General features: G+C 47.0%; 3 protein-coding genes across 6 annotated transcripts; 2 read left to right on the forward strand and 1 right to left on the reverse strand.

The window, feature by feature from the left end:
- Positions 1–7,062: 7,062 nt before the first annotated feature.
- C15H20orf96 (chromosome 15 C20orf96 homolog) lies at positions 7,063–25,613 on the reverse strand. 4 transcript variants are annotated; one of them, XM_059896121.1, is made up of 11 exons: positions 25,427–25,613; positions 24,792–24,909; positions 23,220–23,283; positions 17,677–17,789; positions 13,520–13,678; positions 12,949–13,048; positions 11,886–12,043; positions 11,704–11,805; positions 11,452–11,538; positions 10,616–10,734; positions 7,063–7,411 (listed from the first exon to the last, which is right to left on the reverse strand). In XM_059896121.1, the coding sequence occupies exons 4-11, from the start codon at positions 17,761–17,763 to the stop codon at positions 7,351–7,353; spliced, it is 873 nt and encodes a 290-aa protein (XP_059752104.1). In that variant the 5' UTR covers positions 17,764–17,789; positions 23,220–23,283; positions 24,792–24,909; positions 25,427–25,613; the 3' UTR covers positions 7,063–7,350. The 4 variants fall into 4 exon arrangements, with proteins under 4 accessions (XP_059752104.1, XP_059752103.1, XP_059752106.1 ...); XM_059896120.1 differs by lacking the exon at positions 23,220–23,283; XM_059896123.1 differs by lacking the exons at positions 10,616–10,734; positions 23,220–23,283.
- A 9,475-nt stretch (positions 25,614–35,088) lies between these two features.
- Positions 35,089–38,036, forward strand: ZCCHC3 (zinc finger CCHC-type containing 3). The gene has a single exon (XM_059897918.1). It carries the CDS (start codon positions 35,359–35,361, stop codon positions 36,571–36,573), a length of 1,215 nt encoding a protein of 404 aa, XP_059753901.1. The 5' UTR covers positions 35,089–35,358; the 3' UTR covers positions 36,574–38,036.
- An 18,043-nt stretch (positions 38,037–56,079) lies between these two features.
- On the forward strand, positions 56,080–60,882 carry SOX12 (SRY-box transcription factor 12). Its single transcript, XM_059897423.1, has one exon. It carries the CDS (start codon positions 56,499–56,501, stop codon positions 57,435–57,437), a length of 939 nt encoding a protein of 312 aa, XP_059753406.1. The 5' UTR covers positions 56,080–56,498; the 3' UTR covers positions 57,438–60,882.
- Positions 60,883–70,975: the final 10,093 nt, after the last annotated feature.

Here is a 70,975-nt window from a genome sequence, read left to right on the forward strand (position 1 = left end):
TATCTTAGCCATATACTCCATTTTGCCTCTTCATTGGATCGTTTTCCTTGGGTGGGGGCTTCATTTCCATGGCGATGTGAGTGTCTCTGCAGAAACCTAGCTTTACAATAGATAGAGTCATTCACCCATTTGATAATTTAATAAATATTTATTGATCACCAACTATGTGCCAGGAAGTGCTCCCCACACCACAGGTAGCAGTAAACAAGCATGACATATTGTTTACCTTCATGCAACTCATATTATGGTTGGGGAAATCAGACAACAAACATAAAAAGAAATAAATGAATGTGTAACACCAGATAGTAACTGCTGCTATAAAGAAAATAAAACAGAGTGATGCGATGTAAAGAACTACCTTAGAAATGGTGGTCAGGTAAGACCGACCCTGAGAACAACCTTCAGAGCAGCGGACCAGCCAGTGCAAAGGCTGAGCAGGAAATGAGCTTGTTTGGCGGAAGGAAGGCTTGTGGGACTACAAATAGGGACGCGAGAAAAATGGTGACAAATGAGGATGGAGGCCAGCTCAAGTAGGCAGGGAGCAGGCCATAGCAATGGGCGCATAACGAAAGCCTCCCACTCACCACACTAACGGCCCAAATGTCCAATTGTAAAAACTCACCAATGGCGATTTACAACCTGGGGCTTCATTCCCGGAGAGCCCTCCCTTACAAGTCGTTAGTAGATTCCTTTTATTGGGCCTTTACCGCCATCTGCTGGCAGTATTCGGTATGCCCAGGCCGTGGTCAACACAGCGGCTTAAGGCGGGCATATACCTGACACTCCGGGTGGGACGCCACTGTTCAGGGCCCTCCTAATTCCTACTGGTGCCCTAAACTGGATTCAGATCAAAGGTCACAATGCACTTTACAAGATACACAGAGTTGGGCCTGAGAACAGGAAACTTCCATTTATCCGATTACCTGGCCTCACTGAGCACCAGAATAGGCTTTTCAAACAGCTCCTATTAAAATTAAAAAATAGTGCCTGGTCATATAATAGCACCTGGTTCGTGCCTGCCCACAATCCTTACTATGCTAAACTCTCCCCCTTCGGGGCGTTCTGCACCTTAGCAAAACGCTCTGGAGACACCCCAACTGCCTGTTCTTGCCCTCAAAGGTGATATCTAGTCCTCATTTTCCCCTCCTCCTCTGGATCCCCATACACCTATTCTCTCTCACTCCTGTCGCCTGCCAATACTCCAGTAAAGGATGGTGGACAGAGGGCAGATAACAGGGCAGGATTCTTTCATTATCGAGTATTCCACCTCCTCCCACCAGTACCACCACCCCAAGTACGCTGATTTGGAATCCTAATCTGCCTAAGGCAGAAGCTTTGCCTAAATTCCAGGATACAAGGGCCATTCATAGCTAATAATAACGATGAACTTTCACAGGAGGTGGAGGGAATTGTACCCAGTGATTAGGGCTAGTGATTAGGGAGCAGAATAACTTAAAACTGACACATGTGAGAAATATCCTCAAATAATATCGCCTGGACCCTCCCTGCAAAGTGGTGTCACCCAGGATCCACACTCCTGCTGGAGCCCTGGGTGACTCCCCTGGCCCCCTGCCCCCTTCCCATGCTCCTGACAACAGTGAAAGCAGGAGGGAGTCCCCTACAATGTCCAAGACCACGAAAATGCCTTTTTTGCTATGCTTAGCTGTGTTGAGTCTCATTTGGCTCCTGGCATGGGTATGGGACAGTCCCAAACCAAACTGCTAAGGCCACTGGGCCATCTCTCATCCTCATTTGACATCAGGTTGTATTGGGCCAGCCACTCTCTGGAACCAATTCTACCAGGTAGATGGGCTCCTCCCACCCACACTAGGAACTCCACAAGCCTGAATGCAAGAGTGACCTCTCAGACAAATGGGAAGGTCATTAACATGCGGAGTAAGTGTGCCTGGGTCTGTGACTCCCTGTCTAACAAAGACTCTATGTCTCAAGGTCGTTCAGAGGTCAATTCCCATTATTACTACACCTGGGCTCAACCAGGCCCTAATGGCCTCCATTCAGGACCTGTCCAACCTTGCACCTGAGATGACATCCCCTCTCCATAGGATTTCACCTAAGGTGACATCACCCCTCCGGAAGACTCCACAGGAGACAGCATTGCCTAGGACCCCACCCTGAGCTGGGACCCTAATTTGGACTTTGGCACAAAAGCGACCCTGCCTCTCGAGCGCCCCGTGCAAGCCCTCTCTTTCCTCACAGGATCTTCTGCCTGTTGGGCTTTCCCACCAGATGACACCCTGGGACCACTGCAGCAGTTAGATTGGCCAGGCTCTTTTCTCAACCAGTTGAGCATGTCCCACGTCTCTAGCAATGGGGAATGGCCCCTGCCACACGCCAGCACAAATACACTCAGTTAAGACAGGTAGAGTCCAGGCACAACTGTCCGGCAGCCCTGCTGCCCCAGATAAATAGTGACACTTTGGTGCATTGGACCATTGTGTATTTAATCTTTGGCTTCTGCACTTAGCCTCTGAAGATGTGTCTGCCCGCCCACCCAGGGTAGCTCGTTGTCCTGCCTTTCTGTTCAGTGCCTCTTTTGTGCAAAATTCTGAAAGATAGAACTCCCTAATGGGATCCCCCCATGGACGCAACAGCCCCTAGGCAGAGAGAGGAAAATGGAAAAAGCAGACCCACTCAGGCTAATGACTCCCTGCTAGAGTGCTTTACACAAACCTGTTTTACAGATCTACCCCACAAGACCTAAAGGCTTTAAAATGTTTGGAGGCAGATCTAGATCCTCTAGATTATCTAGATAGGTGTGACCACCACCTCCCTTCCTTTAAAAGAGCAAACCAACTGCTGCTCGCTCCTGTCCCTGGTGGATGATTTCCAAAAATTAAGAATTTCCATTACTTTTGCCCCTCTACCTCCCATTCTTTGCAGGCTACCAAGGACCACTTGACTGCCGATCGCCCACCCCTGCCACTGCCTCCCTGAAAACTCTGGCCTCTTCTTCTGCCCTCTTCTTCCATTTTTAAGGACTCTGTGATGACACAAGCCCAGAGGACTATTCCTTCCCAGGCCTAGAAAGCGGCTGAATTTTGAAATCCCTTGGGACCAGTGACTCCTTTTTGCCTTTCATTTTCTCCCTTTTTCCTTTCATTTTCTCCCTTTTGAATGGGAGACTCTATAACTTTTATGCCCACCCCACCATTGCATTTTGGCGGCAGGTAACTTGTTTCTTGAGTTTCACACGTTCACAGTGGGAAGGAATTGTGCCCAAGGATGAAGTCTTCTCAGAGCCTCCCTCTACCTGGTTTAGATGCTATTTGGGACTTTTGAGCTGATAAGATTTAGATGAGTTGTTTTTACTTTGAGTTGATGCTATAATGGGATGAGACTTTGGGATGAGGTGAATGTATTTTGCCTGTGGGATGGACATGAATCTTTGGGGCAGACTATATATAGGCAGAATAATAGCCCCTAAAGATGTCTACATCCTATCCCCAGAATCTGGGAGCGTGTTATGTTACATGGCAAAGAGGAATTATGATTGCGGATAAAACTAAGGTTGCCAATCAGCAGACCGTAAAAGAGAGAGTACCCTGAATTATCCTGGTCAGCCCAGTGTCATCACAGAGTCCTTAAAAGTAGAAGAAGAGGCCAGAGTGATGTGATGGGAGAAAGACTCAACCTGCAGTTACTGGTTTTGAAGGTGGAGGAGGGGCCTACAAGCCAAGGAACACAAGCAGACTCTAGAAGCTGGAAGAGGCAAGAAAATAGATTCTCCTCTAGTGGCTCCAGAAAAGAAGACAGCCCTGCTGACACCTTGATTTTAGCCTTCTGAGATCTGTCAGACTTCTGACCTACAGATAGTTCAGATAATACATTTGTGTTGTTTTATTTCAGTTTGTGATAATTTGTCACAGCAGCAATAGAAAACTAATACCAGGAGCTCAGTCCCTGCCTCTATAGGCAGAAAAGCACGATCGCTTGGGTCACTGTTCAGCAAACATCCACTCCCCTTACCCTCCCATGGGCGGGTAAGGGGAGGTGCGGGGGCGGAGCTACTTCTCTGCCTAATTGATTTGGGACCTGGACCTGTGACTTCCTCTGCCCAGTGAAATGCTAGCACATATGCAAGCAGAGCTCTTAAGTGTGGGCCTGACTCGTTTGCTCCTGTGATCCTCCTTGAGAAAAGCACACCCCAGATAGCCCCAGAGCCCAAGGGCACCCCTGAGCCTAACCCACAGTCTGAAGCCAAGCCCAGCTGACCCGCAACCTAAAGCAGAGCCACCCAACCAGCCTAGCTGAGTTCAGCCAAAGTGCAGTCGACCTGAGGACCCCGAGTAAAGAATAAACTCTTACTGCTGCAGTCCACTGCATTCTGCAGTTGCTTCTCATGCAGCAGTGTTATTGGGGCTAAAGCTGACTAATACAGAGAATTCCTGACAAGACACGCAATCAGTCCTTTTTACTGATGAAGGCAGTCCTGGTGTGTATCCGCGTGCATATGCATCGATACCTGCACATGTGAGGATCAACCCACGTGCAGCTCTGAAAAGTGGGAGCACATCCACCTACAGCTGTGCACGTGTGGGGTTACTCTCTGTCACATCTGGAGGCACGATGGCTGTGCGTGATGTGAGGGAATCTGTGTGTTCTTATGTCGTTTCTTGGTTTTCCTCCTCAGAACTCAGTCATCCTTTCACTATAAGGAATCCAGCTTCTGGCCAAAAACCTATGTCTGATTTTTTAAGTATTTTTTGATTGAAGTATAGTTGATTTACAGTGTTGTGTTCATTTCAGGTGTAAAGTGATTCATATATACACGTATACACTTTTTCAGATTCTTTTCCATTATAGGTTGTTAGAAGATATTGACTATAGTCCCCTGTGCTACAGGGTGGGTCTTCGTTGCTTACCTGTCTTATATATAGTAGTGTGTATCTGTGAATTTCTTAGGCACAACCGTAGGCCATTACAGAGGCTCTCCTCGGCAGGACTGGCAGGGAGGGCTAACCCCCCCACACCAGCGTGGTACACCGCCAGCGCACGCGGTCTCTCAGTGGGTCACAGCCAAGGACTCAAGCCCCTGCCCCAACCTGCATTCCTATCCCAGCTGTCTTCAGAGGCCTTTAGCGGGAAGGGGATTGCCTTCAGCCGAGGCCGTCCTCGGGTGCCTCACCCTTATGGGGGGAGGGGGAAACCTGGAAGACACGTCTCCACTCTGCCTCAGGAGTCAGGGCCTTCCTGCTCCTAGCCCTTCCCACACTCCCTTCCCCACCCCAATCCCCCCTCCCCGTGGCCCCCAGGTCCATAAAACTGAAGGAGCCTTTTGTTCGGGGCTCCCCCAGCAGTGAGAGCATACCCAGGGTGGATCCACCTGACGGGATGGTGCCATTCGTTCCAAGGGGAAAATCCGAGGAAGGGATGTCAGTACTTCTCCAGCTTAGCCTCTTCCTTACATGTGGACGTGAAGGATCGAAGCCTGACTGTTACTTTAATTTGCACTTGTCTTAATTGGCTCCTATGACACCTGGCAGCTCAGCTCTCTCCACCACTTACTGACATTAGCCTGGTGACTTTCAAAAAAGTCACCTTACCTCTTCATGCTTTGGGTTCTTCATCTGTAAAATTGAAATGCTAACATACCTACCTCCTAGGGTTGTTCCTGTGAGGATGTGATGAGTTGATAGACGTAAAGCATAAGTAAGTTCTAGCTAAAAAGCATTTGCTATTATGATGTTCAACACTGTCCATTTCTGTTTGGAGATCCATATGGTTCTGGGGGTGCCTATTGGCTTAGCCTGGGTCATGTGCTCCCCCCCACCCACCCCTTCCCCTGCTCTACGGGTCCAGCACATGATCTAGACTAAATTAGTAGGCACTCTCCACCTCCTAGGCTGGTTCCCGGTGGGCATGTGATATGAGCCTGTCCAGTCATAGCAATCTTAAGACTTTGGCTGAAAGTTCTGGGACAGAGACACTCTCTATTTCCAGCAGGACAAGAACAAGGAATCCTACACCCTAGGAGGTGCTGGCAGCCATACTGGGACCACAGGGAGTGCCGACCTCAGCAAGAGGAAACACCCTGGAGAACGAAGTAGAGAAATAGAAACTAGGTCCTTGGTGCCGTCGCTTGATTTCTGGTTAAAGCCTCACCTCACCTGGAATACTTATGTACCTGAGCCCTTTATTGTTTGGGCCAATCTGACTTGGATGTTCTGTTACCTGTAACCGAAAGTCTCCCGACACACAGAGTGGATCTGTGAGCGGCCAGAGGCTCTTGGGAGTGGGAGCAGTCTGGGTCCCCAGGGAGGCCAATTCTGAGACAGAGCACAGGGCACAGGACATTGACGACTGAGTGTCCTTGGGATCGGCTGAAGGAGGGAGGAGGGACGGGCACACAGGGCTGGGCAGAGGGAGGAGTCAAGCTGCAGTGCAGGTCCAGCGGCAGTTTCAGCCAACCCTCCAAGGAGCCCTGGAGCCAGAACAGCCTTTGGTGTTGGCACATTAAGCATCATGGAAGGTGGGAAGAGGCCCGGCTCTCTGCAGCCAAGGCAAATCCCGAAGGCACTGGCAGCTGGAGGCCACCTGCCAGTGACCCTCCCGGTAACCGGAGCAAAAGCCCTTGCTTGAGGGGGGTCCAGGCAGCACCCCTCTTAAGTCCACCGCGAAAGAGTATGTGGCAGGGAACAGTGCCTGCCTAGGCACCTGAGGATGAGTTGGTGTTCACGTCCGTACACCCTTGGGGTAGAAGCGGTGGACAGACAGATGGCTGGACTGGAAAAGAGATGGCCAGCAGCGTGAAGGTCCAGCAAGTTCCCAGGTGTATCAAACTCAAGGAATCCCCCCTCCACCCCGGAACTGGCCTCAACAGGTCTGGGCACAAATCAGGTGGGAAACTGGAGTCCCACTGCACCAGGGAGGGGGTGGCCCGGAGCCACAGAACCATGGAGACTCAGGCAGGGGCGGCGCTCCAGCACTTCTCAAGAAGTTTGGAGCCCCAGATGCAGGCAGCACAGTTGCCCACCCCTAATCTTAAGACAAAATCCATTCCTACCTAGGCTTCTCAGGAAGCCCCAGGCACTGGCAAAGAGCAAAGGCAAACCCAGCTTTATTGGTAAAAAGGACTTGACTAGGAATTCCTACCTGGCTCAAGTAGCAGCACCAACCAAAAGAATGGAGGGAGAGGGGGACGCAGGAAGCAGGAAGCAGAAAGAAAAAAGGAAGAACGGAAGGAAGGAAAGGAGGGAGGGAGGGAGTATGAGGAAGGAAGGAACTGCAGACCAGGGTCTGAATGGGGACGTGGTCTTGGAAGGAGAGAACTCAAGGCTCTAGGTGTGGGGAAGAGACCAGGGAGGGAGGGGTGGCCCACGGCCCCGCCATCTAGAAGGGCAGCAGCTCTTCCACAGGGATGTTGAGGACGATGTCCATGTCAGGGGTGCACCTGGTAGGAAAAAGCAGAGGGCTGTGAGACACCAAGCAGGGGCGCCAGAGCTGCAGGTAGGGGAGCACGGCCTCAGAGGAGCCCTGCTCTTTAGAACACGGCTACTCGCTTGGGGAGCCCAAAACACAACCTGTGACCTTACAGCAAACACACACACACACACACACACACACACACACACACACGTCAAAATGAAAAAGGAACTGGTTTGGCAGGGCTCATGTTGCCCCACAGAGCTCTGAGGTCAAGAGGGAACAGGAGCTCAGCTCTGAAGTGCTGGGGCCCCTCAGGACGAACACTCTCTGGAGTCAGGATGACTGACTGGGAAGCCTAACTCTGTGTCACCTTGAGCACACTGCTTCTCCTCTCTGAGCCTCTGGGCTTCACTGGGCACCTATGTAATAAGCACTCACTATGTCACAGACCCCAGGCGAGCCTCGTTTCCTCATCTGTCAAGTGGGGAGGGTCCACCTTCAGTCACTGACGGGAAGATTAAATGAGACCGTGCCAGCATGTAATAAGTGCTCAGTAAAAAACAGGCATTATTCTTTCCATAAAAGTAGCAAGAGCAGTGGGTTCCCATATGCACTATTTTCCCATCTCAGTGACCAGCAGAACATTTACAAGGCTCCAGGATTACATTCTCCCTCCCAATTCTCTCACCCACTCTCATGGTACATACTGATGCACGCTGAAGTATTTAGACATGAAATGTCAGGATGTCTGCAATTTACAACATTTCAGAAGAAAGAAAAAGGAAGAAATGAAGATGAAGCCAATATGGCAAAAATATAACTATTTCTAAATCTAGATGGGTAACTGGGTATTCATTATAATACTCTCTCGACTTTTCTGTATATTTGAAATTGTTCAAAATAATAGTAAAAAAAAAAAAATGCATCTCTGTACTGGCAATGCCCAAATTTCCATCTCCAGTCAATATCTGTCTTCTGATATCTACACTCATACCCCCAACTGCCTACCTGACAGCTCCACGCTGAGGTCTCTGTAAATTAAACTCAGTGTCCCAGTCAACTGCTGACTGACCTGCGCAAGCATCCTTCACTCCCTGGCCCCAGCCTTCCCTCTCTCTGGATCTGGCACCACTACTCACCCTGTTACAAAAGCCAGAAACCCAGGGGTCATTCTTGACACCTCCCTGTCCTTGACTTCCCACATCCAAATATCACCAAGGGCTACGGATTTACCTTCTTCAATACTTCTCCACTCCATCCATCTCTCCTCTGCCTTCTGCCACCCACCCTGGCCAAGTCACTCCCAACCACCGCCTCCACACACGACTGCCGTCACACCCAACCAGACTCCCAGCAGCTCCTCTGGCTCCTCTCCAATATCTTCTCCACCCTCTTTTCAAAGTGACTTTTCTTGGAATGCAAATCTGATGTCACCACTCAGCTCAAAATGTCTTTGCTTTCAGGGTCAAGTACCAAACTCTTCCCTCGGTCTACCGGGCCCTGCATGGCGGTTCCTAGGGGCTGAGCTGTCCTGCTTCCTCCCCGTTACCCTCCCCATCACTCTGCATTCCAGCCTCATTTGGCTCCTGGTGAACACCAAGCTCCCTCCTACCGCACATCCTCCACAGCCTCAGTGCTCGGCTTGTGAGCCAGGGGCTGCCAGCATCAGCCTCACCCGGGAGCTTCTCAGAAATGCTGACTCCTGAGCCCCACTCCAGACCCACTGGTTCAGCATCTGCTTTGTGACGAGATCGCTAGGTGATTCCTGTGCACATTCTGGTTGGAGAAGCTCTGCCTAGGGATGCGCCATTCCCACATTTTAGGAGGAGGAAGCTTCTTCCCATTCCTGGTGTCTCCCTGCCCGTGGAAGGGCATCAACAGGCATACTGCTCCTGGCCTCTCTTTACTCACTCTGCCCCTGGAAAGGGGTACAACGACCTGAACAGTGAGTCTGGAGAATAGGATGGGGCATGGGTAGCCCTGCCCTGTTCTCTCTCAGCAACGAGCAGCCTGCAAGGACTACACTCTCCTCTGCTCCAACACAGCTGACCAAGGAGCTCGATTTGCCTAATTCTGGGTTCAGTATTCGGAAGCCGACATACCTGGAGATAGAAGCTGTTGATACATTCTCTAAAATCAGCTTTATCAGAATAAAAGTGAGAGTCTGGCCCATGTCTGCCTTGCCCCTTTCAGTCTTATTTCAATGTGTTCAGAGCTCAGATCAGGACAACGGTGCCTACTCACCACACCCCCAAGACGCCAGCACCACCACCTGGAAATGTTCTTCCTTCAGTTCCCCCTTCAGCCCCTTTTGCCCAGTGAACTTGTACGCATCATCCTTCAGACCTTGGTTTAAACTGTCACATTCTCAGGGAAACCTCTCTTGACCCTCCAGACTCCTCTCTGTCCGGGCTACGCTCTGCCAGGGCCACATCCATACCTCTGCTTCAGCAGCTCTGGGGTCAGTTGCAACGGGACATTTGTCGGTGGCTCGTTACCGATTAATGTCTGGGCCCCTCCTTGGCTCAATGGTGGCAGAGCCAAGGGTTGCTTGCACTCACAGTGCCTGGCGCTCCATAGGCACATCATAAATTTGACAGTACTTTTTAAGGAAAATAAGAGGAGAATGAAGAATAGGAGGTAGAGGAGGAGGAAGGAAAGGGAGAGGAAGAGAAGGAGATAGACATAGAAGCTAAGAAGAAGAAAAATAATTTGCAGATGGTAAGATCTGCCCCACATAGAGAGGCGTGGCCTGGTGGGATCCTCACCCTCAGACCCAGAGGGCCTGACCCAAGGGAGGGCAGGCAGAGAACTGGTTTTGGAAGGAGGGAAGTCCCTCCTTTGGGGCCCAGAATTCTGCCCCACAGAGAGAACACCCTTCTCTCCCTGCAGTGTCCCTTCCAGGCCATTCTTCTCTGGAGCCGACCACCCCACTCAACACTGTCTTCCTGAACACCCCAGGAGCTTAGGGGTGTACCCACTTGGTTGAAACATGGAATCTGGAATTGGAAGGGTCCAGAGAGATTACCTAACTCAGCCTGCTGTGCAGAGATGGGACACTAAGGCCCAAAGATGGGAAAGGTCACATCTGCTACACAGTCAGTGGCAGAGCCAAGGCAAAAACCCAGCCTCCTGCCTTCTCCACCAGGCTGCCTTCCCCGAGAACAGAGAGCTTCTTCGAGTCCAGAGCATGGCTAGTTTAAGAGGTAGCTACACAAGGATCACATACTTGGATCTCCGAAGCAGAATGTCCGCAAATACAATCTCTCGGGGTTCCCAGATCTGAAACTGGAGCTGTTCCATCTCAGCCCTTAATATGGGTATTTCCTCCTCAAAATGGTCTATAAACTGAGGAGAGCAGGGGAAAGTGAGAAACGAAACATTCCCCAACCAAAGGGAGAAAAGGGCAAAATGAACAAGGATTATTCCCCATTCATCTACGGAAATGGCCTGGGCTTTGCCACTGGGACTTCTGGACTCCAGAGGTGGGGGGGCCTCGCTGTGCAGGGCAGGGCTGGCTCACAAGTTACTGACGATGTTTGATGGTGCTGGAAAGGGTGAGGGGATCGTGGAGAATGGAGACAGGTTGCAAATGGGTGGCAGCGCTTGACAGTTAGAATTAATGGGGCCTGGTGGAGATGATGAAGGCCATTCACTCGGATAACTGATGAAGGTGCAAGATAACGAAAATTACCACGAGCGGGTGGTGATGGTGGACTTCATTAACACTGGTCATGAGTGATGCTCAATGACAAGAATTAAGAGGTGAAGACCGGGGTTGGGTAGTGAAATTAAAGTGATGGTCGTCTGGTGATGCTTGGTGATGTTGCTGATGGGTCATGGCCGCTGGTGTTGGTTAATGAGGCAAACCCTAGGGCAGCATGAATCCCCTTCTCAGATGAACGATACGTGGCATTAATGGCACTGCCAAGGAGGAAGGCTAACACCAGAGTCAGAGACCTCATGAGCGCCAGATCAGGACAAGCCTGACTCCCACAGGTCCTGGGGACCACCCACCCTCCTGCTCTAGCCCAGGGGTGACGACCACCTTTGCTGCCCACTCACTTCTCGGAACTTGTCCATGTATTTCAGTATGACCCGGCTATTCCAAGTCTTCTGCAAGAGCGCCTCCTGATGAGCATGCTGGATTTTCTGCAGAGGAAGGAGAGGTCTGGCCCCCAAGTCTGGCCCCAGGGGCTACCATGCACTGGGTAGCACAGTGGGTGTGGGGGGGGGGGTGCCTGGAGGCAGAGGACAGGGAAAAAAGCAGGGCTGGGGGCAGGACCTGGATACCTGCCACAGTGGCTGGCTACTCACCACGACCAGAGACCTCAGAAGGTTTTTTTTCTTATTCTGAATCTGGTTGGACATAGACGCCAGGACCATTCTGCACATCTCACTGAGGTCATCCAGCTCATCCTGGGGGTCAGCAGGAGGGTGTTGGCCACCAGCCCTGCCTCCCACGTGGTCTGGCGAGGCAAGGCCATGGGCTCACCTACCTGCTGGCTGTCCTTCACCTGCTGCAGCTGGCGCACAAGGTTGGCAACCTGGACCGACTTGACGGCATACTCACGGTCCTTGTAAGTGCTCACGAAGCTCACTTTCTTGTGGACCTTCTCGATCTTGGCATCCAGCTGTTCCACCTGCTGCTCCAGGTCTGAAGAGATCAGGAGGGACAGAAGGCAGGATCCTCCCTCAAGAACCCCTCTGGGGAGACCCAAGAGGCAAAGCTCTCCTTGTCCAATGAATTGGGGTCTGGGCTGAAGCAAGTTCACACAAGGCTGGGAGGTGGTGGACAGTTAAGCCCCTAGAGAGCTCTTTACCTTCACAGGAGAAGAGGCAATGCTGGGTAGGAAAGAAACTATCCCAGTGCAAGATCCCTAGGCAAGCCCCGGCTCTGCCACTGACACTGCATGACCCTCACCAAGACCCTCCCTCTCAGTCTCCTCATACACATGCTCCCAAGGCAATGAGCCCAGTGAAATGGGGCAACACTGGCTCCCAAGACATGACCAGGGCAGGATTAAGACAGTCTATCCTGCCACCCTCCATGGAGGGGATCCCCAGCGTCTGAGGCTGCCTGACACACCGCCCCTCCCCTCAGAAGGCTTCTAGTCTGCTCAGGGGAAAGAAACCACAGGCTCAGCAGGTCTGTGGCCAGTGACCTGTCCCAGCCACTGACTCCCAGAGGGACCCTGGCAAGAAAGAGGGAGGCTGGGATTAGGATGCTGGCTCCTAGCTGTATAACCTTCAGCAGGCTACTTCACTTCCCTTGCCCTCAGTTGTCTCATCTGTAAAATGGGAGAAAAGAAAAACTTCCCTGCCTTAGAGGTAGTCAGAATGACGGAGAGTGAGCCCATAAAAACAAAGCACGTAGGGCCTGCAAGTGCTAAGTGCTTGATAAGTAAGCTGTCAGCTGTGCATCTTAGCAGTCCCATCGGCCTCAGAAGGGACGTGATGGGCCTGATGGTTCCCGAAAGGGAGGTGCAGGGGCAATGCCCAGCAGCTGACCTCCCCAGAGGGCCAGGCGAGGGTCAAGGAGTCAGCCCCCGGGATTCTTACTGTGTATCTCGGATTCCTCCTTCTCCTCCCATTCCTGAAGCTCACACTGCATCTGGTGCAGCTTCTTCTTGTTTGAGTACTCCAAGATGTCAGCGATGGTCTGTGGGAGTGGGGGACGGGGAAGGGGGTCAGCTCACCCCAAGCCTCCACTGGTGCAGCCAAAGCACAGACAGTCAGAGGACTCAGCACTTCCTCAGAGGAGTCTCCAAACCCAAGCCCACACATACTGTGTGCCAGGCACAACTCCTCTTCGGGGTGGGTGCTGTTGTGCCCCAGTTTTACAGGGCTCAGAGGTTAACTCAAAGTCTTCCAGCTAATAAGTGCTGATGGAGATGAGTTCCCACCCCCACCCCCCATCCCCAGTCTGATTCCAAAGCCCAGGTAGGTGGGCGGGGTGGGGCGGAGTGTGTAAGAGATGTATCCTCCACATGGAGGAAGCAGTTTGCGCAACGGGCCGGGAGAGGCCGGGAGAAAGCACGAGAGGGCGCCCAAGCGCTCAGGAGGGCGGCGTCGCGGGCTGGACCGCAACGCAGGGCAGAGGCAGGGCTGCGGGGCCACGGTGGGGGCTCACCGTGAAGACGTCCTGCTGCTGCAGCATCACCCGCACTTTCAGGGCCGAGCTGTCCTCCGTGTCCTGGATGGTCTTGATCAGTTCGCCACGGAGCTTGGTGAGGAAGTCCTCGTGGTTGCAGAGCTCCTGGTGCGCGGTTCGCCGGTTCCCGAGCATCGTCTGCAAGCGGAGGAACAGGGAAGGGGGGCAGTGTTCCGTGATGCGCGGAGCTGGCCGGAACCTCCGGGAGCCTAGGGACCACTTCCCTCCCGCCGCAATCCGCCCCCTTGCGGCCTCGACTGGTAAATGCCACCCGGGCTGGGCGGCGGTTCCCCATTGTCTGCGGGTCAGAGCACCTTGAATTATTTCATCCTTTCTGAAACACCCATTTTCCCATAATTTTACACTCTGAGGTGGGGATATATCTTACAGTTGGTGGCGTGTTACAGTCTAATTGACAAACATTTTATTAGTGGGTAATTAAGATAAAGGTACGCCTTATTATCAATGGCTTCTTAGAATCGATGAACTATAGTACTAGCAATAATAGAAAACGCCCAAGTAGGAAAGAAGATGGCCGAGGAGACGGGCCTTGTCTGGAGAAGAAGCAGGAGAGGCAGAGTGGATGACAATCGCTACCATTTCTCGTCAGGCAGCTGAGCTGAGTGAGGACTGTTTCATACAACAGCCCCTGGGGAAAGAATGAGCCTCTAAGGGATTAAGGGACTTGCCTAAGAGCCCCCAAGCAGGTACACATAACCTACAATAATAATAACAACAAGAACAATTGCTGAGGGCTCCTCACTCAGCAGGCGGCTCAGGGTATCCGCTTACCCTCCAACAACCCTACGTTCCCCAGCTCTATTTTACCGATAGGTGGATGTTCAGGCAGGTTACATGACTGCCCCAAAGTTGCACAGCCAGGAAATAGTGGCACCGGAACTCGAAAGGCAGACTTCTGACTCCCAATGTCTATCTTTCCACCACACTAAGATGAGGAACTGAGTGGGCCTAAAGCTGCAAGGCATGGCTGAACCTCACAGTGATCAAGACTTGGATGTTAGGCCTCGACACACCTTGGTTCAAATGCCAGCTCTGCCACTTCCCACCTAAGGGAACCTGGGCGAGTCAGTTAGCCTCCCAGAACCCTGCTATACTCATTCTGTAGGTTAGGAAACTAATACCCGCTTCAGAGAGCTGCTGCTATAAAAAACAGATGAGGTAATATTCACAATCAAGCCGCTTAGTGTCACGCCTCACACACTCAGTGACTAGTCACCATTCTCACCGGTTCTCACCCTCCACCTCTGCCAGGCTATGTGCTCTCGTCTTTATTCCTTCTGTTCTTCCTCATTTCTCTGTCCTTTGCTAGAAACTACCTCTTCCTAGCCCTCAGCTCCCATATTCCTCACACAATAATGAGTAACAGTGCAAATGCATAGAGTACTTATTATGAACTCTAAAGTATGCTAAGCACTTCTCATGCACTACCTCACTTGGGACTATTATTATCCCCACTTTAGGGAAGCAGAACTTGAGGGTCAGGGGGATGCAGTACCTTACCCAAGGTCACACATCGCAGAGCCGTTGTCCTTGAAGTCTGGGTTCCTAGCCACTCCACCATCTTGCCTTCACATCTCCAGACCAAAACATCTCCAAATATGGCCCACAGGGACCAGAAGCATCTTGTGAAAAATGCCAGTCTCTGAGTCTCAGGCCCACTGAGCCCCACTCGCAGGTGATTCTGATAAAGTGTAGAATTAATGACCTCTGCTCTAGAAATGGGTCTTCCCTGACCACCAGCTCTAGGGTAGAAACCCTGCTTGGTGTCGGTCCTGACCCTTACCCAATTTGTAATTACATAATTACAGTTTGTAATTATGTCTCCCCTTTTCCCAATTTATTTTTCTCCTAGGACTCATCACTACCAAACATAACATGTTTTTCTTATTATCTTGTTTCGTGTCTGTCTACTCAACTAGAATTTTACAGCCAGGAGGGCAGGGGCTTTGGTTGTTTTGTCACAGCTGTATGTATCTCCAGCACACAGGAGAGTGCCTGGAGCTCCATAAGTATGGGCTGAATAAACTGATGAGTACTACTCTTGGGGGGTTTTAATTCATTTATTATGTGTCTCCCCACTAAAGTATAAGCTCCATCACAGCACAAATTCTAAGGGCCGTGTTCACAGCTGTGTCCCCAACACCCGGCTTGGTGCCTGGCACATCGTAGGCATTCTCTCAGGAGTCGTTGATCAAATAAGTGACTGTCCTAAGGCTGAGGGGCAGAGTCAGGATCCTACTTCGTATCCAAGAACAAACCAACTGAGTCATTTCTGCTCCCTTGCTCTGTTTCCCCCTTGTCCCCACAGCCTGTTCTGCACACAGCAGCAGCAGCCCAAGGACTCCTGTGAAAATCTAAGTCAGATCATATCCCCACTCTACTCAGAATCCTCCAGGGTCTTCCTGCCTTACTCTATACAAACACAAAGCCTAATCATGGACTACAGGGCTGTATACAAGCTATCTCCTTCCCCCCACAGCCCACCATCTTTCTTCCTCATCACCTGGCCCATCACTGACCTCACACCAACCTCAGGGCCTTTGCACTTCCAGTTCCTCGGCCTGGAACATTCCCCCTCAGATGTCACCACCTTAGCAGCCTTCCCTGACCACCCTCCTAAAACAGTCATGGCCACTCCCTCCTCTGTGCCTCTTTAGCCCCTAACCTTATTTTACACTTCTTCATAGCTCTTACCCTCACTACACGTATTACATTTTTATCTGTCTTACTTATTGTCTGTCTCCCCCAGTAGAATGTGAGCTACCAAAGGTCAGAGGCCACATCACTGGTGAATCCCCACACCTAGAACAGGGTCTGGCACATAGTAGGTGCTCACATATTTGTTGACTAAACAAATGAATGATTGATTACAAGAGACAGTATTAGGAACTGGTTACGAGCACAAGTTTTAGAGCCAACTGTCCAAGTTCATGTTTCAAACAAAAACACATAAACCCTTCTAAAGTCAGGATAAAAATAACATCAGAAATATGAGTTCCTACTTTACGAATGCAGGGCTGCCTCTAAACCATTTTTGCAAAATTGAAGGTTAAAGGGAAAAAAAAGGTTTCAAGGCAAATACATTTTTCCCTATTTCTTTATATAACAGTCATTGTTCATTGACTCATCATACTAAAAACTTTCCTGAAGAAGTTAAGAGTTCTTCTATAGTATCTTGTAGTATTTATAGTATTTGGTATTTTACTTTCTCCTATGGACACAAAAGCCCCCTCTTCTTCTAGTCATTTCAAATACTTTGAAACAATGTTCAGAAGCCATAAAAAAATAACGGATGGTAAGAAAATCAATTATCAAAAGTTCTATTAGTTGATGTGAAAATTTTTAATAGTAAGCTCCTAAGCCTCGCTTTAAGATGCACTGTATTCCATGAAAGGCTAATTTACTGGAAATTTTAAAACGAACAAGCCACTAAATTGTGTTCCTAATGCAGTAAAATAAAAAGTGATTCTGCTCAGAGGGAGCACGGTCCTGCCAACACCTTGATCTTGGACTTCTGGCCTCCAGAACCGTGAGACAATAAATTTCTACTGTTTTAAGTCAAAAAAAAAAAAAAAATTACTGATTTGTTTCCCTGGGATCCTCCAAAGGTGAAGAGCGAGTTGGTTTTATTTGTTCTTTCATAGATGTTCATATATTTCATGTTTTAATGCATTGCAGTCATTAATGTTAAAAAAAAAAAAAAGTGATTCTGATCATTTTCCTGAGTCTTAAACACAAAGGCAAGGGACTTCCCTCGTGGTCCAGTGGTTAAGACTCTGTGCTCCCAATGCAGGGGGCGCAGGTTCGATCCCTGGTCAGGGAACTAAGATCCCACATGCCTTGCAGCGCGGCCAAAAAACACAAAAACAAAGGCAAACTGCTGTTTGCCTAACTGGCTTTGACCCCTGGTACTGCATTTTCTAGCTGCGTGGTCTGTGTCATCTCCCTGCACCTCAGTTTCCCCATCTGTAAAAGAGGGATGATGATAAGCGTGCCCACGGGGTTGCTGTGAGGAGGAGGAGTCAAGTCAGGCACCCGTGAAGTGCTCAGTGCATGTTTGCTATCACCATCCCCCGCCCCCTGCCCTGGTGCCTGTGGAAAGATGCCCCTCATACTCTCATTAGTCGGATTTTGGTCTGTGTCTTCCCCGAGTCCAATTTTCCTCTGCGCAGTTCTAGTGGATTCCTCGGCTGGCTTGTCATCCACAAGGTGGGCTTGGATTGCAGCCCTAGGGTATAGGAAAGGACAGAGAGAGTGTGAGGGTAGAGGCAGATGTGGGGTCAGGTTCCAGGGAATGCACCAGCCATGAGAGACCCCAATGCCATCCACTCATGTCCTTATAATGTACAACAGTGAGACTGAGGAATGAAGCTCACATCCATCAGTTAGCTCCCAGGCCCCACTCTGAGCCTTGTTATAAAGGACGGAGAAGCCTAGGAGACTTCCACATACCACAGTGACTGTGGGATTGAACAGAGGGGAGGAGAGGGGTAGCAGCAGGAGATGGCCAGACATCCCCAATCTCTCCCACCAAGCTGGCCGGTGGCAAGCTCAGAAGGGATAGGGGTTAACAGCAACAACTAAAGAACCAGACAGCCTGGGTTTGAATCCGGATTCTGCCTTCTACTAGCTATATGACCTTGGGCAGGTCACATGACCTCTCTGTCCCTCAGCTTTCCCATCTGTAAAACAGAAATAATCATCATGCCTACCTCACAGAGTTGTAGTGAAATTAAATAAGAAGTTACTATAAAGTATTTGGAATAGTGCCTAACCCATATTCAGTGCTAAATATAAATTACTAGTTGTCACTGTTATTACCAATGACCTGAGAATTGGGATCAGGACCACAGCATCAGATAAAGGCACAGGAGCCATGCAAAATGCTAACCAGCTGTCTCCGGAATACCTGTAAAAGCTGTGGTCCTGCCAGATGAGACGTACACGAAAATAATTCAGATCAGAAAAAGGCATTCGGAGGGCATGTTCTGAGAATCCCTGCTTCCTCTCCACGCGTCCTGCGCAGTTATGAGGCAAATCACACAGATCATCACAAACGCTGCTGCTGCCTTGTCAGCCCCCGCCAACATCTCTGTTGGAGGTGCAACGCAGTTCATTTTTGAAAAATATTATTTCTTTTATGGATCAATATCCTTAATTTGGTATTAAGTGTTGAAGTGACAAAGTAAATTAGAGTAATTTTGTGTTAAAGTTATGAATTATCTGTATGTATCTGGTATTTAATTGTATTGTTTGAGAGATGGAGTGATTAATAGATTAATTTTGTGGTTCTAATTTAAAATGTGTAAGTGAGATTTTGATTTAGATTTGTTTTAAGTTGAAAGGTTTAATACACTCTTATTAAATGTGTATAAATTACCACAACTTTTAAATGAACATAAGATTATCCATATTTAGAAGTTTATTTATTAGATATACAAGAATTACATTAAATACCCAGTGGTTTTGTTAATCAGAACAAGTGAACTTTTTGAAAATGAGAGTGAATATATTAAATTTTAAAGGTGGCTTAAACGATTTAGGAGAATTTAATTAACCAACTTCCAAAACCCCCTTCACAAGGGTTTTTAAAAATTATAACATTTGTTAAGTTGAACTTAAATACTTAAGAAGATTTGTCGCTTTAATAAGGAGTATTTCTTTTCATTAATGGTGGTAGCCCTGATTTATCTTTTTTGTAATTAAACTTTTTATTTTTAAATAAATTCAGATTACATTTACTTAAGAAATAACGCAGAGAAATCCTATGTTCCCTTAACCCAATTTTTCCCGACCGTAACATCTTGCAAAACTAAGTACACTATCACAACCAGGACATTGAAAGACAACATTTCCACAACCACAAGGATCGCTCATGCTGCCTTTTATTGCCACACCCACTTCCCTCCCCTTCCATGCTCACCCTACCTCTGTCAATCACTAATCTGTTCTCCATTTCTACAAATTCTGTCATTCCCAGATGGTTATACAAATGGAATCATACAGTATGTCACTTCTGAGATTGGCTTTTTTCACTCAGCATAATTCTCTGGAGATTGATCCAAGTTAGTGAATGTATCAAAAGTTCTTTCCTTTTCCTTGCTGAACAGTACTACATGCTATGGAATGGACGTACCATAGTTTGTTTAACTACTCACTCATTAAAGGACATCTGGATTGTTTCCAGTTTGGGGGTATTATGAATAAGGCTACTCTGAAACTTTCATGCACTTTTTTTTTTTTTTTCACTTTTTTAAATTGAAGTACAGTTGATTTACAAGTTGTCTTAGTTTCTGGTGTACAGCAAAGTGATTCAGTTATACATATATATGTGTGTGTGTGTATATATATATATATATATATATATATATATATATATATATACTTTTCATATTCTTTTCCATTATAGTTTATTACAAGATATTGAATATAGTTCCCTATGGTATACAGTAGGACCTTGTTGTTTATCTATTTTATATATAGTAGTTTGTATCTGCTAATCCCAAACTTCTAATTTATCTCTACACCCACCTTTCCCCTTTGGTAACCATAAGTTTGTTTTCTATGTCTGTGAGTCTGTTTCTGTTTTGTAAATAAGTTCATTTGTATCATATTTTAGGTTCCACATATAAATGATATCATATGATATTTGTCTTTCTGATTCACTTCACTTAGTATGGTAATCTCTAGGTCCATCCATGTTGCTGCAAATGGCATTATTTCATTCTTTTTTATGGCTGAGTAGTATTCCTGTGTGTGTGTGTGTATACACACCACATCGCCTTTTTTTTTTTTTTAACATCTTTATTGGAGTATAATTGCTTTACAATGGTGTGTTAGTTTCTGCTGTATAACAAAGTGAATCAGCTATACATATATCCCCATATCTCCTCCCTCTTGCATCTCCCTCCCACCCTCCCTATCCCACCCTTCTAGGTGGTCACAAAGCACCAAGCTGCTCTCCCTGTGCTATGTGGCTGCTTCCCACTAGCTATCTATTTTACATTTGGTAGTGTACATATGTCCATGCCACTCTCTCATTTCATACCAGCTTACCCTTCCCCCTCCCAGTGTCCTCAAGTCCATTTTCTACGTCCGCATCTTTATTCCTGTCCTGCCCCTAGGTTTTTCAGAACCTTTTTTTTTTATAGATTCCATATATATGTGTTAGCATACGGTATTTGTTTTTCTCTTCCTGACTTACTTCACTCTGTAGGACAGACTCTAGGTCCATCCACCTCAATACAAGTAACTCAATTTCATTTCTTTTTATGGCGAGTAATATTCCATTGTATATATGTGACACATCTTCTTTATCCATTCATCTGTCAATGGACACTTCGGTTGCTTCCATGTCCTGGCTATTGTAAATAGAGCTGCAATGAACATTGTGGTACATGACTCTTTTTGAATTATGGTTTTCTCAGGGTATATGCCCAGTAGTGGGATTGCTGGGTCGTATGGTAGCTCTATTTTTAGTTTTTTAAGGAACCTCCATACTGTTCTCCATAGTGGCTGTATCAATTTACATTCCCACCAACAGCGCAAGAGGGTTCCCTTTTCTCCACACCGTCTCCAGCATTTACTGTTTGTAGATTTTTTGATGATGGCCATTCTGACTGGTGTGAGGTGATACCTCATTGCAGTTTTGATTTGCATTTCTCTAATGATTAGTGATGCTGAGCATCCTTTCATGTGTTTGTTGGCAATCTGTATATCTTCTTTGGAGAAATGTCTATTTAGGTTTTCTGCCCATTTTTGGATTGGGTTGTTTGTTTTTTGATATTGAGCTGCATAAGCTGCTTGTAAATTTTGGAGATTAATCCTTTGTCAGTTGCTTCATTTGCAAATATTTTCTCCCATTTGGAGGGATGTCTTTTCATCTTGTTTACGGTTTCCTTAGCTGTGCAAAAGCTTTTAAGTTTCATTAGGTTCCATGTGTTTATTTTTGTTTTTATTTCCATTTCTCTAGGAGGGGGGTCAAAAAGGATCTTGCTGTGATGTATGTCAGAGTGTTCTGCCTATGTTTCCTTCGAAGAGTTTTATAGTGCCTGGCCTTATATTTAGGTATTTAATCCATTTTGAGTTTATTTTTGTGTATGGTGTTAGGAAGTATTCTAATTTCATTCTTTTACACGTAGCTGTCCAGTTTTCCCAGCACCACTTATTGAAGAGGCTGTCTTTTCTCCATTGTATATTCTTGCCTCCTTTATCAAAGATAAGGTAACCACATGTGCGTGGGTTTAGCTCTGGGCTTTCTATCCTGTTCCATTGATCTATATTTCTGTTTTTGTACCAGTACCATACTGTCTTGATTACTGTAGCTTTGTAGTATAGTCTGAAGTCAGGGAGCCTGATTCCTCCAGCTCCGTTTTTCTTTCTCAAGATTGCTTTGGCTATTCAGGGTCTTTTGTGTTTCCATACAAATTGTGAATTTTTTTGTTCTAGTTCTGTGAAAAATGCCATTGGTAGTTTGATAGGGATTGCACTGAATCTGTAGATTGCTTTGGGTAGTATAGTCATTTTCACAATGTTGATTCTTCCAATCCAAGAACATGGTATATCCCTCCATCTGTTTGTATCATCTTTAATTTCTTTCATCAGTGTCTTATAGTTTTCTGCATACAGGTCTTTTGTCTCCTTAGGTAGGTTTATTCCTAGGTATTTTATCCTTTTCGATATCCTTTTGCGCTGGTTTTTGTGTGGCCATAAGTTTCACTTCTCTGGAACAAATGCCCAAGAGTGCAATTGTTGGATCATTATGGGAAATGTGTGTTTAGTTTAATAAGAAACTGCCATATTCTTTTCCAGAATGGTGACTCCATTTCACATTCCCACAAGCAATGTATGCATGACCCAGTTTCTCCTCATTGCCAACATTTGGTGTTATTACTATTTTTCATTTTAACCATTCTGATAGGTGTGCAGTGACACCTCACTGTGGTTTAATTTGCATAGCCCTAATGGATAATGATCTTGAACATCTTTTCATGTGCTTATTTACCATGTGTATTTCCTCTTTGGGTAAAATGCCTCTTCATGTCTTTTGCCCATTTTCTAACTGAATTGTTTTTCTATTGACTTTTGAGGGTTCCCAATATATTCTACAAAGCAGTCCTTTGTCAGATATGTGGTTTGCAAACATTTTCTCCAAGTCTGTAGCTTGTCTTTTCATACTCTTAACAGAGTCTTTAAAAGAACAAAAGTCTTAAATTTTGATGAAGTCCAACTTGTCCATTTATTTCATTTTTCTTTTATGGATCCAGCTGTTCGTGTAAAGTCAAAGAACTCTTCACTTGGCTATCAGTCCCAAAGATTTTTCTCTCCTATGTTTTTTTCTAAAAGTTTTACTGTTTTACATTTTATATTTATTTTTTACTCATTTCTCCAGTGGTTGACTGTGGGTCCTGGAGCCAAACTGCCAAATATCACAGCCTGGATGTGCCCCTCCTACCTGTGACCCTGGGAGTTACACCTGTCTGTGCCTCAGGTTCCTCATCTGTAAGAGGAGGTGATAACAGCACTCACCTCATGGGGTTGTTGGGAAGATTAAATGAAGTGATAGGTGTAAAGTGTTGAGAACAGTATCTAGCACATAGTAAGTGCTGGGTATATGTTAACAGCTCTTGTTCTGGTTGTGGTTGTGTCTGTTACATACCTCACCGCTTCCCCAGTGAAAGAAAAGGGCAAGAGTTTCCTTGTAGATGCTGTCTGAATAGGGTCTAGGACCAAAGACAAAAATTCTGTCACTACCACCAGGTCTTGTACTCATCACTTTATATCAATGATTCTCAACAGGGGTGTTTTAGATATATTGGCAGGGGGGGATCTGTGGGTTCTCACTGGGGGCCCAACTGGCATCTATAGGTAGGGGCCAGGCACACGAGACATCCCCCAGAACAGGACAACCCCATAAAACATAGAATTCTCCTGTCTGGCATAACTCTCCTAAGTCCTACTAGATATGACATAGGTAAAACCCCTATTTATAACAATCTGATCCCAGAACCTGACTCTGTTTTACATATAGCCACAAAGAATATTTTTCAGGGTTTTACTATAATGCTGAATTTTCCAAGAAAGCAACTACAATCAAGGGAAAATTGTGCTTTTTTTGTTTAGAACTTTACCAAGAGATGGGCACCACTTTGGAAATCTCAGTTGCAATGAAAAATCCCTCTTGGTATTTTATTTGAGTCCCTGATTTCCCACTGTGTGTCACTCTGCATTTGCAACTGTTATGTTCACCATAACATATGACTCCACATCTATGAGTAAGCTTCTGATGACTTTCTAATGTCTTCTAGTGGACTCCATCCTGAGCATTTACATACTGAAATATACTTTATTTAACTATAAATAACTTCCCATTTCCTTTACAGTTATGGTATTAAATTAATATTTAAAAATTATATATGTAGGTAGGTTATATTATCTATGAAGTTTATTTCAGGATACTAAAGGAATATTACAAAATATTTGTAATATTTGTCATTAAAAGGAGTGTTGGGTCTGAATAACAATGCTTTACACAGATCTTCTCACTTAATTCTCACAACAATCCTATCAGGTAAGTATTAGTGTCCTCATTTTACAAATGAGAAAACAAAAACTCATTCATCTCTCTCACTTTCCCAAGAGAGTAGATGGCAGAGCCAAGGTTTGAACCCATGTCTGCCTGAGCCAAGGCCTCAGAACTCCCCTGGAAAGCATGACAGTGATGTGGCAGAGATTATCCCAAGTTCACCAAACCCTGTTTTCTCTTCCTCCTGGACACAGAGCTGGATTATATTTCCCATCTTCCCTTGTGGTTAAGGGTAGGCATGTGACTGAGTTATGGACACTGGAATATGAGTAGAAGTGATGTGTGTCTGTGCCCTGAAAAAGAACTACCCACGGGATCATCCATACTCTTGCTCTCTCTCTTCTCTCTCTGCTGGATACAAAAGTACCCAGCAGAGGACTTCAAGGCCTTAAAAAATGTCATTGCCACAAGGTGAAGGAGCCTAGATCCCTGAATGATCATGTGAAAAAGATTACTCCCTCCCCGCTAGATCCACAAATGTACTTCGACATAAATGAGAAATATGTTTCTGTATTAATACTTGAAATCTGGGGATTGTTTGTTATAGTAGTTAGCCTACCCTGATATAAATGTTGTCACCAAGGGCCAAGAGCATCCACTCCATCCTGCCCCCAACTCCACCAGCACCCAAGTGCCTCTGCCCACCTGGCTGGATGGTAGTCCAGGTCTTCATTTTGCTTTTCTTAGTGTTGACAGTTCGTGGGATTGGAGGCAGAGTAGATGGCTTGGCTTTCTGCTTGGACTGCTGCCATGGAACATAATCCTACCAGACATAACACAAATCAGTCACACAGCTCATGGGCTCAAATCCCAGCTTCCCCCCTTACAGATATCTGTAACCTTGATCAAGTGGATTTACCTCTCTGAGCCTCAATTTTCTCATCTGTAAACTGGATCTAATTATAAAAGCTACCTCCACAGGTTGGTACAAAAATTCCAAAAGATGATATTTGTAAAGCATGTGGTAAGTGTTCCGTAAGTGTTAGCTATCACTTTTTCAGCAGCCAGCCAGAATTTACTAAGCACATCGGCTGGGAGGTGCTAAGAACTGTGAGAAACAGAAGGCATGGAAAAGACCCAACAGGAAAGCAATCAGAGATAAATAGAGAGCAGTATAATACACCCTTACATCCTGATAGGTGGTGAGAAAACTGAGCTTCAGAGCCACGCCCTAGGTCCCACAGCAAATGCGTGACAGAGCCGGGCCTGGAGCAACCTGACTGCAAGCCCAGGGTCAGCAAGCCCCACCCACATACCTTCCCTAGCCCTCCTGGACTCACCAGAACCTGGAACTGGGGGACTGTGGAGCAAATCCCAGCGTGGTTGAGTCTGGAAAGTGTTGGGGCGGGAAAGAACTCCCATCATTCCCAACCCACGGGATGCAAGCAGCAAACATGAAACTGGCATGGGGTCTCGAAGCCGAAACCTCATCCACTAGGGACACAAGCCAAGCAGGAGCTGGAGAGCTCGAGGGAGAGGCGGGGCTAGGGAGATAAGGCGGGGGGGCGGGGGGGAGGGCGAGGTCAAAAGCCCTTGGGACAACACCCAGTGAGGACCCAGCCAGAGATAGGTTGGGTGCACGCATGCGCGGTCCAGCGCCCCTCCATACGCCTTTTACGTACTTCGGAAAGACGCGCGCCATTAGGGAGAGTGGAAGAAGAGTCCGGAGGCCTTGGGGCCCCGATCTTTTGGGATGCCTATTTGTTCGGCTTCTCCAACTTCCTTGTCTCAGCGTGGGTCGCGCGGTAACCAAGGCCACTCAAACTTCCCAGCGAGACCTGCCGCTTTCTTGCCTGTCTTGGTCTCCAAGGAAACGGACGCAGACTACCGAGCGCCTAGAGGAACTAATATCGCAAGGGAAAAAGTAGCTCTCTCCACATTTTTCTCATCGTGGTTTCAAATTCCCCTCAGCTGGCCCAGCCTATCATGCTAAAGAATTATGTCATATTTCTGTCAGCAAACCTCCATCACTTTCTTCTCCATCCTTACTCTTGGCTAATGACGTTGCTTCCTATTTTACGAGGAAAATCATGGGGCTCAGTAAACTCACAATTTCACATCACTTCATTTACCCACCTACATGCCTCCCTCCTGAGACTATGTGTAAACTGCCTACTGACACCGATTCCTACAATTGTGCACTGAATCCTGTCCTCACTCATTTTCTCTAAGATATTACCCGGGCAATTCTCCCCGTTTTCTCCATCACCCTTTCCTCTGTATTATTCTCATCGCTTTACCAACATATTTTAATTTCTCCTATTTAAAAAAGCGACCACTTACCATCCAGCTACCCTCCCGTTTCTGCTTCACTTTACAGCAAAACTTCTAGAGAGGTTTGCCTACTGTTTCCCATTCCTTTCATCCTGTTCAGTCAGGCTTTCACTCTCCACCTCTCCTCTGGAACTGCCCTTGTCAACGCTACCAGCGACCTCCGTTTTGCTAATCCCCACGGTCACCTCTCAGTCCTCATCTTACTCAGCCTGTCTGCAGCATTTGACACAACGGATCACTCCCTCCTTGACACACTTCCTAAACTGGTGTCCAGCAAACCACTCTCTTGTGTTGCTTCCTACCTACTTCTCTTCTCCTTTCCTGGTTTCTCCTCTTCTCCCTTTACTCCCAGGTCGCCCCAGGACTCAGACAGATCCCTCTCTTTTTCTCTGTCCATTCTCACTACATTTGTGCTCCCTTCTGGTCTTGTGACTTCAGATGCCAACTCTAGATGCCTCCCAGACTCACTTCTCTAGCCTCTCCATCGAATTCCAGACACATACATCCAACTGCCTACTCAACATCTCCACTTGGGCGCCTAAGAGGCAACTCTAACACTGAATATTTCCCCAAAAGCATTTTTCCCCAACTCAAAGTGGCAACTCTCTTTCTGGAGTCATTCTTTTTCATTCTCCACCCCCACTCTCCCGCACCACAGGGCATGAGGGATCTTATTTCCCCCCACCAGGGATCAACCATGCTGCCTGCAAGTGCGGAGCCCTAACCACTGGACCTGTACCTCCAGGGAATTCCCCCGCAGTCATTCTTAACTCATCTTTTGACTCATCCTCATCCCACAACCAAATCTGTCAGCAATACCTTCAAAGTAATCTGGAATAAGACCGCTTACTACTACCACCACCCATACAAACATATACCCCACTTTCACTCTGGGACTACAGTACCAGCTCCCACCCTTACCCCACTCCAGTTCTCTCTCCACACCCCAGACTTGCTAGATAGAGCACAGATTTTAAAGTGCATTCCAGTTTAAAAAATAAATTGGAGGGAGCAAATAATTTGAAAGCACTCACACTTCAATAGGGGAATGTTACTATAGAACACAAGGCCAGAGCTCCCAACCTTCTCCCCCTCTTAAAAATCATAGGAGGGGCTTCCCTGGTGGCGCAGTGGTTGAGAGTCTGCCTGCCAATGCAGGGGACGCAGGTTCAAGCCCTGGTCTGGGAAGATCCCACATGCCGCGGAGCAGCTGGGCCCGTGAGCCACAATTACTGAGTCTGCACGTCTGGAGCCTGTGCTCTGCAACAAGAGAGGCCGCGATAGTGAGAGGCTCGCGCACCGCGATGAAGAGTGGCCCCGACTTGCCACAACTAGAAGAAAGCCCTCGCAAAGAAACGAAGACCCAACACAGCCATAAATAAATAAATTAAATAAATAAATTTTTTTTAAAAAAGCTTTAAAAAAAATCATAGGAAAATGTTATAAATAGCACTGCACGCTGTGGTCAACAGAAGGGACTGCTATGGCAAAAGCAATCAGCATGGATACCCTGGCCATTCAAGACCCTCCCAGCTGCCCCTAGGGCTGAGGGAATCACTATGTCAGGCACCCCATTTGCAGAGCCACAGTACTCCAGCAAGGAAGCTCTGCCAGGAAACCAATAAGAAGTAGGAGGTAGCAATATGTGGTAGGCCTGGGGGGTTGTCTACCCAACAGCCATTCCTCCCCTTCATCCCAGCTAATGGACCCTCATCTTGTTCAGGTGCTCACTTGCTTTAGAGGAGGCAGGTCCCAGCCCCAGCCCCAGTTCCAGCTCCAGTTCCAGCTCTGGTAGTCATGATTGGTCTGAGCTAGGCTTGGTGGGCCCATTTCCCTTGCCATTACAGGTTTGGTCATAGGCATGGGATAAAAGTCTGACCAAGGAGATGGGGTGGGAAGTCTACTCAGCAACTTTGGGGAAAGACTGTCATCACACTTTTATAAAAAGACATTGCAGAAAAACATTCCCTTGTCTATTACTAGACATCATCATACCTGTGTGACATTGCTGGAATTGTGGGACTGTGAGGAGAGTTAGCTGAAGAGGACATCCTGGAAATGGAAGAAGAAAGTTGAAGAAACCTGTTCCTTAATAGCAATGCTGAGTCATTAAATTAACCAATCCTGTCACCTATCTAGAAAGTACTGGAGATTAAGTAACAAATCACCTTATTGAGTGTGCCATTGTGAGTTGAGTTTTCTGGTACTTTCAGGCCAAAAACATTCTAATGAAAGCTACATGTGAAAGAACAACACTGAATTCACTCCCAGGTCTCATCTCTCTGTTGTCTTCTTGTTGCACATGGATGCTATTCTTCAGTTGTCTCTGTTCCTCTTCAAATCCTATCCAGTCCTAAGTGTGAGCATAACTTCCTGGGGTGACTTGGAGTTGCCAGGCCAAGCTTGGCTTTGCAGACAAACATGGCTTCATGGGGGCTGTGGCAGATAACCTCGTGTTGAGTCTTTCATCATCTGAACAAACTACAGACCCTGGGGCTAGTGTTGTGTGTCATTGCTCTGCATCTAAGCAGTCAACAGTGCACTGGGTTGAATGGTGTTCCCCCCAGATTCATGTCCTTCCCAGAGTTTCAGAATATGACCTTATTTGGAACTAGGGTCGTTACAAATGTAATTAGTTAAGAGGAGGTCATACTGGGAAAAGGCTGGGCCCTTAATGCAATATGACTAATGTCCTTATAAGAAGATAAGAGACACAGACACAGTGAAAATGCCATGTAACGAGAGAGGCAGAGATCAGAGCGGTGCGTCTACAAGCCACGGAGCCCTGTCATATTCATGGGCCATCTTCAGCTTGGCCACATCTGTGTGAGCCCTTGTCAGTCTGGACGAAGAAATATCATCAATACTAGTCTGCAAGACTCTGGGTTCCCTGAGCACAGTGAAGATGTCCAACAGGGTGTCCTCCTGGACCCACTTGGTGGTGAGAGGCTATAGGAGGACAAACTTAGTCAAGTAGTCCTAAAGAGCCAGAATCAATGTGCATAGCCTGATAGGATTTGCTTGCATGCTGATGAGATAGATTTGGCATCTTCAGTTGAGCATCTTGGAAACTATCAGTTTGGACCCCAAGTCATACTCTACAAGGTGCTCCTTTACTGGCAGGGTCTGCTGAGAGTCCAGTACAACCTGACGATATCACAGAAGGTGCTCTTGTACCTGTGTTCCAGCTCACTCTCCATGCACGTGCACCAGCCACACCCACTGCCAAGACAGGTCTCAGAAAAATGTCAAAGGGTCTGTCCACGTGGACATAATACTGGGCTTCTGATCATGTCCCCTTCATGGACTCTACCAGCTTCTCATTCCCATGGAATAGGCTGATGTTGATCCAGGTCCAGACCCTGAGAGTCAAGTGGTTCTTTCTTCTCTTGGCCTTGGCCTCCTTCTCCTGGGTCAGCTGGCTACACTGCTCTTTCATGAAGAGGTTGCAGTTTATAGACTTGCTTTCCAACATCTGTTGCAAATACTGAAGTAACAGCTCACACATGTGGCCCCACGGCACCCAGCCTTTGCAAGTCCACTATCTTCTCCCTCTGGGACATGATTATTATGCCAGAGAATAAGCATTTGGAGGAAGGCTCACAGCCCAGAGAGTGTAGACATCCATGCTAACATTGCACTACTGAGTGAGAAGGAAACAAAAGAGAAGCAGCAAAACTCACAAAGGAACAATTTCACTGGGGAGGGAGTAGAACATGGTGAGTCAAACATGAGTCAGGGTTCCAATCCCAGCTCACCCTTAAGCAAGTTGCTTCATTTCTCTGAACCTCAATATATTCGTCAGTAAAATAGGCATAATAATGCCTACTTCACTGTTTCGTTTTAAAGACTGACTAGCACCATTGTGGTAAAGACTGCTAATGACCTCCAATATCCACTCTACCTTCTTCTGTAGTGTTAGAATTTTTACTGGGCACATGGGCTGACCATTTCACGATTTCATTTCCATGGATGGACCTAGAGATGATCATACTAAGTGAAGTAAGTCAGCCAGAGAAAGACAAATATCATATGATATCACTTATATGTGGAAACTGAAAAAAAAAAAGATACAAATGAACTTATTTACAAAACAGAAATAGACCCACAGACATAGAAAACGAATATATGGTTACCAAAGGTGGGGGGGGATAAATTAAAAGGATGGGATTAACATATACACACTACTATATATAAAATAGATAACCAACAAGGACCTACTGTATAGCACAGAGAACTGTACTCAATATTTTGTAATAACCTATAAGGGAAAAGAATCTGAAAAAGAATGAATATATGTATATTGTATAACTGAATCATTTTGTTATACACCTGAAACTAACACAAAATTGTAAATCAACTATATGCCAATAAAATGTTTTAAAAATTTAACCAAAGAAGTGAAAGATTTGTACAATGAAAACTACAAAACACTGATGAAAGTAACTGAAGAAGACACACACATGGTGTGTGTGTGTGTGTTGGAGGGAGGGCAAAGTTTTCCCAAAGTTAGGAAGACTATTTAAAAATAATTATATGGATAACTTCTCTATGTGGAGGAAACCCCAGGGGAAATACTTTTATGACCGTAACAGTTGAAACCAAGTTTTTTACCTGAAAAAATATTGTAATAATGTATGATGGAAAATCTTTATCAACAGGCTCCTAATAGCAGTAGTACCTCAATGTGTCTAATTAAATAAGTTTCAACAGCCTTTCTTGTCGGTATCTGGCTATCAGAACTTGGAGGACTTTCTCGTGTTAGGCAGACTCTATAAAGTGATGAGGTTAATAGGTGAATCCTGTCCATCAGGCAGTGGGTGTGGCTCTGTTGTCCTGAACACAGTCTTTGATTTGTATGTGCTAGTTATTTACCTGACGACCTCACCATAAGGCCCTCCTTGATGCTGGGTCCCTAAACATTGACTGACAGTTTATAGTCTTGTCTCAATTGTCAATATAAAAATAGCCCAATTATCACCTATCTTAACAAATGTTTTTAACCTGAAATTTATCTGAGTATTGAGTCTCAATATTGATTAGTACCACCTCCCTGATGGAAACACCTACTGGTCTATTCTTATAAACACACCCAGCCCTTTCCTGTCCTCCCAGATCTCTCCCAGAAAACAGAATAATGTCTACATGCAGTTATTTTTGCTGGAGATTAAAATTTTTCAACAGAAGTACATTAATATGTCTATGTCCAGAAAAATAACTTCTGGTTGAATATCATTGCGTAATTTCTTTATAATTGCTTAGGCTCTAATTAGCAATGATTTAATAAAGTACATTTGAAATGTATCTGTTATAATGAAACCTTTTAGTTTTAAGGAAAAATTTTTAATGAAATATCAAGTGCATAATGTAACAGTTTTCTCTGGACCATGCCACCCTGTTAAAATTGCTGTATTGTTAATTAATTAAACAGGTGTAATCAGCATCTGCGAAAAAAAAAAAGGAGCCTAGCTTGTGTACTAATACAACCATGAATGTAAGTTGTCAGTAAACAGTAACTTTGATGTAGGCATGGTTATCTCCATTTCACAGACATGAGGCAGAAGCACATACGTGGCTAACCATTTAAGCTTTAGAGTTGGGTTGATGGGGGTTCAGATTTTGACAATCACTAAGCTACTACAAGCTTTGTGACACTGGGCAACTCACTTCCATGATCGAGCCTAATTTCCTCATCTGTGAATAGGAACAATAATTCTAACCAACAGACTCTTTTTCTCTCTTGCTCTTCAGAACCTGTTCTTTCAAAGTCCACCTCAAATCATGCCTCCTCCCCAGTCTCCCAACTAGCTTTTTAAAAATAGCGCAAATTCCAAAACTCTGTCCATAAGAACCCAGACTGAGATGCCAAACTGACCAATTCTGATAACCCTCTGTGGTGATAATCTGCCAGAAATGAGTAAAGGCTGCCATCTTCAGATGGCTTCGGTGCCCATCTGCACTGCTTTGCTCGCAGGATACCTGCCTGGCCCCGCAGCTCCTGGTTCAGTGATCTCTACAACAGACCAAGGTGACTGCTGGAGCACTGCTGAGGAGAATGGCTGACAATTTTTGAATAAATTCAGTGAGAAATAAATATAAATGTTCAGTCTTTTATCCAATTCACAGTGCTGATAGTGATCATCAACAAGAAATAAAAGTAAAAAGAGAATATAGAAAACCTGGATCTGCAAAAGTTGACTTGAGAAAAATGGCATTGATGGAAAGAATGGCCATACCCACACCAACAAAATCTTATGATAGAAGAAGATATGGTTAGTAAAATTGAGATGGAGCCAGACCCCAGTCCACTGATCAAACCTTTTCAAAACACAAACAGATATCTTAATAGTCAGAAACAAAACAAAAATGCCTAATATATGTTGGTTACATGAGGGGTCCTGTCTAGCGCAGTAAGACAAGAAAAAGTGTAAGATCTAAACAGAAAAAAACCTTCGTTATTTGCAGACAATATGATTGTCAACATAGAAAAGCAAATTGATTCCAAAAGCCATTGGAAATCTTAAAAGATTTCAGCATTGTTGCTAGATATGAGTTCAATACAAAAAATTCAATTGTGTTTCCTTTAAACACCGAAAACAAATATGTGATTTCTAAAGATACCATTTACAACAGCAACCAAGGCACCTTGGAATAAATCCCCCCAAAATTATACAAAGTCTTTAGGAAGAAAACTATAAAATGTTATTGAAATTCATAAAATAAGACTTACATAAATGAGAAATCCAGAAGGGTCACTAATGGGGAGAGTCAGCATTACAATATGGCAATTCTGTATAAATGCAATGCAAACCCAATTAAAATTCCCAAAAGTGGTTTCCTGGAATTTAGTAAGCTGGTTCTAAAATTTATACAGAGGATCCAAATATAGCTGAGACAACCTCGAAGAAGAAGAAGAAGGAAGAATGTTTCCCATTTAAAAAAAAAGAAACTAGAGTTAGGCTTCACTTTAAAAACAGGAAAATCTGGCCACAGTGGGAACGATAATTAGCTGGAGTTGACTAGCAGCTGCCCCTTCAGGTAGAATATGTGCCCTCCAGTTCTCCCAGCACTTTTCCTTATTTAAGGTACCTGCCTCGTAGATATTTGATTGTGTGCTAGTTACCTGGGGTGGGGAGTTAGGGTGAGAGGAATAAAAGAGATTATTTAAAATACAAGGGTTCTGTTTGGCTATGTAAATACCCTCACCGTGGAAAGATCTGAGCAGGCAAGCAGAAAGAATAAAAGAGTGGAATGTGTGAATCTAAGACTTTGATGCTTCTGCTTAATGATCCCAGTACGATCCTGGGGATGTGTGGCAGAGAAGGGATGGATGAGAGCACGTCGGGAGTTATAAAGTGAGGGAATCGGAAGGTCCAAATAGCACAAGAGTTGGAGATGCTGTCTTCCTGAAACCAGTACTGGAATCGGAGTAAAGGGAAAGATCTTAAGAACTCACAGGGACTCCCAGATGCTAAGCAGAACTGCAAGAGAAATAGGGAAAAATCCAACACCGGCAGAAAGGAAGAATAACCTTCCCTGGAAACCCATTGTGGACTAAGCTCTTTGACACAGGTTATCTCCTTGGACCCCCACATTCGTCCTCTGAGAGTAGATATTAATATCCCTTTGTTATGGATGAGCAAATTGAGCTATGAAAACTGAGGTCATTGGCCCCACGTGACAAAGCTGAGATTTGAAGCAGTCAGATTCAAACTAGGGTCTCCCTGACTCCACAATCCTTTTCTTTCACTAAACCCAGAAAGATCACTGGAGCACCCTGAAACACAAGCAGCTATGGTAAAGAAAACAAGACGACAAAAGGTGGTATTAACCCCACCCCCTCAACTACCCAAATTTTATCAATGTTTCTGAAGCACCAGTTGAGACAGATGAGGGAGGAATAAGGATTGTGTCCAGTGCTAACTTTAGTTAGGGAATCTGTGCGAACGGCGTTTCCTGGAGAGTCTGATCCAAAGAGTCTATCCAAAATGTCAGAGCAAAGAAGTAGAAGAAGTATAAGCCACCTACGCGTGGAGGCTGCCTGTTAACTCTGCCACTTGGCCAAGTGATTTAACTCCCATCTCCAAGCCCCTGCCTCCTGTAAAATGGGTATAATTACAACATTGTTTTGGAAGATTCCATGTGATAAAGCTTGCAGTGTGCTTAGAACAGTATCGAACACTTAAGCGCTCAATATAACTGTCATCATGAATATGATGGAGGTTTTTTTAAAAAATAATTCAGTATGACTTACTTGGAAATGTATCAAAAAATAAGGAGTGATGGATACAGGCGCAGTGTGATAAGGTATAGCAAAATTTTAATGAAAGATAAAATAGTTTTAAAGTTAAAATGTTCACTGCAAAATTCTTTCCACTTTTTGTATGTTTGAAAATGTCCATAATCCACCGTTGGAAAAATAATGCATTGTGATCTGCTCTGGGAGGAGGAAGGTCTAAGCTTTGTCTTTGTTTTTTTAATAGAAAAGGTACAAAAGTGAAAACAAAATGGGCGAAATCTTCCTCAACTCTCTCCCGCCTTCGGGCTGTGGGCCGTTAGTAAAACTGCTTGAATGAAATCATCGAGGACCGCTTGCGAAATACCAAATCCTCGAGAGCGAGGCTCAAGGCTGCCAAACCCTCGCGAGGGACAGGGACGCGCTCCAAGCTCCGCATCCCACTTCGGTGCCGAGGAGGTAGGGTTGGAGCGAGCACTAACGGAAACGCGGCCAGGCCGTTACCAGGGGGTTCCCGGCCCGCGGCCGCTGACCGCCGAGCGCCGCAAGTAAATACCTTAGTCGGGCGGGGGAGAGAAGCGTCGAATTTCAAAAAAAAAAAAAAAAAAAAGCCCAAACCCCCACAGCCCCGGGCGGGCGGGCGCGCGCCATGGGCGCCCTTTGGCTGCGGGAGCGAGTGGAGGATGCTGGGAAGGAGGTAAAATGGCCACCGGCGGCGGCGCGGAGGAGGAGAGGAAGCGGGGGCGGACGCAGCTCCTGTCCCTTGCGCGCCCGGCGGCCCGGGCCGAGGAGGCCGAGGGCGGCCGCGAGAAGATGGGCTGGGCCCAGGTGGTGAAGAACCTGGCCGAGAAGAAGGGCGAGTTCCGCGAGTCGCGGCCTCCGCGGCGGGAGGAGGAGGGCGGTAACGGCGCGCGCGGCGGGCTCAGCGCCCCCGCGGGCCTGGCGGCGCCGGGCCTCGGTGACTTCCCCCCTGCCGGCCGCGGGGACCCGAAGGGCCGCCGGAGAGACCCGGCCGGCGAGGCGACGGACGCCCGCAAGAAGAAGGGCGCAGCCGAGGTGGGCAGGAGGAAGAAGGCCGAAGCGGCGGCCATGGCGGCCCCGACCAAGCCCGACGCGGCCGAAGACGCGGCCGAGCGGCCCCCCCAGGACGAGCAGGCGACGGCGGCTGGCCCCGCGGCGGGCCCGGGCAAGGGCCGCTTCCTCGTGCGCATCTGTTTCCAGGGAGACGAGGGCGCCTGCCCAACCCGGGACTTCGTGGTGGGCGCGCTCATCCTCCGCTCCATCGGCATGGACCCGAGCGACATCTACGCGGTCATTCAGATCCCTGGCAGCCGGGAGTTCGACGTGAGCTTCCGCTCGGCGGAGAAGCTGGCCCTATTCTTACGCGTCTACGAGGAGAAGCGCGAGCAGGAGGACTGCTGGGAGAACTTTGTGGTGCTGGGGCGGAGCAAGTCCAGCTTGAAGACGCTCTTCATCCTCTTCCGGAACGAGACGGTGGACGTGGAGGACATCGTGACCTGGCTCAAGCGCCACTGCGATGTGTTGGCCGTGCCGGTGAAAGTGACCGACAGGTTTGGGATCTGGACCGGGGAGTACAAGTGCGAGATCGAGCTGCGCCAGGGGGAGGGCGGGGTCAGGCACCTGCCGGGGGCCTTCTTCTTGGGGGCCGAGAGGGGCTACAGCTGGTACAAGGGGCAGCCCAAGACGTGCTTTAAATGTGGTTCCCGGACCCACATGAGTGGCAGCTGCACACAGGACAGGTGCTTCAGGTGCGGGGAGGAGGGGCACCTGAGCCCTTACTGCCGGAAGGGCATCGTGTGTAACCTCTGTGGCAAACGAGGACACGCCTTTGCCCAGTGTCCCAAAGCGGTTCACAATTCCGTGGCAGCTCAGCTAACCGGCGTGGCCGGGCACTGAACACCCACCTGCCTGCCAGGGTGAACACAGAGCCAGCTTACCCCTCTTAAGTGCCAAAACTTTTTTTTAAACCATTTTTTATCGTTTTTGGAGGAGATCTTCTTAAAACTACAAGAGACATCTCACTTTGCCTTCCTAAACTGAGTTTACTCCATTTCAGCCTTTCCTGAATTTGGTGACTCTGTCATCAGTAACGACTACCGACCGAGAACTGTAGTGTGCAGATATGTCTCCCCTCCCTTTTTTAAAATTTATTTTCATTTTTGTATTTGGAGATTTTTTTTCTGGTACTTTTTACTCCCCACCCCTTGTCTTCTCCCCGGATTTTCATTCTCCGGCTGCCTTGCTCATCTTTATGCCCCAGTGCTAGGTAGGGGCCCAGCACATGGTCGGCACTCCATCAGTGTTTGTTGAATTGAGAACATTGTTGACCCTGGCTTCTGTCAGGGTGTCTATCTTTTGCAGCTCATCCCGTCCCCTTTTAATTTGCTGCTTCTAATCTATGTGGTCTGAGAATTTGTGAAACCAGTGTTGTTAGAAGTGTATGTAAACTGAGTCAATAAGCTCTGAATGGTGGCCAAGGGCCTCTCTTACGGCATTAAAATGCATGGACTTTGTGACAGCACTTTCAGTGGCTCAGAAACCATTCTTCACAGAATCATGGAATCTAGAATTTTCCTGCTGGAAAAGACCTAAAAATTGGTTTAGACCAATCCACTGGTTTTCCAACAGATGAAACAGGACCAGAGAGGTTAAATGACTGGGTCAAAATCACATAGCTGTCTGGTGCCAGAGCTAGCCTAGAGTAGAGTTCCCTGACCCCAAGCCCGGTGCTCATTCCACTACCTCTCACACCTCACAACATTTTCCTCAACACTTGAGGGCCCAGAAAGTCTGCTCTTTCCAGAATAATGAGCCCAGAGGAATGCTAAGAAATCATCTGGGGAAGGAAGCAGAAGATTTGGCAGGAGCTTCAGAATACTTGGGAGATACGGAAGGGACAAAGGAACATAATCCAGGGTGTACTCATTGCCCCCTGGGGTACCATATCTGGATTAAAGTGGCCCTGCTCCTTTGTGGCCTTCCCCTTCCCCGTTCATTGCCACCAGTGAGAAATAGAGGTGCTCCTGAGTAAAGAAAGGTTTACATTTGCATCTTAGCCTCAATAGCTGGCGTCCCCAGAGAAGCAGCTGACTGGAGCTCATCTGCAACCTCCGGACTCTCAGGAGAAAAACGGAATTCCAAATGAGCTGTTAACTCTAAAATGTACTTGGGAAATAGGCCAAGCTAGAGGGCATTGGGTCTACTAAGTGTTATCAAGTTAAAGTAGAAAAGACAGTACACTGCTTTTCTTTTAGTTTTTGTCTTTCCTTTATGTTTTGCTATTTCCTTGTGGCTTAGAATGTAAAATCGATTGTTTTAAAGTTTTGTTCTGAATAAATATTTATCTTTTGTATTGCTAACAGTGCTGCACTATTTCCTTTCGAAATGTTAGATGCATAGGTTCACAGACCCTAGTTCAACCAAGACTTCCCACACTCCATTTGTTTACTCTGCATATACATTTCCAGCCCCACAGGCAACACTTAACACCTACTATGTTTTCCCAGGCCCTTGGGAGTTGTTACCTAAACCTTTGCTTCAAAATCACTTAGCATACTGTTAAAACTAAAGTGTTAAGTCCTAACTCAGTTCCGAGCAATCGGAATCACTGGAGTGAGTGAAATATTTTTAGTAAGCGCCCCTAGCAACTCTGTTGGGCAGCCAGGTTTGAGACCACAGTTCTGAATAGTACTAACATGACTGAGAGGGACTGCCCTCAGGAGATTACAAACCAGTGGGAAAAACTGAGGTAGGATGTAAGTTTCATCATCTTAACAGTTATTTTAAGTGTACTGAATTGGATACAAAGTATTCATGGGCTTTAGAAAAAATGCCATCTCTTCCAACTATAAGGGAGGAAGAGAGAAAGGGTCCAGGAAATTTCCCATAGAGCTGACTCACTCCTCCAAGCTAGCCCTGGAGACTCCAGACACAACCCTCTGAGGGATTTTCTAGCTCTGAGATGATAAGATGATCTGATCCTAAGAATTAATGTTCCCAGTGTATTGATTCTCTGACTCAGTGATTTGAGGGTATTTCCAGAGCTGATCTGGTACAGTTGAGGCCTGGTTGGCTCTTCAGAATCCTGCCTTTCAGAGCCAGCTCAGCCTTTCTCCTTCCTGTCTCCCAAGGCAAACACAGTCTTCCCTCCTCCTTCCTTCCCTCCCTCCCTCTGTCCTCTCTCTCCCCCTCCTCTCCCCATCCTCTGCCACGGGTTTCCCTCCCTCACAGTGCTGGAGGCCTGACGTGGGGGGAAAAAGCCTGTATTCATCATAGTCCCCTCCCCCTTCCTCCTAGCAGGCGCTGTGCCAAGGAGCCTCCTTGGAAGGAATCTTCCCTCTGCCCCTCCCCCCCAACTCTACTGGAGAGAGCAGAGGAAGAAACTGTTTCCCTGCCCTTCCCCTCCCCACCCCCCATCCGCTCCAGGGCCTCCAGCCTGGCAGTCTGGGGACTGAGCCACGGGCTGGAGCAGAACAAACCTCCCCCAGCTTCCTCTCCTGATCTAGCAGCCCCCAAATTACAATCCCTCACTGTTCATGGGCTCCTGGGAAGTGTGTCGAGATCCCCAGCCTGAGGCTGGCTGACTAGCTGACGTTCATTCGTTCAGCTTACAACAATACTGAAGGCCATTAAGAGCCAGACCCCACACAAGGCACTCTGCATACACCCGTGAATAAGACTGTGCACTTGCAGAGAGAGCTACAGATAAGTAATAAGGAAGCAATTTTTAAAATAATATTAAGTATTTTTTAATGTTCTAGAAAAGAGTATAGAATTGTCTCAAATGCAGCTCTACTAGAAGAGATGATGTCTGGACTGAAACCTGCAAAATGAAGGAGTCAAGTGAAGAAGGAAAAGATATTCAAGCAACAGAAGCAGCCTGTGCAAAGACCTGGAGGCTAGAGCACAGGGTGTGTTCAGGCTGGCTGGAGAGTCACAGGAAGATGTGGTTGGGAAAAGGCCAAGAGGAAGTGACAGGGCTTGTCAGTGTAATAAGAGGCTTGATTTTGTCCTAACACCCTCCACTCTGGCCGCCTTCATTCCATTCATTTAACACTCTAACACTCATATGTTAAGCACCAACTCTTTCAAGGCAATGGATTGCAGCAAAATAGTCAAGTCCTTTGGGGCTGGAATTCTAGAGTTACACAATATATAATCTGTAATAATGCATTGAAAGAAACATACAGAGTGACATGTTTAATAAGGAAAACTGATTTGTTCTTGAGGGGTCAGGGATAACTTCCCAGACAAAATGTTTGAACTGAGATCAAAAGACCATATAAGAAGTTAATTGAGGACTTCCCTGGTGGCGCAGTGGTTAAGAATCTGCCTGCCAATGCAGGGGACACGGGTTCGAGCCCTGGTCTGGGAAGATCCCACATGCCGCGGAGCAACTAGGCCCGTGAGCCACAGCTACTGAGCCTGCGCGTCTGGAGCCTGTGCTCCACAACAAGAGAGGCCGCGATAGTGAGAGGCCCGCGCACCGCGATGAAGAGTGGCCCCCACTTGCCACAACTAGAGAAAGCCCTCGCACAGAAACGAAGACCCAACACAGCCAAAAAAAATAAAATTAATTAATTAATTTTAAAAAAAAAAGTTAATTGAAAGGTGGGGGTGGGGGTTAAGTGGTGGTAAGGGTATGAGCCTAGGTTTGCGTAAGTATAACAACCCTATAGTGGGAGGAGGCACAGTGGATTCTAGAAACCAAATGAAAGCCAGTGTTTAGAAACAAACCACTCTAGGTATTGAGGAAAGTGATGGGCTCTAGGCTGGATATTAGGAATGATTCCTAGAACACCATGGAACTGACCTACCAGGGGAGCTACTACCTCTCTCACAGTCAGAAAGGAGCCAGGAGGCCATCATTGGAAAGGCTGAGTTTGAGGACACGCTGCGGAAGCTGCCACTCAAGGACAGGATGCTACTGCCAATGCTACTGCTAGAACAGTGGAATGTCAAGCCCTTGAAGCCAGAGATCATACACTAGAGTCTCCACAACCTTACTTAAAAGCAAAAACAGCCAAAATTGTTTGACTTCTGCCTACTACCACCTTCCAAACCTCATGTAAGTGTACCTAATTGCTGGAGCCCTAGCTGCAAGGGAGTCAGGAAATGCTTTTGCTTTCCAGCATGAGTAGCACAGAAAGCACACTAACAGTGGGAATGGGAGCTGTCTGCCGACCAACCACATCTGGCACAGCCAGTGTGGCTACAATGCAGAGAGGGGGAGGGAGATGATGGTTCAAAATAAGACTGGAGATCTCTTGGGGAGGTCTGGTCAGCCATGTTTAGCATTTGAGTCTAAGAATGATGAGGCGCCATTGAAAAATTTTTGAGCAAGGAAGTGACATGATCAGGGTTATATTTTTAAAAGACCATTCAGGATACTTTGTAGAGAATGGGTCAGAGAGAAGCCCAAGCGTAGAGAAGTCCAGTTTACCAAGGTGACAGATGAGGGTACCTTGGAGCTGGATGATGCAGATACAGAAAAGCAGGCAGGGTAAAGAGATTTTTAGGAGGTTAAGTCAACAAGACAGACATAGGCTGGAGGAAAAGTAAGTACCAAGGATGTGACCCAGGTTTCCAGCTTCTGCAATTGGAGAGATAGTGGGGCCACTCCCTGAAGTGTAGAACAGAGGAGAAAATCCAAGTTTGGGATGAAGGTCTTCAGTTTGATTTTGGCTGTGTTGAGTTTGAGGTCCCTGTAGAGGATATCTAAAAGAAGGTGTGGGATGGGTGGTTCAATATCCACAGGCCTTAAATTCTAAGGAGAGCTCTGGGCTTGAGATATAAACACAGGTGTCCTATAGCAATGGTTTTCAAACTCTTTAACCACATTCCACAGAAGGCATACATTTTACATTGCAGCCATCCAACATATACATATGTATACTTATATATAAATAAACAAGTTTATACATAGAAACAAGTTTATATATAGAAAGAAATAATATGATCTCTGTGGGTGGTGTGCTCTGATATTTTCTATTCTATTGCTTCTTCTTTTATAAATGCTTATATGACCTGTTAAGTTGATTTTATAATCTCCTAATGGGTCATGAGAAAAAGCATAGGGGAAAAAGATTATAGCAACTCGGATCATACCTTATGCAACTCTGACATGTGAGAGTTTTCCCTGATGGAAAAAGATATCGTGACAAACTAAGAAAGGACAGCCAGAAAGGGAGAAGGAAAACAAAAGAGTGTAGAGATACATAAACCAAGGGAGGATAGCTGTAAGTGGCAGGGATTAACTGTATTGAGTGCTGCAAGAGGTCAAGTAAAATTGGCCTTGAGAAATGTCAAGATTCATAAGTCAGGATTGAAGAGTGCCCATTGGATTGAATAATGTGGAGGTCATTGGTGAAGACCTTTTAGAGTGTTGGGAGAAAGAGGTGGACTAAGGAACAAGTAATCTTCCTAAAATGCCAATCTAGCACTCTGACCCTTTTACTCCCTCTGGGGCTCTCTACTGCTCTAGGGAGTCAGCCTAGCATACAATTCCTTTTGCAAGAGGCTTCTGGGCCCCTTTGGGACTTTATTCTCAGCCAGAGTGCCCATTTCCCTACTTCATGTCAACTTCAGGTATGGCTGACAAAGAGCAACCAGAAGGAGTTCAGTATGATGGAGTGTGGAATGGTATAAGAGGAAGCTAAGGAGTCAGATCATACCAAGTTGAAGGTGGAATTCCACGGGAACGTTACCAGACGTGGGCAGAGCCAGTGGATCCATACAGCACCACTTGCTGGCTTGTCAGAGTGACTAAGAATATTTGGGGGAGGACATGTTTCATGAAAATAAACAGATATGTTATGGAGGAGAATGCAAACTTTGCAGAGTTTTAAAATAAAACATGGACCAACATCTTTGGAAAGCAGTTTGTTTGGTACTATCAAAATTTTAAATTTACATAATCTTTAACGCAGCAGTCATAGGAAATGAATCTATAGCTAAACTTGGACAGGTGCACAAAGATGTTATATGTCAGATGTTATGTATGTTCACTGATGCATTACTTAAGGTACCAAGGACTGGAAACAACCTGATTATCTATCAGCTATGTATCAATAGTAGTTAGGCTATGGCACATTCAAATAGTGTAACACTGTGCAGCTGTTAAAAAGAACGGCTATTAAAAACCATCTAAGACACATTTTAAAGTGAACAAAGCAAGATATGGTATGCTACTGTTTACATTTTAATTTTACTTTTTTCAGCTTTGTTGAGGTGTAATTGACAAATAAAATTGTAAGATATTTAAAGTGTACCATGTGATAATTGATATACATATTACATTTTAAAATGATGGAATAAATATATACATATGCTTATTTATGTATAGAATAATCTGGAAGGATATTAGTGAAATTGATAACTGTTGCTTCTGAGAAGAACTGGATATTTGGGATTGGGGCTGGAAGGAAAATGTATTTTCCACGGTATATCCCTGGGGGGTTTCTTTGGTTTTGTTTCTATTTCATGTATTATCTCTGGCAAAAAAAAAAATTAACAACAAAAAAATGCAAAACACAACACAAGACTTCAAAGAAATTCCTGTAGACTCTGTAGAAACAGGAGTCCGTTTCCTCTATCTTTAAAAATAAGACATTTTGATGGGAAAGTTTAAAACTCTAGAGCAGCCAAGCCAACTCACTGGTCTCCCTGCTTCCAAGCTTGGTCTCCTTCCACCCAGGAAAATCGTCCCCAAAACAAAATTTGATCACATTAAGCCCCAGCTTAAAAGACCTTCAAAGACTTTGTGTCCTCCCTGGGGCCCACCAGGCCCTGCCTGGCCGCCCAGCCTCCTCTGGGCCTCACCCCCTCACCCAGGCTGGGCTTCTGCTACTCATTCCAGGAATTCACCCTCCCAGACCCGTGGTTAACCCTTACCTTCCCTGGTGCTCAACTCTAATGCCACTTCCTAACGGCAGCCTTCCCTAACCTTCTAGACAAAACCCTCTTACACTCCCCTCCTTTTAGTGGTCACTGCAGGTACAGTGATATGTTTATTTATGCCATGGTTTGATTAATATCTGCCTCTGTCTCTCAATTTTGAGCTCCCAGAGGGCAGAGACCAGGACTTTTTTTGCTCTTGGTTAGAGTTCCAACATTTCGCACTGTGCCTGGCACATAGTAAAAGCTCAATAAATATTTATTGCATGAATGATCTAGAAATTACTTGGCTGTGGTTACAGATCAGGATATGTACCTCCTTATCCTTTTTTTATTCCTTTTTTTAAATTGAAGTATAGTTGATTTACAATGTTGTGTTCGTTTCAGTTATACAGCAAAGTGATTCAGTTTTACATATATATATCTTTTCAGATTCTTTTCCGTTATAGGTTATTATAAGGTATTGAGTGTAGTTCCCTGTGTGGTAGGTCCTTGTTGTTTATCTATTTTATATACAGTAGTGTGTATCCTCCTTGTCCTTTGTAAATGACACTCAAAGTATCCCTTACCACACCTGTCACTGACTCTCTACTGAATAAGGGCTTATTCATTCATCTTCAAAAAGCAAATTCAAATTTTGGGATTAACAGATACACACTACTATATATAAAATAGATAGACAACAAGGACCTACTGTATAGCACTGGGAACTATATTCAATAACTTGTAATAACCTACAATGGAAAAGAATCTGAAAAAGTTATATACATAACTGAATCACTTTGCTATACACCTGAATCACAGTAAATCAACAATACTTCAATTAAAAAATAATAATAAAATTTTTTTTAAAAAATCGAATTCAGGGCTTCCCTGGTGGCGCAGTGGTTGAGAATCTGCCTGCCAATGCAGGGGAAAGGGGTTCGAGCCCTGGTCTGGGAAGATCCCACAGGCCGCGGAGCAACTGGGCCCGTGAGCCACAACTACTGAGCCTGTGCGTCTGGAGCCCGTGCTCCGCAACAAGAGAGGCCGCGATAGTGAGAGGCCCGCGCACCGCGATGAAGAGTGGCCCCCACTTGCCACAACTAGAGAAAGCCCTCGCACAGAAACGAAGACCCAACACAGCCAAAAATAAATAAATAATTATTTTAAAAATTCAATGTAAAAAACAAAACAAAACAAAACAAAAATCGAATTCACTCCTTCAGTCTTCTCACTTTTGGTAAGGGTTTCCTTCAGCCTGGAAGTCAGGCCCATCCTCCCCTATTCCTCTGAGGGCATATCACTGAGACTTAGCCTGCATGTCCCCCGCACTGTGAGGCACAGTGGATTGTGAATACCTAGCTTCAACAAAACACTCCCTTATCCCTGGCAAGAGTAGCTCTGGCCCTGAGCCCTGCCCTTCCTCAGGGGGTGGGGTGGGAATCTGTAGGCACAAGAGGAACTGCCCACCCAGAGTCTGTGCCCTCCCTTTCCAGACCATTCTCTGAAACCCCAGAATTCCCTTCCAAAATATCCCTAAGCTCAATTAGAACCTTCGTGGCCTCATCCCTGGGTTCATCTCAGCTGAGGGCAGTCTGCACTGCCTGATGCACCCCTTACAGACCTGAGGCTTAGGTCTCAGAGTAGCTGTTTGCAAGAGACAGCTGGATGTGGAGGCTGGGGTGTCCACTCATACGTGCTGGGTCCCTCACTGATGGGATGGGAGGTAGCCAGACAGGGGTTGGATGCAGGATCCAGGGCGTAGCCCTCCCTGGGCCAACACACCCTGGCACAGGCCTCCAAGGGTCCTGGAATTCTAATTCGAACCTGGCTCTTCCAAGTTGTTGTGAAAGTAGATCCGTCAAGGAGGAGAATATAACATATTTCATTTAACACCTTAGATTGATGATGGATGTATCACTTCTAACTACAGAGACATGTGGTATATGGGCCTCCAATTGAACTCTTGTCCTGGGCACTACAAATGCCCCTGTTTGGTTGTACCATTTCTTAGCTCAGACAAGAAATGTAAGCTCTCTGGGCCTGTTTCCTTACCAGAAAAGTGTGTTTAATGGTAACTGCCTTATCAGGGCTGATGAGAAAATTAAATAAAAATTCATGTAAAGGGCTTCACAGAGTGCCAGACCCTCAGTAAACATAGCTCTCATCGTTATTTTTTCCTTTTTGTCCTCTGGCTAACATCTCCCATGATTTTCTATATGACATCCAAACTGGTCTCTTTTGTAAGATTTCCACACTGCTCCTCCCTCCACATAAGGATAACCCCCTATTCTCTCCACCTAGTCAAATCCTACCCTGTCTTCAATTAAGGTAATAGCTGCTGGTGACTGCAGTTTATTAAGTTTCAGGCATCGTTTTAAGAGGTTGACATGCATTATCTCAACTCAGTTCTGACACCAACACAACGAGGTGGGTACTGTTTATCATTCCCCAAATACAAGGACACTGGTATCTGGAGAGTTGAAGCACTGGCATCTGGTAAGTGGCAGGGCCATTGGGAATGTGAACCCGGTCTTACTACAGAGATAGGTCTCCCAAATGCCTAGTCACGATCCTGTTTGCCGCCCCCTCCGTCCTTCCAGTGCGCCGGCGAGACCTCTCTCCTTCAAGCCCCCATACTGAAGGCTGTCATACCCCGTCAGGTCTGTCTGCGGACTTTCGGCCTCAAAGGGCGGGCACTTGTCTCACGCCACGTTGCCCACATCAGGGATCCTCCCTCCTTCTCTCCTCATTCTTCCTCCCTTCCTCCCTTTCTCCCTCCCACTAAGTATCTCGTTCCTACTCTGTGCTAGGCTTTGTGTTCGTTCACATGCAAAATGTTACCAATGGAGAGGTCAAGGGAGGATGGAATTATATGTCATTCTTCTCTTTCGTCTTTAACGCCTTTCTGTTTGTCTGATTTTTTTCCAGTGAGCACGCAGGCCAGGTTTCTCGAACCCAGTTCAAATGCTGCTTTGCTTGGTTGGTTTGGTCGGAAGAAAGCCCTGTCCTCTTAACTCCCAGCCCCCACGCCTCCTCCACCAGCCCTCAAATCCAGGCCGCCCATCCCCCCTCCGGAAGGGGGGAGTTGGGAACCAACGCCGAAATCTGAGTGGCTCTTTCAAGCCTCCGTTGCCGTGGAAACCGGCAGCACAGGCCTTGGCGGTCCTTTACACCATCCTGCAGCGACGCAGCCAATGGGCTATGAGCTCCATCCCAGGCGTCCCCGCCCCACAGCTGCCCGGCAGCCCACCAATGGGCAGGTCCCTTGGCTTAGAGTCCTGCCTTCCGCTCAGGGACACCGCCAGTGAGCTTCGGTCCTGCTCTCCCTCCAGCTTCAATGAAGCAACAAGACTCGATTTTTCAAAAAAAGGAATTATCCAAATTAGAAGGAACTAGCAGTAACGCCTCTGTCAGTTGCAGCCTGAATAATCTTTGGCTGGTATTTTATTTAAGGACAGCAAAACTGTTCCAATTAGACAACAATATATGTCGTTCTCTACTAAAACAATTTTAGGCAATGAAAATTTAGGCAATGGGGTTGATATCTGCTCTACGTGGATTTCTTTCAATATAGGTATTTTCATTTAATTTTAAATGATCAAGAAGCTAGTCATCTTTCCTTGTCTGTATTTCAAATGCATACAAATGAAAGACGCTGAGTCACTGAGACATTGACCTAAGTAATTGGTAGCTGACTTTTATTGGACAAAACATATTAAAACTGTAGGATAAATGAATATTTCTCTTAATCCATTGAAGAAATTCCATTTTTAAGGCTGACTATGTAATTGCTTTAACACTCTAAAGTCTAAATAAACTAAATGTGTTTTTAAAACCCTGTGCCATCTTTTTAAAAATGAACTTTATTTTTTAGAATAGTTTTAGATTTACAGAAAAATTACAAAGATAGTACAAAGTTCCTATATCCCCAACCCATCCTGTTTCCTCTATTATCAACATCTTACATTAATATGGTGCATTAGTTACCATTAATAGTTTATTCTGATTTCCTTAGTTTTTACTTAATGTCCTTTTTCTATCCCAGGATCCCATCCAGGATGCCACATTGCATTTATCTCATGTCTCCTAGATTCTTCTTGGCTGTGGCAGTTTCTCAGACATCAACAGGACTTATCACTGTTGGTGTTGATCTTGATCACCTGGCTGAGGTAGTATCTGTCAGGTTTCTCCTCTGTAAAGTTGCTCTTCTTTTACCCCTTTTCATGTTCTCCTCTTTGGAAAGAAGTAACTATGCTTGGCCCACACTTAAGGAGTGGGGAGTAATGTTCTACCCCCTTGAGGGTGGAGTATCTATGTAAGTTATTTGGAGTTTTTCTGCACTGAAGATGGGTTTCTTTTCCTCTATTTATTTAGTCATTTATTTACATCAATGGACTCATAGATACTTATTTCATACTTTCAGTTATAATCCAGTACTGCTTAATTTTGTTGCTCAAATTGGTCCAGATTTGGCCTTTGGCAGCTCTTTTAGTTGGCTCCTGTGTCCCTTTGACATATTCCCATCTTTGTGTGTCTTTTGTTGTTCTTGAGCACTTTCTTACCTTCTGGCACTATATGTTGCCCCAGACTCATCTTGTATATTCCCTGCCCCAGTCCTAGAATTAGCTGTTTCTCAAAAGTCCAGATTCCTCCTATTTCAACTAACAGAACAAAGAAATATATGTGTATATGCTAACCTGTGTACATAAACATATCTATGAATATTTCTGTATGTAACCATCTGCATCTATATTAAGCTAAAGGTGAGGTCCTATTTATATTTCCAGCTCTAATCCATTACCACATGAATCATTCTCGCCTCCTCCCCTTGCTCATCTGTAAATTCCCACTCCAACAATGAGAAACCGGCTCCCAGCATTCACCAGGAAAAATGTATAGCAACCCATACCCCTGTGGGAAACATTATCAACTTTATGTACACTTTCTTTTGCTTTTAGTTTTACAGACCCCGCTCGTTTCTAAAGTTGCTTAAGTCAAGCTCCTTTCCCCCACCCCCTTTAATGAGGCTGTTTCATACATTTGTAATACAGTTTGTTTTGTCACATTCTGCATTCCATTTTGGGATTCTCCCCAGTCATAAATGATTTTTTAATTTTTCATGCATTAAGATTTGTTCTTTCTAAAGTATAGTTCTATGGGTTTTGACAAATGCATAAGGTCTTATATCCACCATTATAATATACAGAAGAGTTTCACTGCCCTAAAAAGTCCCCTGTGCTTCACCTATTCAACCCTCTCCCCCCCAAACCCTGACAACCGTTAGATCTTTTTGCTATCTCTATAGTTTTGCCTTTTTGTACATTTTCTTTTAAAGAGAATACACACAATAGAGTACTTTTGTTGTTGCTCCTGTTACAACTCATTGACTTTTTTTTTTTTTTTTAATTTATTTTTTTGGGCGGCGCCACGCAGCATGTGGGATCTCTGTTCCCCAACCAGGGATCGAACCAGCGCTCCCTGCAGTGCCAGCGCGGACTCTCAGCCAGTGGACTGCCAGGGAAGTCCCACAACTCATTGACTCTTTACCATGCTCCATGTCCTGAAATATTATGCTCTCCCATTTTGCAGATGAGAAAACTGAGGCAAATAAGTTGAAGAAACTCCCTAAAAACTCATAACATTGAACAAAGTTTGACTTCAAATACTGGGTGCTTTGATTGTTTAAAGCCCCAGTATTTCCATGCTTGACTTCTGAGTCACCTATGGGAGTCCTCTATATTTATCCAATAAGGTGGGAATGACTTATTTCCCAGTTTCCCCAGGCAGTCCCAGTTTATTTCTGTTGTTCCAGCATAATCATTAATAGTGTCCCCTTTCATGATAAAGAATATGGTCACCTCCAAAGGAAAAGTCTAATGAATTTCAGAGTCAGGTTGTGGGAATTGTACTCTAGGAGATGTGGAGATGTACCGATGGGGTGTGATGTGAGTCACCAGATGGAACCCACTGTCCAGATAAAATCAGCTCCTCCATCCTAGTCACCGTCCCCTTCCTTCCCCCAATCTGATGATTCCCCAATTCCATCAGCCCTGCTGGTGCTGCTAAAATGCCCCTGATGCTGGCCTCTTCTCCCCATGAACATGCCTCCAGGTCTGGTCTCTCCTTGCTGCCTTGTGCTTCTCTGAGTCTCAAACTACATCTTATGGACAGGCAACCCAGAATTCCGTCAGGATCTTTAAGACTTTGGGATTTCACAGAGAAGTTTAAAAAACTCCTCTCACCCCTGAAAAAAACTCTTCATCTTAAAATTTGGAGATGGACAAAAATTGCCAACTTCTTATTTTGCCAAGTAAGGATGAGGAAAACCTCCATCTTCTCTATTAGTACTGCCTCTTAGAAATATAATGCAAGCCGTAAGTGTTATTTTAAATTTTCCAGAAGCCACATTTTAAAAAGTAAAAAAAAAATTAAATCAGAGAAACAGGTGAAACTAATTTTAACGTATTTTATTTAACCCAATATATCCAAAATGTTATAATCTCAAAAATATTAATACGATATTTTAATTTTTTTTGCTAAGTATTTGAAAACCAGTGAGAATTTTGCACTGTAGCACATTTCAATTTGCAGTAGCCATATTTAAGTGCTCAAGAGCCCCATGTGCAGTTCTATAACATTATTCAGTAAAAGAGCCCTGTAATGTACATACACACACACACGATCATAATCTTTGAATTTTTCAAAGAAGACATTTAGATGAATCAAGAAATGAATTACCTTGTTCTTATTGCTCTCCCTCTTTATTATGAATGTCTTTGAGGACCGTGCTGGTTCAAAGACTGATGTTTTAGAGCTAGACACAGTTGGGGTGGGTGGAGTTGCATGATGGTGTCTGTGACAGCCACGCCCACACCCGATTTGGCTCCTTCCTCCCTTCACTGAACAGGTATTGAGAGTCTGTGTTGTGCCAAGATCTGCTAAGTGCTAGGGAGAGTGGAAATCAGGTGGGTCCTTTGATCCCATGGAGCTTCTGCTCTGTTGTGGTGTACCAAGTGGGGCTCTGCAGGCAATGAAAGGGTGTATTGTCTGCGGAGAATTTGAGAACAATAAAACTGATTGAACATCTCTCTGCATTTTATTATTACCATGTGCCCGCAATTCTAAACCATGTCAGTGTTAAGACACTCCTCTCTGAAAATCAAGTTGTTGGTCTACCTTGAGTCCTAATGATATATTTGTAAGCTTCGAATCAGCATATTTTAATCACTTGTACACTAATAAACATAATCGCCTACAAGGAAGATAATTCAGAGCACTCCCAGCTATACATTCAGCCCCTAACACACACCAAGTCAGACACAGCTACACGCGTTAGTTTTGAGAATAAGTTCGTAACAGTCCAGAATTGTTCAAGCTCGCTTCCTGAGTACTTGTGTCTCCAGCCCCTTTGGTACAACATATGGCTGTGTTTAAACAATAGATTCAAAATAAACAATGATAGCACAGTGATTAGGAAGCTGAAGAACCAGAACTTGAGTTGCTTCAATTCTGTCATTCTATGTGACCACTTGAAGCTTTTGTATTTAAAATTTAAAACAGTGAAACAAAGAGTGAACGGCCAAGCGTGGTAACAGCAAATTTTATTATTTAGTAAAATAGTATTATATATAATATTATTATTTAGTAAAATTGTGTTTTACCGAATTTGAATCATATATATTTTTTAATAGATTTATTTTATTTATTTATTTAATTTATTTATTGGCTGTGTTGGGTCTTCTGTTGCTGTGCCCTGTCTTTCTCTAGTTGCCACGAGCTGGGGTGGGGGTGGGGGGTGGGGGGGGCTTACTATTCGTTGCGGTGCCCGGGCTTCTCATTGCGGTGGCTTCTCTTGTTGCAGAGCACGGGCTCTAGTCGCGCAGGCTTCAGTAGTTGTGGCACAGGGTCTTCAGTAGTTGTGGCTCGCGGACTCTAGAGTGCAGGCTCAGTAGTTGTGGCACACGGGCTTAGTTGCTCTGTGGCATGTGGGATCTTCCCGGACCAGGGCTCGAACCCGTGTGCCCTGCATTGGCAGGCGGATTCTTAACCACTGCGCCACCAGGGAAGCCCCTGAATCATATATTTAATATTAAAATTGATTCTTATTTTTAAAGTGATTTCTTATTTGTTTTTAAACTGTAATGTAATTAATGGAATGGAATGGAATTATTATTGCAACAGACCACTGTGTGGGTGTGTTTCTTTTATTTTTCAAAGAAATATAGCAATATAATTGAAAAGTATGGATCAAATACTCTTTTCCTTTTTTGTACTGTAATATTTATTTTTACCGACATGATTATGTATACAAAGTTCAATAAAAGAGTATTGTCACCATCTGCATTTCTTTTCTGGCCATTATCATTAGTATTATTCATTGTATTTCATGACTGCTGCTGAAAATAATGTCATTTAAGGGAGCCATCTGTTCTGAGTGTCAAATGAGCTAGGCAGGTCACTGGTGCACTGAAGAAAAGGAACATGGGGTTAGGAGAGCTCTAAGGAGGCAGACAGAGGCAGGAGTGCTGGAAAGGGTGAGGGAATGGACCTCACAACACCCTGTGTGGGGAAGCTTGGCTTGTTCCACAAACTGAAATGAGACTTGTGTGACTAGAGAGTGGATCAAGACCGAGAAATCGGGAGAGGAGGTCAGATAGGTGAGCAGGGGTCAGACCAATCTTGGCCTAGTGGGCCAGGTGAAAGACTGGTGTTTATCTTGAGAGTAATGGGGAAACCACTGGTGGGTTTTAACAAGGGAAGATGCACAATCAGATTTTTGACTGAAAGACACCATCACCCTGCCTTCAGGGAGGAGAATGGAATGGAAGGAGATCTGGTGGGTACAGGGACCAGAAAGGAGGCTGGGCAGGTACCCAGATAAGAGATGATGGTGGCCTGGACCAGTGGGGCAGCAGTGGTCAGCATCTCTCCAAGAACCTTACCATCCATCTACCACAGTCCGGATTGAACAGCTCAGTGGTCAGCCAAGCCTTGAACTACTGTGGCCGGCAAGGTTTAGACTCTGGGGCACCCATTTGAAAGGACTCAGGATAGTCTGTGTGCACTGATAAATACCACATCCCAGTGGCAGACCAGAGTTTTGGGTTTTGGGTTCCAAAATTTCACTTCCTCCTCTGGGCTCCCGGAGGAATTTGAGCACACTTATGATAGAGCACTGACTTTCATTTAATAAATAATTATTGAGCACCCACTGTGTGCCAGGCACTCTCCTAGGGACAGAGCAGGAAAAAAAAAAAACAGACAAAAATCTCTGCCCTCTTTGAGCTGGCATTCCAGTGGAGGGGAGATGGGCAAAAAACAAGTGAACAAATAAAATAATTCCGGAATGTGGTGAGTACTATGAAGCAAATAGAAAGGGTGATGGGTTAGAAGAATGCAAGCAAAAATTAAGATGTCTAACAATACCAAACTTTGGACAGGATGTAGACGAAGAGGATCTCTTCTATGTTGCTTGTGGAAAAGTAAATTGGTACAACTTGGAAGTTTCGAATCACCTTATAAAAGTTAGCACTCACATATCCTCAGATGCAGCCACCACACTTCCCATAAAATACCTGGGAGACCTTCCTGCACTTGAGCACCAGGAACACATTTAGGATTGTTAACAGGAACACTTGTTCATAAGAGCAAAAACCTGGCGATAATACAAATGTCCAGGGACAGGACACTAGACAGAAAAATTGTGGTACATTCCTGCAGTGGAAAATGAATGAACCCCACACAGGTGCAATAATTTAGATGAATCTTACCACTATAATATTGAGTGAGAAAGTAAATACCAGAGTATTACATACAGCATGATATCCTTTTTTTTTTTTTATTCCTCTTTATGATACCCTTTTTTTAAAGCTAAAGACAAGAGAATATATTTTGTTGGGTTTTTTTTTAATGTTTATTTATTCATTTGGCTGCACTGGGTCTTAGTTGCGGGATCTTTGTTGCTGCATGCGGGATCTAGTTCCCTGACCAGGGATCAAACCCATGGCCCCTGCATTGGGACCGCAGAGTCTTAATTACTGGACCACCAGGGAAGTCCCAATGAAAATATTCTAAAATTGATTGTGGTGATGGTTGCATAGCTCCCTTAATATGTCATTGAATTGTATACTTTAAATGCATGAATACTCTGGTATTTCAATAAAGCTGCTAAGCTTTTTTTAAGTGTAAGGGAAGACTCAGGATAGACATTACATCAGGTGAGGGAAAGCAGGGGATGGGATGGGAGAGAAGTTCATAGGGAAAGGTGGGTTATTATCCATGTTCCAGTTCCTGTGTTGGGTTGCTGATTTCACTGGTTTTTACTGTATTATATATAAATAAATATATACAAACATGAACTGAACCAATCATGGACAATGATAACAATGTCACAGACCAACAACTCTGTGTACCTGAGATGCAGGGGAATGTGGGTGGGCGACAGCAGAGAGTGGTCAGGGCAGGCGTCTCTGGAGAGTCCATGTGAACTGAGGCTAGAATGAGATGGACCAGCCATGTGGGGATCCGGGTGAAGAGTTTTCCAGGCTGAGGAGATAGCATGTACAAAGGCCCTGAGGTGGGTCCAAGCCTTCTGTGTTTGAGGAATATCCAGGAGGCCAGTACTTCAAACTCTAATAATAGTAATGGCAGCAGCTACAGGGCCACAGTAAGACCTTTGAGAAGCCCTAAGCACTGAAAAGACGGCAGTGCCCATCCTATGTAATTTAAAATAAAACAAATATTAAGTAGGAAAAGTGTAAAAGTGCTAGAAAATTTTTAAAAAGCTTTTATTTTTCCCAGGATCACTACTTTGATGCCTTTTTTCTCATTATGTTGGTGTTTCTAGGTTGGTGGTGCCCTGAGTCTCTGATAACTAATATTTGTTGTGCATTTACTGTGCCTACATCCATTTATCCCATTTAATCTGTAAAATAACCATATGAGGAAGAAACTGCTTTTTCCTATTTTAAGGACACGCAAAGGAGGCAGCCGGATATGAATACAGGAATTCTGACTCCACTGAGCAATGAACCGTACAAGCTACCGTTGTTAAGATTCAAACTCGGGGGTCTCCAAATCTCAGTGTCCAATAAATCGCCGGAGAAACCATTTGGTCGGGAGCGGAGCCTCCTCCTTCCGAGTGCCCTGTGCCTTTAAGAGTCGCCCCCTCCCGCCGGCGAAGATCCAATTTCCCTCCCGGGCACCCAGAGCAATCACCCCGCCCCCAGCGTCTGCGGAGCCGCACGCAGGTCCTCCCTCCCCCACCCCACACCCTCCGGCTGGGCTCTCCGCGCCCGCCCGCCCACGGGCGGGTGAGGTCTACTGCCTGAGACACGCACCTTCCAGTCCGGACACTGCCCACTATGCCCCAGCAGAATGCTACCCTAGAGACCCCCATCCCGACCCCTCCCAGCTCCTGATTCCGTGGAGGGACGCTTCAGCGCCCCCACCCATCGCCCGGGCCCACTGCGCGGTGAAGGTGACCTCCCCCAAGGGGCAGCACACGCCCAGCAATGCCCGAGCGGGCTCACACGTGGTGAGATGGGAGCGCGCAGCCCCTCCCCGCCACGCGCCTCGAGCGTGCGCCTCGGACCCGCCCCTTGGCCTGGCTCCGCCCCCGTGCCCGCGCACGCTTCTCCAGAGCCGGGAGGGGCATCGCGCCCTAGTCTGGCACCAGGCTGGTCTAGGTGTGGCGTGGGACCTGGGAATGGGGCACCTACGCATCTTCGAACCTCGCCTGAGACGTGTGAAAAGCGGAGTTCGTCCTCCTCAGGACCCTCGGCTGGTTGGGCGAGGTGCCCCGGCCCCTTCGTGCGCTGAGGGAAGAGAGAGCTGGGACGGCGAGCCTAGGATTCGAGCCCTAGTCTGCAGATCTTTGGTGTTTCCTACCTGGAAAGTGGGCGTCATGTGCCCTTCTTTCTCAGGACTCTCGTGGTGCCTCAAAAGAGAAGAAAAATATAAAAGGGATTCGGTTCATTGGGCCCATAAACATTTGTTGAGCGCCTATATGGCTGGATACTAGGCAGGGGCTACATCAATGATACGATGAGGTTGTTGTCCCCTTAAGGAGCTTTCATGAGCCTAGGTCTCCTCACCTTCTGCTCTGGGGCGACTAAAAAGACGCCCCCGAAAGAGGAGGGAGCGGAGGTCCTACCTGGCGGCAGGTGTCACTGAGTAAGCGAAAATTTCAAAGGCAACGCGGGGCGGGGACAGGCTTTCTGGAGCCAGAAGGGAAGCACGCTCGGCGTCCCCCACCCCACTCTCCCGCTAGTCCCCAGCCTAAGAAAAGAAACCGACTTCATCCGACACCCCCAATCCCAGCCACAAGACCGCCCAGCCCCGCAGCACGAGCCCCGCCCCACTCCGGCAGCCAGCGATTGGGAGATGCAAATACCAGGTTCTCTGCCCAGCAACGGGTGACGCGCCGCCCGAGCGCGAGGCGTGGCCCGGCCGCAGCCCAAGCGGGCACCTCGGTGTTTACACGGGGCGGCCCCGCGCGCGCCGCAGCGGCCCGCAGACGGAGAGGGGGAGGGGTGGCGCGCGCGCCGGCGGGGCCGCGCGGGGAGAAAGACACTGGAAGGCGGCGGGGCGGAGAGAGGCGCGCGCGGGCCGCGGCCGAGCAGGAGGCTGCAAGGAGAGCCCGCGGGGGCCCTGGGAGTGCAGTTCGTCAGCCCCCGCAAAACAATGTGTGGCGTGCTGCGGGGCGCAACTTGCCGGAGGCGGCGGGGGCGCGCCGAGCCCGCCTGAGACCGCGCCGCTGACTTCTCCCCCCGCCGTCCGTTGGGCCCGAGCGCCCAGCTTCTCGCTCCCCAGCTCGCGGGGGCCGGGCCGAGCTGCAGGGCGGGGCCGCCCCTCCGTCGCTGCTGCCTCCTCCCCCACCCCCAGCCGCTGAGGATGCGGACGGCCCCCGGCGGCGTCTAGCGGCCCCGGGCCCAGGCGCGATGGTGCAGCAGCGGGGCGCGAGGGCCAAGCGGGACGGCGGGCCACCGCCCCCGGGGCCCGGGCCGGCCGAGGAGGGGGCGCGTGAGCCCGGCTGGTGCAAGACCCCGAGCGGCCACATTAAGAGACCGATGAACGCGTTCATGGTGTGGTCGCAGCACGAACGGCGGAAGATCATGGACCAGTGGCCCGACATGCACAACGCCGAGATCTCCAAGCGCCTGGGCCGCCGCTGGCAGCTGCTGCAGGACTCGGAGAAGATCCCGTTCGTGCGGGAGGCGGAGCGGCTGCGCCTCAAGCACATGGCGGATTACCCGGACTACAAGTACCGGCCGCGCAAAAAGAGCAAGGGGGCGCCCGCCAAGGCGCGGCCCCGCCCCCCCGGCGGCGGCAGCAGCCGGCTCAAGCCCGGGCCGCAGCTGCCTAGCCGCGGGGGCCGCCGAGCAGCGGGAGGGCCTTTGGGGGGCGGCGCGGCGGCGCCCGAGGACGACGACGAGGACGACGACGAGGAGCTGCTGGAAGTGCGCCTGGTCGAGACCCCCGGGCGGGAGCTGTGGAGGATGGTCCCGGCGGGGCGGGCCGCCCGGGGACAAGCGGAGCGTTCCCAGGGGCCGTCGGGCGAGGGGGCGGCTGTCACCGCCGCCTCCCCGACTCCGTCGGAGGACGAGGAGCCGGAGGAAGAGGAGGAGGAGGTGGCGGCGACGGAGGAAGGCGAAGAGGAGACGGTGGCGTCGGGGGAGGAGCCGCTGGGCTTTCTGTCCAGACTGCCCCCCGGCCCCGCCGGCCTGGACTGCAGCGCCCTGGACCGCGACCCAGACCTGCCGCCCCCCTCGGGCACGTCGCACTTCGAGTTCCCGGACTACTGCACCCCCGAGGTTACCGAGATGATCGCAGGGGACTGGCGCCCGTCTAGCATCGCCGACCTGGTTTTCACCTACTGAGCCCACCGTCAGCGGGGCGCGCACGCCCCCAAACCAGCTGTTTACATACAGGAATCAGGTATTGGGGCCCCTCGGAGGCCGAGGCTGGCACCCCATCTCCCGCACAGCCTCCCCCCTCCTAGACGTGCCCAACCCCCTTCAAATCCAGACATGCCCTTCCCCCGCAGACACACCCCAAGGCAGCCCAACCCCCACCCTTTCTCCGACATCCAAGCCCCTCCCCATCTTACCCCCTCCCGCACAGCCACCAGCAGCCAGCCCCCCCCCCCTCCGATACACCTCCCGTCCTCTCCAAGAGACCTGTACCCCTCCCCCATTTTGCACACGCCCCTCCTCACGGCCGGAGGACACGCCCCTGCCCTTGCTCCGGACTCCCTCTGCCTTAGCCTGGCCCGCCTCCTGTCTTGTTTGGGGGGGGCGCTGCAGCTGGGCGGCCCCGCGCCCTCCTCCCTTGCCCCTCCCTCCCAGGGAGGGGGAGGGGCCCGTTCCTTTTCCCCGGGAACACTGGGATCCGCCCCCTTCTCGCGCATGCTTAATGCTTCTTGGGGAGGAGGGAGCTGGTCCCAGTCGAACCTCAAGCCCCTGTCAGCCGATCCGGGAAGAAGGGGGGCGGATATAGAGCGATCCTGAGAAATCTTTTGATCCAGGAGCCACGGCTTCCGTTCAACCCGACGGGGCGTCACTGCCTTAAATGGGAGGAGCACTCGGAAGGGGGAGAAAGAGACTAGCCGGCCCGGAAGGGTTGGTGTGGAGCTTGGAACTCCCAAGTGGCATAGCCCCTTATCCCTTACGGGGTTGCCCAACCCACGTGCACCCACCCCTCACCGACTGCATGACTGCCTCTACAGCTTGTCTTGGTTCCAAGAAGCCAACCTTTCTTTCCCCCGCCTGGGAATTGGGGGCAGGGTCTTTCTCTGGAAATCCTTCAGGAGAGAAAAAGAAAACTCAGAACCAAGACACGTAACAGTTGGTTTGGGGACAGGGTCCTTATGCTCCACCCCCCCCCCCAAGTGCCCTTATCACCTCAGGGCACACTCCCAGCCTGGGCTCCTTCCTAAGCCCACCGCCCCTTCCTGTCACCCAGGTCCCTCTGCCTACAGTATTCAGTGGGAGAAACTGAGACACGTTGGTACTAGGGGGTTGAGACTGAGGCATAATAGCAGATGAAGTGGCAAGAAGAGCCCCACTTTTCAGCAGCTGGCTTCAGAGAGACCATCGACTGGGCCAGTGAGACTGAAGGGAGGGTCAGAGCAGTCTTGGGCCGTTTGCGCCTAGTGCTGCTGCATCCAGTTCGGAGTGCCCTCGGAAACCCTGCCCCTGATGCTGTTACCCCTCTTACTCCAGCTCCCCTCTCAAGCCCTGCCCCTCCGGCCTCCCCACGCCCCATTTGCCCTCACTACCTGTATCTCACCGGCGTGTGTTCACCCTCCTGGGTGTGCACACACTCTCATTCACACACACAAATCTCAGGAACAAACGGTCCCAGAGTCCTCCGGGACCCCTGCCCAGGGTCTCTGCAGGTCTCTGCCCCACGCGTTCCCGTCGCTGACAAAGCCACCAGCTGCCTCCTTTAAGCTTGGTGCTCCGGCTCTGGGCCTTTTTGCGCGCGCGCTCTTTCTCTCTTTTTCTCTTTCTCTCTCTCTCTTTCTTTTTCTTTTTCTTTTTTTTTTTTTAAAGAAAAACAACAACAAAAAAGACAATGAAAAATCCCAGAAAACGTCATGTGAGTGAAGAGATGTCACTGTCTGTGGTCTTGGAGAACTAGTCTCATAGCTGAGGGGAGGGGGCACTGGCACCCACAGCAGGACTTCTGCCAGGACTGAATAAAGTGTATTTGCCCCATCTCGCCCTGTGCTTCTACATGTCTTTGCCTTTCCTCAACCCTCCCCAAACAGTTTGGCAGATTCAAGTCCATGTGACTTAGCACCATGCAGGAAGAGCTGGGGGTTCCAGGGCAAGGAGGCACCTGGCCCCTCTAGGCCTCTCTGCTCCCTCTATCTCAGGACTCCTGGTCTTCGTTAAGGATGGCAGACTCACCCCTGCAGAGGCCAGGCAGGTGACATGAATGAGAGAGTCTGGGTGGACACTGGCTTCATGACCCACTTCAAGGGGAGCAACTGCTCACTTCCTGCCGGTTGTGACCCTGTGGGAATGCGGCCCACTGTGGCCAGGGGGCTAGATTTTTCAAGAGAAGATGGAAATCTGGATGTTTCTGTGAACATCTCAATTTCAAAATGAAAGCTGAGTGAAATATTTTTAAATCCTTGTGGACCAAGTGAAACACGTGTGCAGGCACACCTAGTCCGAGGGGGCCAGTTTGACCCTGCCCTTAAGATTAAGAATCAGGGTTGAGCCACAATACCTGGGCTCAAAGCCTGGCACTGCCACTGAGCACCTGTGTGACCTTGAGCATGTTAACTTTACCCTGACTCTTCTTTCCATATGTGTAACGCGGGGATGATAATACCTGCTTCACAGGGTAAAATGAAGTTCGAGGTGAGAAGCATTTAACATGGTGCTCCATAAATTGTATTATTCCATTGTCCAGAGGAGGAAACTTAGGGTCAAGGTGCAGAAGCAACCTGTAAAGGGGCTTCAAGCAGCCAAGGTCAGTGACAGGGCCTCAAATTTTGGTTTCTGTCTCCTGGTGAAGTGTTACTTCAGGGTGCTTGCCTCTCCCTCCCTGTTTGAATCTGCAGATGGTGTTAGGCTGGCAGCTCAGGGTGTGGAGTAGTGGGGTTCGTCCCCATGCCTAGCACATAACTGGCCCCCAGTGTAGATGTCTTGAATGACTGAAGAAGAGCAGCAGAAGCCACGGTGATTCCTGTCCATGAGATTCTTACCAGTGTGTTTTGGGAACTGAGACCAAGGCTTTTCAAAACTTTTGTCCCCCTACACCTGTCCGCCTAATTCTTCCTCTGCCAGATCCAATGAATTCCTAAGGTTGGACAAAGCCTGTTCCCCAGTAAGAACCAAGGCCAAGTGTGCAAGTCTCATTCAGAGGGTATTTGGGGACTGGGATACCCATAGATGCTTTAAAAGAGGACTAAAGCAGGTTTGGGAGGGCTGGGCACCTATAGAAAGGGGGCTTGGGGCCGCAGGAATTACGGTGAGCGCTTCCTCTTGGCCTCTGATTGGAAGCAAGATTGACCACAAATCAAAACAAAACCTTTAAGAAAGAAAAGGTGGAAGAGAGCCACTTCACCCAGGGCAGCCTGCATCTGGTGTCCGAATGAGCACAGGTGTAAAAGCCTGCCACTTCAGTTCAAGGTGGGACAGACACAGGGAGTACCTGCCCCCCTCCCATGTCCTCACCCCAGGGCCCCTCCAGGGTGGCTGAGGCTTTGCCTGGCCAGCAGCGCAGTTTGGCTTCCTGAACCCAATTCTGTCTCCTCCCTCTTCTTTTCACAGGTGTTTATGCCTAATAAATATCTTGCACCCCAAACTCAGTCTCAGTGTCTGCTTCTGGACAACCCAGTCTGCAGCGGAGGGTGGAAGGGGCTGGACAAAGGGAAGGGGATCACTGGCCCAGCAATTGCAGCTGGGCACCTCTGATGCCCACTCCCTCAGGAGGAGTCTCGTTTCCACCAACACCGTCAGCCCCAACCTCGGGGCTGCACGCTCTCCACCCTTTCCAGTCGGCCTCAATTAGAAACACCGACCTCAGCCCACAAGTCACTCAGGGCCCTCTGCTGATGTCATTCTCATTCGCAGTCCCTCCCCTGGCCTAAGCTGCAGAGAGAGAGGCTAAAAGTCTGTGTTTGCCCTTCACGATGCCCTGGGAGGGGGCAGGGCAGGGGGCGTGTAAAACGCCAGGCCTGAGACGGTGCTAGAGTACTGCAGGCCTTGGGCAAGCGCCTCCCTTCGCAGGCCTTAGTTTCCCCCGGGTGATGTGGGGGAGGAGGAAATACGAATAGAAGAGAGACCATTTATTGTTATTTTGGTTCCTTCCATTTCTGAAGGAAATGGATTCTGACCTGTGAAAGGTGGGGGCGAGACCTGCTTATGTGGACTTTGGGGACTCCTAGTGGCTGAGAGGAGTAGGAAGCATTGCCGGCGCGCGCCCTGGAGAGGTTGCAGGGTGTGTCCCACTCTAATCCCCCTCCATTCATGCTCTCTGATTCATCTCTGGGTCAGGTTCCTGGCCGGGGCTATTTGAGCTATCTTGGTTCCAGGGCTTTAAAAACGCCTATACGCTGAGGTATTGGCCATCTATTCCTATGTAACGAAATGCCACAAAGTTAACCGCTTAAAACAACATGCATTTATTATTTCATAATCCCTCTGGGCCCGGAGTCCGGGCATGCCTCAGCTGGGTTCTCTGCTCAGGATCTCTCACAGCTGCAGTCACGCTGTTGGCTGGGCTGCATTCCTTTCTGGAGCTCAGTGTCCTCTTCCAGAATCACGGGGTGGCGGGCTGAACTCAGTTCCTTGTGGTTAAAGGACTGAGGCCCGCATTTTCTTCCTGGCTGTCAGCTGGTACCACTCTGGATTCCTAAAAGCCACTCAGTTTTTTTCTTCACAGGCCCTCTCTCAGTGTGGAGGCTTATTTTGTCAAGGAGCAGCAGGAGAATCTTTCTGCACCTTCAAGTCACTTGGCTCAAGGAAGGCTCTCTTTCAAAGGGCTCACCCAGGGAAATGGTCCTTTTGATTCACTAAATATCAACTAATTTAATCACATTTACCTTGATCACATTTATGAAGTCCCTTCACCTTTGCCAATAATGTAAGCTAATCACAAGAGTGACATCCATCATGCTCCCGGGTCTTACCCACACCGAGAGGAAGAGGTTATGTTGGGCACGCACACCAGGGGGTGGGAATCTTGGGGGCCATCTTAGAATTCTGCTTATCATAGCTGTAGCTTCTCAAGCTTATAGCTCCATCCCGACACTGCCAGACTCATTATGTCTAGCTGCCTTCTTGTCGTCTTCACTGGGATATCTAATCGGCACCTGAAACTTGGCATGTCTAAAAATGAAGTGTGGTTTCCCCAATCCTCCCAAGCCTGCTCCCCCACCCACATCTTCACTTCTTCACATATTACTTTAGCTGGCCTTTTAAGGCCAGCAAACTTGACTCTTCTTTTCCTCATAGCTTCATATCCCTTATAGCCTATTGGTTCTATCTTCAAAATGTGTCCTGTGTCCTATCACCTCTCACCTTTTCCATGGCCACCCTGCTGGTCCTGGCCCCCATCATCTCTTGCCCGGTATCCTTTACCAGCCACCTTGCTGAATTCCTTGCTTTCTCCTTTGCCCCATTCAGTCTTGTTACCCACAGAGCAGCCAGAGGAATCTGTTTAAGCTATAAATCAGACCATATACCATCTCTGCTCGAAACTCTCCAATGGCCCCCGTCTCATTCAGGCTAAAAGCAAAAGTCCTCAACAAGGCCTGTGGAACCCTGTGTGATCTGGCGTGTGGCCCACCCTGGGACTCATCCTTGCTACTTTTTCCTTCTCTCACCATGCTTCAGCCACCCTGGCTTCCTTGCTGTTCCTCAAAACTGCCAAGCACACACCCACTGCAGGCCCTTTGCACATGCTGTTCATTCTGCTTGAAATGCTCTTCTCCCAGGTTTACTCTCTCACTTCCTTCAGGTCTCAGCTCCAATGTCACTAACTCAAAAAGGTCTTCCCTGACAGTTCATATAAAGTATCACCTCCCCTTATGCTATCCCCTTACTTTGCTTTATTTTTCATAATAGCATTGATCACTATCTGGCATTTATCATATAAAGTTTTATTTTGTATGTATCTCTCCAATTAGTATGTAAGCTTCATGAGGAAGGAATGGCCTCTGCACTGGGCTCCATGCCTTAGCTCATTCAATCACTCATTTGCTCACGCATGCAACAAACATTTATTAAGGGCCTGCTTTTCCACGCTCTGTGCTAGGTGCTGGGTGTACAAAGGTGAAAAAAACAGACACGGTCCATCCTCACTGAACCCTCAGGTCTGGGGAGCAGAAAGACCCATAAACACAGGGGTGGAAATGCATTGATGGAGATGGACAGTGGGGCTGGGGGGACACAGAGGAGGCCCTTAATCCAGACACGGAGCAGGGTGTGGTCAGGTCACCTCCTGGAGGAGGCGATGTTTAAGCTGTGACTGAGACCTCAGTGCATTGTTGTGGTTTTAGGACACGGCTACAAGTTCTTTGACATTCCTCCCATAAATTTCCTTCCTCTTGAATCTGGGCTGGTCTTCGTGATCTACTTGTAACTACTAGAATGCAGGAGTGAGGCTGTAGGTTTCCAAGGCTAGTCACTCTGAACCACCGTAAGAAGTCCAACAACCCTAAGACTGTCACATGATCAAGAAACCCCAAAACACGTGGATGGACCACATGCAGGTGCTCCAGGTAATACAGGCACTGCCAAGGCTCCAGACACACGAGTGAAGAAGCCTTCGGATGATTCCATCCCCTAGTCACTCAAGTCTTCCCAGGTGAGGCTCAGCCACCATGGAACGGAGACAAACTGCCCCCTCTTGCGCTGTCTGAATTCCTGACCCACATGAGCAAAATGAAATGGCAGTTATTTTGCACTATTCAGTTTTGGGGACAGTTTGTTATGCAGCAATTAAAACTAGAATAGTAGGATGAGGCAGATATGGGGGAAAGATAAAGCTTTCCAGACACCAGTGAGAGCAAGTGGGAAGACTCGGCAAGAGAGGCTGACATGGAAGAAAGTCGGTTGTGGCTGGAGGGGTTGGTGGGGAGAGAGGAGATAGACTGGCAAGAGCATGAAGGGCCTTGAAGGCATTTAGACTTTATCCTGGGTCTCCAGACTGCAGCTCAAGGGATCTTCTGAACACATAAATCTGACCACTGCTGAAAACTTCTCAGTGGTTCCCTATCACCTTCAGGATAAAGTCTAAAGTTCTTGGCCTGGCATTCAAGGCTCTTTGCAGTTGACTTCTTTACTGTCTTAAAGACTCTTCTTCAGCTATCAGCTCTACCCAGTGAAAATGCCCTATCATGCCATTTGTCTTTGCTCTTCTTGAGAAATTGGAGGGACTTTGGGCTAATCACTTTGCCTTTTGAGGCCTCAGTTTCCCCATCTGTACAGTTAGGTGGTTGGACTAGAAGTGTTTAAGAGCATATCCAGCCTGGCTTTCCAGAAGCCTATGGAACCTTCCTGTCTAGCTTCTTCCAGGTTGCCTAGCAATGAACGCCAACACTCTCCCCCTTCCTCAGAGGTTTCTTAGCAACCCAATTTCTCACCCTCAATTGTTTTCAGGGTTTCCTATTAACTAAATGAATGTCAAGTTCTGCTTTTTCTCCTCCAAAATAATCTGAGACCAAGGAATCTCTTTGGAGACCTGGATGCAAACCCAGAATGGAAAGAAGCCTGGGTTTGAGTCAGTGGATGATTTGCTGTAAGACTTAAAGAAGTTACCTGACATCTCTGGCTTTTATTTCAGATTATGAATACCTATCAGGCACTTTCCCTATTCTCTTGTGTGTGTTTGAGTCAACTACTAAATTTATTCACTCTTTCAAAAAATCTTTACTGAGTGCCTACTCTGTGCCAGGCACAGAGAAGAACTAAGAACTGTCCTAAGAACTGGGAATTCATCAATGAGCAAAACAGACATAATCCCTGCCTTCATGGAGCTTACACTCCAGTGGATGGAAACAAACAATCAATAAACTGATAAATCTATACAATAATGTCATGTAATGAAGGCGGTAAAGTATGAGGAGAGGCTACTATTTCAGATGAGGTGGTTGCATCAGTCAAGAGAGGCTAGGAAAGCCGGGGGAGGAAGGGCAGAAAAACCCTGGCTTCTCCCTTTCTCCCACCCACCTCTTCCTCCCACTGGCTGAGCTCAGCTGGAGGCCAGCTGGCAAGGGAGGCTGCGAAATACAGCCTCCAGTGGTCAGCTCTCCAGAGCAGGGAAAGAACAAGGAATTGACTGGAAGGCAACAAGGTCCAGAGCTGCCTTGTGACCCTTGGGATGTCCACAGGTTTTTTCAGTTCACTTCCTGCCTATAAGCTGTTGGGGATCCTAGGATCTTTTTTTTTTTTTTTTTTTTTTTAACATTTTGATACTTTAACAAAAATTGTGGTAAGATATGCATAACATAAAATTTACCATCTTAATCATTTTTTAGGTGTACTGCTCAGTGGTAATAAGTAGCCACATTGTTGGGTAACCACCACCATTGTCAAAACTAAAACTTTCTACTCAGGAATCCGATAACTGCCCATTTACCCCTCTCTCCAGCCCCTGGCAACCACCATTCTCCTTTCCGAATCTATGAATTTGACTACTCTATGTACCTCATATAAGTGGAATCATACAGTATTTGTCTTTTTGTGACTGGTTTACTTCACTTAACAAAATGTCCTCAAGGTTCATCCATGTTGTAGCATGTGTCAGAACTTTCTTCTTTTTTAAGACTGAATAATATTCCATTGTATGCATATACCACATTTTGTTTATCCATTCATTCGTGGACAGGCACTTGGGTTGCTTCCTCCTTTTGGCTATTGTGAACAACATTGCTCTGAATGGGTGTGCAAATACCCCTTCAAGACACCCTGCTTTCAGTTCTTTTAGGCATATATCCAGAAGTGGAGTTGCTAGATCATAGGGTAATTCTATTTTTAATTTTCAAATTATTGCCATACTGTTTTCCATAGCAACTACACCATTTTACATTCTCACCAACATTGCATAAGGGTTCCAGTTCCTCCACATCCTCGCCAACCCTTGTCATTTTCTGTTTTTGCTTTTGTTTTTTTGATAGTAGCCATGTTAGTGGGTGTAGGTTCCTAGGATTATTTTGAGATTTGAACAGTCATGGGCTTTTTATCCCAGGCTTGTGATTTTTTTAGGCAGACAGTTAACTCAAAAACTTAGGCTTCAGGACTTCCCTGGTGGTCCAGTGGTGAAGAATCTGCCTTACAATGTGGGGGACGCGGGTTCGATCCCTGGTCAGGGAACTAAGATCCCACATGCTGCGGGGCAGCTAAGCCCATGAGCCACAACTACAGAGCCCATGGACCCTGGAGCCTGCACGCCACAACTAGAGAGCAGCCCACACATTGCAACAAAAGATTCCCGCATGCCTCAATGAAGATGCCATATGCCATAACTAAAAACCTGACACAGCCAAAAATAAATAAAAATAGATAAATAAATAATAAATAAATCTTAAAAAAAAAACCACTTAGGCTTCTTATCCATTTGACTATAGCCAGTTTCATGTACAAAACCATACCCACAATATATTTCAACACATAGTCCTTAGGTTTGCTTTGTTTCTCTGCTTTCTTACCCCAAAGAGCTCTTTTTTTTTTTGGAGGGGGGCTTGTGTGGGTTTTTTTTTAAGTATTTATTTATTTATTTGTTTATTTTGGCTGCGCCGGGTCTTAGTTGCAGCACGTGGGATCTTTTAGTTGCAGCATGCAGGATCTTTAGTTGTGGAATGCAGACTCTTAGTTGTGGCATGCATGTGGGATTTAGTTTCCCGACCAGGGATTGAACACAGGCCCTCTGTATTGGGAGCGTGGAGCCTTACCCACTGGCCCACCAGGGAAGTCTGTATGTGTTTGGTTTTTTTTAATTTAATTTTTATTTTTTATTGGAGTAACAGTGATATACAATGTTTGTATCTTTTTTATTGGAGTAGCAGTGATATACAATGTTTGTGAGAATCTTTTTCACTTATACATATACATATATATATATTCATCTTAGGATTCTTTTCTTAGGTTATTACATGCTGTTGAGTAGACCTCCCTTATTATACAGTAGTTCCTTGTTGATTACCTATTTTACTTTATTTTATTTATTTTTATTGGAGTATAGTTGCTTTACGATATTGTGTTAGTTTATACTGTACAACAAAGTGAATCAGCTATATGTGTACATATATCCCCTCTTTTTTGGATTTCCTGCTCATTTAGGTCACCACAGAACACTGAGTAGAGTTCCCTGTGCTATACAGTAGGTTCTCATTAGTTATCTATTTCATACATAGTGTCAATCCCAATCTCCCAATTCATCCCACCCCACCCCTTACCCCCTTGTTATCCATACTTTTGTTCTCTACATCTGTGTCTCTATTTCCAAAGAGCTCTCTTGATTTAATGGCAACTATCAGGAATAATTAGGTAGTAAAGCCACACCCTTTAAATGATCTTGGCCCTCAACCATGTTGTCCATCGGAGAAGTTTTACAGAGTATTTTCATCCAAACCCTTTTAAAATTCAATCTCTTACTCTAATTAACTTTAGCCCAAGATACTTTAATCAACAGAGAAGTTTTTTTAAATGGGTGTGAAGGCCCTTAACTTAATCTATGCCCTGAAACATTGTAATGAATTAATAGGTTCTACTGTGCTCAACACCTCTTTAAAGCTCATTTCTTTCCATTTGGGGTCTAGAAGCATTAGAATTTTCCAACTCTGCAAGAATCTAAATTTCTGAACTCTATTTCCTTTTATTTCTGTTTGCAAATCAACCCATTCTCTTCTTTTTTTTTTTTTTGTTTTTTAATAGATGGCACTGTCTTTCTTTTATATAAATTTATTTATTTATTCATTTATTTAATTTTTGGCTGCATTGGGTCTTCACTGCTGCATGCGGGTTTCCTCTAGTTGCTGAGAGCGGAGGCTACTCTTTGTTGCGGCATGAGGGCTTCTCATTGTGGTGGCTTCTCTTGCTGCAGAGCACAGGCTCTAGGCGAGTGGGCTTCAGTAGTTGTGGCACGTGGGCTCAGCAGTTGTGGCACATGGGCTCAGTAGTTGCGGCTCATGGGCTCTAGAGCGCAGGCTCAGTAGTTGTGGCGCACGGGCTTAGTTGCTCTGCGGGATGTGGGGTCTTCCCAGACCAGGGCTCGAACCCGTGTCCCCTGCACTGGCAGGCGGATTCTTAACCACTGCGCCACCAGGGAAGCCCAGCCCGTTCTCTTCTGAGCTCATCTCGCTCTTGAATATTCAAATAAATGCAGCCAAAGGCACCCCTGTAGTCAGCTTCCCAAGTTACTGCAATAAAAGTGTTACTAAATGTTTTGGTTCTGTAGAACAAGGATTGCCAGCTCCCCTGCCTATGGCCCCAACCACTAAGGCAGTGACACACAGTTTGGTTTTGGTAAGTACCCTACTTCTGGTACCAATTTCTTAATCAGTCAGAATAGGCTGGATCATGACATAGTAACAAATTAACTCTGAAATATCAGCAGGTTGGCATAGTAAAGGCTTATTTTTTACTTAAACGTATTCTGATATTGTGACTCTCCAAAGCAGCTTTCTCCACTCAGAGACTCAGCAATCCCATCTACCTCCATCTTCTGATGCTACCATGTCAACATGTAGCCTCCACAATCGTCACGGCAGGAGGAAAGATAACTGGAGGGTCATGTACCAGCTCTTAAATGCTCTAGCAGTTCTAAAACACAGCCCCCACATTATTTAACATCTCTCCTACTGAGAGTGGGGAGTATGTCTCCTCTTCTTAAATCTGGCCTCTGTGACTGACAGAATAGAGTAGAAGTGACACTGAGCCACCTTCTAGACTCTAGCCTTGAGAAACGTGCAGCTTTCACCTCTTCTTTCCTGGAATACTCATTCTTGGGATCCAGCCACCAGGCTGCAAGGAAGCTTGAGAAACTGTGGAAAGTCCTACAAGGAGAAGAACTGAGGCCCCCGGTCCTCAGACACAAGTGAGCTCCCACCTGACAGCCATTACCAGCTTGCCAGCAATGTCAGTAAGCCATCTTGGGAGTGGCTCTTTCCAGCCCCCAGTCAAGCCACCCCAGCCGATGCTAAGTGGTGCAGACTTCCCACTGAGGCCGGCCAGTTGCAGATTTGTGAGCAAAATAATGATCATTGTTGTTTTAAGTCACTAAGTTTTGGGTTGGTTTGTTATATAATAACAACCAGAACAAATGCTTTGGCCCAGAAGTGACATGCATCACTCTGCTCACAGCTCATTGGCCAGAACAAATCCCATGGCTTTGTCTAACCTCAAGTGTGAAGCACATAGAAATTTGGTGAGCAGTGTATGTCTCTATCACAGTGATGCAATAAAACCTCTTTGATAAGGTGACATATGGGCAGAGATCTGAATAAAGCCAGAAACTAGCTATACAGATATCTAGAGAAAAGAAAGAGAGGCAGAGAAGCAAACAGGTGCAAAGGCTCCGAAGCCTTGAGGTAGGAGTTTGCCCACTGTGCTGGGTTCATTCAAGGAAAAGCAAGGAGGCCAGTGTGGCTGGAGTCCAGCGAGTGAGGGAATGGAAGAGATGAGATCAAGGAGGGAAGTAAGGTTGTGGGGGAAGGGCAATTAGAGGCCACAGTAAGGACTGGTTTAGCATATCTATTGCTGCATAGCAAACAATCTCACAACTTATACCTTATAGCAACACCATTTTATTATCTTGCAAGATTCTGTGGGTTTATGGGATTCAGTGGGATGGTTCTTCTGCTCATGTGATGTCACCTGGGGGCTCAAGTGGGCTGCAACATCCAAGATGACTCACTCACATGATGCTGTCCCATACAGTAGCTCGTGCTAGCTGTGAGCTTGGCCAAAAAAAAGAAAAGAAAAAGAAAGAAATGTGGCTATTGCAACTAAGGAACCGAATTCTAAATTTTATATAATTTTAATTACTCTAAATTTAATTTTAAATAGCCACATGTGGCTAGTGGCCACCATATTGGTCAACCAAGTGTCAGTGGTACAAATCTTGCTGCCAGGGCCCTACTTTGGGCATGACTACTGCCATCTCAGACCCCCACATCCATCCCCATCCCCCCAGTGCTTTTGCCCTGCCCCTAGTGGTCTCTTCTCTACATTGTAGCCACAATGATCCTTTAAACCATGAGTCAGATTCTCTCATTCCTCTGCTCAAAACCCTCCATGGCATCTCATCTTACTCAAGGTAAAAAGGAAAGACTGGTGGATTAAGGATGGCCACAAACTCTTTGTCACTCTGCTCCTCCTCATCTGAGCTGACCCAGCAACTGCTTTAACCAATAGAATCGGGTGAAAGTAATGCTGTGCCAGCTCTGGACCTGGCTTTCAAGAGGACCAGCTTTCCCCCCATTGTGGAACACTCACTTGTGGAATTCTCCCTCTTGGACCCCAGTCCCCATGCAGAAGAAGCCCAAGACACATGGAGAGGCCACACGTAGATGCTCCAGTCGACGGCCCAAGCCAAGTGCGGCATGAGGGATCCTAGTTCCCTGACCAGGGATTGAACTCGTGCCCTCTACATTGGGAGCGCAGAGTCTTAACCACTGGACCCCCAGGGAAGTCCCTCTAGCCACATTTCAAATGCTTAATAGCCAAATGTGGCCAGTGGCTCCAGTATAGGCAACACAGATATAGAACACTTCCATCTTTGCAGAAACTTCTATTGGATGGTACTGGCTTAGACCTTCTCATCTCTTACGAGCTTCCACATCTAAAATCTTTAACTACAGGATCCCACATTCTGACCTCAGACTCCCTTCCTTCCCATCCACTTATTTTTGGACTGCATCGAGCTCTTCAGTCTGGATTCCCTGAGTCTTCTC

The sequence above is a fragment of the Balaenoptera ricei genome, chromosome 15 (assembly GCF_028023285.1).
Source record: "Balaenoptera ricei isolate mBalRic1 chromosome 15, mBalRic1.hap2, whole genome shotgun sequence".
Classification (NCBI taxonomy): Eukaryota; Metazoa; Chordata; class Mammalia; order Artiodactyla; family Balaenopteridae; genus Balaenoptera; species Balaenoptera ricei.

Excerpts from the sequence above, each read along its gene's own strand:
- C15H20orf96 (XM_059896120.1), bottom strand. The coding sequence starts at position 24,819 with ATGAAGACCTGGACTACCATCCAGCCAG. Across the intron at positions 17,790-24,791 it reads CTGGACTACCATCCAGCCAG|GGCTGCAATCCAAGCCCACC; the intron begins GTGGGCAGAGGC and ends CCTATACCCTAG. Across the intron at positions 10,735-11,451 it reads ACATGGACAAGTTCCGAGAA|TTTATAGACCATTTTGAGGA; the intron begins GTGAGTGGGCAG and ends TGCTCTCCTCAG.
- ZCCHC3 (XM_059897918.1), top strand. The coding sequence starts at position 35,359 with ATGGCCACCGGCGGCGGCGCGGAGGAGGAGAGGAAGCGGGGGCGGACG.
- SOX12 (XM_059897423.1), top strand. The coding sequence starts at position 56,499 with ATGGTGCAGCAGCGGGGCGCGAGGGCCAAGCGGGACGGCGGGCCACCG.